The sequence below is a fragment of the Acomys russatus genome, chromosome 3 (genome assembly GCF_903995435.1).
Source record: "Acomys russatus chromosome 3, mAcoRus1.1, whole genome shotgun sequence".
NCBI classification, from domain to species: Eukaryota; Metazoa; Chordata; class Mammalia; order Rodentia; family Muridae; genus Acomys; species Acomys russatus.
The window spans coordinates 9,704,006-9,776,094 of NC_067139.1; the positions used below are offsets into that span (position 1 = coordinate 9,704,006).

Sequence of the window (72,089 nt, forward strand, 5' to 3'; positions counted from 1 at the left end):
TATTTTTTTTAACCATTTAATACACAGCAATGGTACATACTTCTACACATGTATGTAACATGGTCAAATTGGGATAGTTGTTTTATCCATCGATATTTATTATTACTCTGTAGAACATGCATTCACACCTTCTAACTACTTTGAAGTATACATGTTGTTGTTAATGCAGTCACTGTACTGTGCTGCAGAGCACTAGGACACATGTCTCCCATATGACTATAACGTTGTGCCCATCACCCAATCTCTCTGTTATCCCCTTTCCTTCACACTCTCATCCTCTGCCGGCCATTCTTCTTTTTTGTAGTTAGCTCTATACACAGAAGAGACCATGTAGCATCTGTACTTCTGTGATAGCTCTTTTCACTTAGCACAATGCTCTCCGGGTTCCTTAGGCTAATGACAGAACTCCATCCTGTTTACAGAGTTAATATTCTACTGTGTGTGTATGTTCCACATTTTCACATATATATATTGGTTGTGAGCCTAGCCTTCACAGCTGAGCCATTTCTCCAGCCCATACCACATTTTCTTAATCCACTCATCCATTAATGGACATTTGGGTTGATTCCACAGCACCAATCAAAAGGTGGCATCACAAAGTCTTTAGATAGTGCCAAGATGGGAAGGGCTCGCTCCTCTGCAGGCCTCTTAAAACAGGAACCTAAGGCACTCAGTCTTGTGTGGCCATTGAATAGTGGTGACCTTTTCTCAGTTCGGAAATCCTTGAAATGAACTCCCTACCCTCTGCTTTGAGCAGTCCTATAGTTTAACCTGTTACACTTTTGTTTGTAATTAGTATTGAGTTAACTTTTATGTGTCATTTGGGGGAGGGGGATGCAGTTCATCTTTCTCTTGTGTCTATTTAGTTGTCTGGGCACCAGTGAGTGAAAGGACTGTTCATCCTTTGTTGAAAATTAAGGGAGTAATACCCTGGTTCTGTTTCTAAATGCTCGAGTCTGTCCCATCCCTGTATATCTGAACCTTCATGGCTGACTTTGTAGTTTTGTAAGTTTTGAAATTGAGGCATGATTCCTGCAGCACTGTCCTTCTTCTTCTTCTTCTTCTTCTTCTTCTTCTTCTTCTTCTTCTTCTTCTTCTTCTTCTTCTTCTTCTTCTTCATTACTGTTTAAACTATTTGAGATTGATTTACCAGTTTCCTGGATTTGGGTAAGAATTGCATTAAATCTGTAGATAAATGTGAGGAGAGTTGACTTCATTCATTCCATGACTATGGCATGTCTGTCTCTCTTCTCTTAGGTGTTTACTTTCTTTAAACAGTACTTTGTAGTGGTTTTGTGAAACGTACACCTGTTTAACTTTTTTTAGATTTATTTATTTTTATTTATATGTCTGTGTGTATATGGCACACGTGTGTAAGTCCCCATAGAGGCCAGAAGAGAGTGTTGGATCCACTGGAGCCGGAGTAGCAGATATGCAGTAAGCTGCTTGCTCAACAAGTGCGCTAGCACCAACTCCTGGGTTGTTTTGTTTTTGTTTTATTTTTGCTTTTGCATTTTTTTTGCAAGAACAATTGCTTTTAACTGCTAAGCCATCTTTCCCACCCTTTATTCTTTTTACTGTGACATTCTGAATGGTATTGTCTGTTGGCTTTAGCAGGTTCTTTTGTTTCTGTTGTTGTTTGTGACACTCTTAGAATTTTCTGCAGATAAGGCCATGTTGTCTGCAAGAGTTTTACAGTTCCTTTCAGACCTGGATACTTTAGTTTCTTTAGCACAAGTTTTCTGCCTAGAGCTTCCACTGAAGTAGGAAACGGATGTGGGAAGAGAAGAAGTCATCAATTTTTCGCCAGCGTTGGAGGATACAGCATTCCCTCTTCGGATATTAATGTCACAAACAAGGAGTTCATAGACTACTATAGTCACGTTGTAAGAGTTTCTTCCTGATATAAGTTTGTAACCATTTTTTAAGGATGGGAGGGGTTTTTTTCCCAGTCTTTCTACAGATTTTGTGCTGTCACATGATTATCTTATTATATTGTTACATGAATTTATTTTTAAGAAATTGTTGCATTTGGTTTTTGTCAGTGCATGAGTGTGGGCACATGTATACACCATGACAAACAGGTAGATGTCAGAGGACAACTGTGGGGGTTGAGACTCTCCTGCCAGGGGCCTCAGAGATCAAACTCACATCTTCAGGTTTGGTGGCAAACACCTTTACCCACTGATCAATTTTATTGCTCCCCTAAATTGATTGTCAGATGTTAAATAAAATTTGTTTTGAGGGGAGCTATGAATCCCATTTGGTACGCAAAAGTATGTAAAAGATTGCTATTAATAATTCTATAAATGTTTGCTAGAATTAATCAGTAAAGCCAGTTGGGCTTGGGTTTGACTTTTGGGAGGAAGTTTATTTTATTTGTTTCTGGACCTTTCATGTTGTAGACACACACTTTACAGTGTGCTATATCACAGCTATAGAACTATACTTACGTTTTGCTTTTATGCATTTGGCTTTTTATTAACATGTCAACAAAAGAATGTGGCTACTACTTGCTACTACATACTTGCTTCCATATTGTGCTTTAACTGATTCATCCATAGTTTATTCTTTTCTAGTTAACTCTACCACTCACGGTGTAACAGTTTGTTCATATTACTCAACAATGAATGTTAAATTTGTCCATTGAGGAACTTCATCTGAATAAAATCACAGCATGCATTTCTTCCTTAAAAAACTTTTTATTGATTCTTTGTGAATTTCGCTTCGTGCACCCCAATCCACTCATCTCCCTGTCCCCTCGTATCTGCCCTCTTCCCTTGCAACCCCACCTCCAAAATAAAAACACAATCAATCAATCAATCAATTAATCAATCAATCAATCAAAACAAAACAAAGCATAGAAAACATCTTGCCATGGAGGTTGTAGTATGTCACATGTGTCCCACAGTACATCCCTCTGTCCACACATCTTCACTTGGAAATGCTCATTGCAATGGGTCGTTGGTCTGAATCAAGGTCTCTGGATTCTATGGCACCATCAGTATTGGCTCCTCGCTGGGACTCCTCTGGGTTCTATTGTTGTTGCCCTGCCTCATGGAGATCCTACAGTTTTGGATTGGCAGGACCAGCCCTTCTACACATTCCAACAGGTCACAGATGATGCAAATTTTGGGGTGAGCCAACTCAAAATCCTGGATTTGAGCCTGTGTGGTAGCTGAGTTGGTCGGCCCACCGACTCTCCCTTATCAGAACCACCCAGGTGAGCTCTCCAGCATTCATAGCATGCATTTCTATATGTGGTATCCTCTCCCCAGTGTGCAGATATTGTTACAAGTCTCTGCAAGTCGTTTAAATTATTTCTTTTCCTACAGAATTCTGTCACATGATACCCTGATATGATTATTTATCTATAAAACCTATACAGCTATTATTTATTATTTCATTATTGAACATTTGAGCTATTGAACATTCTAATTCAGGGCTAATGTAAACAATGTGGCTGTACATCCTTGTACACATGCCTTGAAGGACACATGCACACCTTTAGCTAGTTTTGAGACTAGAACAGTATTTTTACATACCTCTCATTGCTATTGTTTTTATTTGGTGTATGTGTGTGTCATAGTTTGTTTCATGTAATTTAGCAGATCTGCAAGCAGGGATTTTCTTTTTTTTTTTCAATATAATATTTAAAATTTTATTGATTCTTTGGGAAATTCACATCATGTACCCCATCACACTCACTTCCCAGTCTTTCTGTCTGCTCCCCAACCCTTGTGACCTTCCCCCCAACACACACACACACACACACACACACACACACACACACACACGCAGTTTGTATTATCTATATACTAACCAGAACATGGCCAACTCCCAGTAGCCTGGTCCTTAAATAGAACCAAGTCCTTCCCTTCCTTCGGCCCCACCAGAAGCCATCATTGTGGAGAGTTACACTTCAGCATCCTTATCGCACTTTTTCAGAGTTCTCTTCAGTGGCTTCCTGTTTAGGCTGTTACTTTGTAGGGTAGGGGTTGACACAGAAGCCTTCCATGTTCTTTTCTCTCAACTGTGTTTCTGCAGTCATTGATACAACCACAAAAGTAGCTTCCTTGCTCTGTGCAGCCAGTGAGAGCACAGATCATAGTGACAGCACTGACCAGAAACACAGCCTCTGGCTGCCATGGGACCATAGTGGCAGTGCAGGTCACTCACACCAATATGGCCTCTGGTGGCTGCACCGCCTGAGGACATCAACATGGCTTCATGCTGCAGCACGGACCACGGACATCAGCATGGCCTTCAGTGCTAACACAGCCACAGACGTCACCACAGACCCTGGCTGCAGAAGGACCACAGACCCAGACATGGCCCTGGTCATCACCATGGCAAACACGGAATTTCACAGCATCCTCTTATTGTTTCTTCAATAGCCATGGGGTCTGTGGTATTGTCTTTTTCATTTCTGATATTAGTTCAACTGGTCCTTTGCTTAAGATGTTTATGATTTTTTTCACCTTTCAGTGGCTCAGAAGTAGCATACATTCTGTAGAAACTCTAATTTGAATTTTGATATTTTCCTAGGCTAGCAGTATACTGTATAGTACTCTTCCACTGCTGTACAGTGGCCATGGCTCCTGAGTAACCATATAATCAATAGGGTAAGCAACTGAGACGCTAGCAGGAGTGTCTAATCTTTTGCACTGGAACATGGCCTTCTTAATACAGTGTGTTGGGCTATGTTGATAACCGTCTTCAGATACACATGGCCCCCAGGCCAGCACTTTGGTATGCCTGGATAGCGGAGCTGCGTTGCTACACTGTGATGTTCACTAGACTGGATGCATTCAATGCATTTGACTACACTTTCAGCTCATACTTGGTTTATCAGTAGTAAAACCATCATGAGTTGAAGACCACCTATATTTTATCTACTTTTTAATAGCTACCGGCTTATTATTTTGCTGTTTGGGTGCTGTGGATTAAACCCAGGGCTTCTTGCATTCCAGGCACATGCTCTCTCAGCAAGCCACATTCCTACTTGGGTGTGCCAGCGATTATATATTGATCTCCTGCCTTCAATTCCATGTGATTTCGCTCAGCTCATGACTTTGTTTCCTCTGCCCTGAATTTGCTTCTCTTTTTTTTTAGATTCCTAAGGTTAAAAACTTGTATCTTACTTGGGGTTTTATTGCTGGGATGAAATGCCATGACCAAAATCAACTTGGGAGGAACGGGTTTGCTTCAGCTTACATTTCCAGCTCCATCCCTGAGGGAGCTCAGAACAAGAACTCAAGCAGGGCTGTGGGAAAGCAAGGAAGCCTTGAGGGAGGATGTAAAGAGAAAATGAAGTCTTGAATAAAAGCACATTGTTGACACCGGCATGGCCATGAACGTTGACAGTGTATCTAGGTACTCAGTTTATGCAAATAGCTAAAGCTTAACAAAGTTAGCAAAGACAAAAAGGCTAGACATTCATGCTCAAGTCAGTTATTGTTAACGTGAGCAGATTTATAAACCTTATTTATCAAACATATTTTTTAACTGATCTAAATTTTTTTTTGAAGCCTGGCATTGAACACAATTAGCAAAGACATAAACAGACATACATCTTTAAGTCAGTTTCTGTTAACCTGACTAAAACTTTAAAACCTTAGGAATCTATAACCTTAATGAAACATACTTTATTCATCAACGTATGTTGTGTTTTCATCTAAAATTTGTTCTCTTAGGACAAAAATCATCCTACAAAAGTCCATCCTAATCCAAATGCCCCCTTAGTCTAAAAAGAAACATAATGGTAAGCAGAGGCTTAGTAGGCCTAAAAAGTCTTATGGGTGCTACCGTAACTGGTTTATAACACATGGTCATCTTAATCAAGATGGTGGCAAAGTTGCATGACATGTGCTCTCTTTAACCTTAGTAAAGATCGCTGCCAGCCACATGGTTACTTTCGTTCTAATGAAGTCATTAGTCAAGATGGAAACAAGCTGTAAGACTCATGACGGGAGAGTCTTTTCCTGGAAGCCCCAATGAGAGACAGAGCCCGAGATCGATGCAAACAAGAGGCTTTTATTGATCCATTGCAACGGGGTCTACCTGCCTTTGGGAAGGAAGAGACCCCAAACAGCAAAAGCTGTGGGTTTTTATACTCTTTACAGAAGCAGACTTCAACAACAGTGACTATTACAAACTCGATTGGCTAACAGGGTGACCTTTAAGTTGATTGGCTGTGTGACCAGGGCTAAGCGAGGGGACCAGAGCCAGACCACAGGAAGGAATTTTTCATTTGTTCTGGTCGCTGTGACCTGTAGCTCTGATTGGTTGGTCCCGGGTGCAAGCTGTGTGTTTGTGGCTCTCTCTGGAAACTCCAGCGGGTGTGTGTATGTATGTGTGTGTGTGTGTGTGTGTGTGTGTGTGTGTGTGTGTGTGTGTGTATGTGTGTGTGTGTGTGTGTGCCGGGATCAGGTGCTCAGGCCCTGAACACAAAATTGTGTTGACTTGGTCTCTATAATCTCCCCTTCTGACAGGTTCATTGAAGACCCAATCATGGGTCTTTTTAAAACTTATTTTCTGAGTATGGTGTCCAGCTTTTTTTTTTTTTTTTTTTTTTTTTTTTTTTTTTGATATAGTCATTTGTTTCTCATATCAAGAGCTATCTTTGGCTTAGCATCTCAGCCTGTAAAGAGGGAAAATGGGCAGAGTCACTCTTTTCTGTAACTTCTTCCTGCTGACCTTAGGGGCACTGTTATCATTATCGGGCCCAAAAAAAGGTGGAAAAGCTAGTCAAAGGCTAATGGGGCACTTTTCAAAAGTATCTATTTAGTTGATCCAGGTGAAAAGACAGGGATAGTCATCTTTTCAAGACTGGTTTAAATCAGCTTCCAGCAGGTCCAGATTTTAGCAGCTCTGGATGGAGTCTGTTAGCCAGGTAAAAAATCTGTTGAGACAAATACAAATTCAGGACAGAAGTTAAATTTGTGTCTATAAGACAGCTGGAGTAGGGTTGTGTCTTTGAAATCCAGTAAAAGCATGAACATTTTATTTTATTTTATTTTATTTTGCATGAACATTTTTTAATTAACGGTAGACCTAATTGCTCTCTAGCTGTCAAACTACCATCAGTTTAGCCATCAATGTAATCAGAGACCCGAGAAGGATAAATTGTAACCTAGATGAATTTATGTATCAATTAAAATGACAGAGATGATTAGTTAAGGCATATCCCAGTAAATAGACAGTGTCTTATGTGTCTCCTGTAGCAGCATGGCACAATGGGCAGAGACAGTCTTGCATCAGGCACAGATGATGAGAGGCCGAGGCTGTTTCTGTGGAAGAAGAACATATATTCTGCAACGTGAGACAATGACTCCCTGAGTGTCCAGTTTGTCCACAGTTAGGCTGATCCATAGCAGATGTGGGGAGCAGTTTTGCTTTGTGGCCAGAAACCACAATCCAAGGTTGTGTCCACGTCTTCTAAGACCCTGGGAAGTACCATTATGATCTGGGAATCTCTGTTTTTATAATAAATTTACACATATTAAATGCCATATTCAGCAGATCTCTGTTAAGCTTGAGAGCCAGTGTATCTGAGCTGAATCCTTGTTTGTTTTTAGCTGTCTGTTATAAATAATATGTTATATACAGATTTGAACAACCAAAAACCATTTACCCCACTTAAGGAGTGAAGCATCATTCTCTTGGAATTGTTTTATTAACTATCAGGCAACTGATTCACTGATACAGCTGACCATAAATTGTATCAATTATTAGTACAACTTTAAATATATTTCTGAACTAATATCAAAACAAAACTTTTAATCATGGATATAGTTAATTGATGGGCTGGCAATCTTGTTGGTTCTGTTACATTTTATCATTAAGACTGAACAGCAAAGGCTATCTTAAAGGACAGAGGTTGTTCTTGGTGCTGAGAAGGGCAACTGAACGCAGTTGGCAGCCCTAAATAGAGAGGCTTGAGTCTCCCATAATCCAACTGGCTCCCAGCCTTGTGACTGCCCTTAGCCAAGATGGCGGAGAGGCTACAGCAAGGTGGCTCCCAGCCATTTTATCACTGAATTAACATGGTGGCCAGCCACGTGGTATCAGAGGCTGTGGCAGGACATTAAAAACATAGCCACATTCAGAAAATAAGGCCAAATATATTTCTAAGGCAGCGATTTTTATCTTTTTGAAAGTGGAGGTAGAACATAATAACCATAAATGATTGGGTAGCTCTAAATTTAATACTTTTTAATTTAAAAGTACCTTTTAGAATTACCCATTTCTAAAGTCTACAATACAGCAGCCTGTTAACCTGAATTAACCTTTATAACAAGCAGAGAGCTCATTAGGACCAAGTAGCTCTAAAATTGTTGCCATATCCATGTGGCTATCTCAAGATGGTGGAGCTACATGGCCGGCAGCAGACTATGTGTTCTACATGGCTGTTGTTTAAAAACATCTGTGTTACAAACGTATATATATACACAAACCTGCTCTAAACAAGTGTTTGAACTTAAATTTTAAACATCACATCTAGTAAGCAAATTATAAATCTTTAGATAAGAAGAGTTCATAGTATAATCTTAATTGTGTTGATTTGGTCTCTCAATGCCACATGTTTGCCATTTAAAAATATCTATTTTAGGAAACAGGAGTCGACTCCCAAGTTACACATATATGTTCCAACAGATCTGTTTTCCTAAACAACAGTTGAACCACACAATGTACTAATGCTGTCGCAAATTAAGATTACCTATGTAGACAAGCAGTGGTGGCACACACCTTTTATCCCAACATTCGGAAGGCAGATGCAAGGGGATCTTTGTGAGTCTGAGGTCCAGAGAGTGAACCCCAGGACAATCAGGGATATACCGAGAAACTTTGTCTTGTAAAAAACCAATTTTTTTTTTTTCAACAACGGAAAGAAGAAGAAAAAACTTAAGAGATAAGAGAAATTTGAGAGTTTAGAGCAGAGGAAGTTTAGACGTAAAATATTTTGGGATCCTTGGTGCAGTGACTGAAGTTGTTACAGTCTACAAGAAATTGAAAGTAAGACTGCGTCATGTTCTGGCCATGGAACTGTACTGATGCCAAGCCATTTGCATAAAGACAACAAAGCTTTGGTGAAATCTCTGAGCCCAGGAGGAAAACCACTCAGATACGGATGGAAACGATCTCGAGATGGGAATTCCACCCAAGGGAGGATTTCAATGTCGTAGAGCCTTAAAGTCATAAGGGAGCTGTGGCACTTAACCAGAAGGCTCTTGTGACCCAGCAGGAGGGACAAAGACAGAGCAGGCAGCAGGTGCAGGCGGGGAAGCTTCAGGAGGACGAAAAGAGTTGGGAGAAAAAGAAGGGTAAGTGTCTTAGTGGCAAGAATTTCCATATGGGGCACCCCCAGGTGAGTTGAGAGACTTGTCAGAGAAAAAAAGTGCCCCAAATAATAAAGGAGAGAGGCATCTCTTTCCATATGTTGCTCTTCCAGAAGGGAAGAGGCACGTCTCAACACACCAGTGTGGCTTTTATAGTAATGGCAGGCTCCAGGAGCCTCAGAGACTGATGGACGCCCAGAATCACAGTGAAGAAACATACTAGGTGGAGGAAAGAAATAGCTGAAGAGGAAGGCTCTAGAATTTGGAGTAAAATCTGGGTGGCAGAAGCCAGGAGAAATGAACGATTCATGCATTCTGCAAGAGTCAAATCAGCAGCACAGTTTGATTACAAGCAGCCAGGCCCCTTGGAAAGGGATCTATTCACATCCCCATGTGTCGAGAGGTTCAAGCACTAGCTACATAAACTGAGGACATGACTATTTCAAGGTATGGTTGAGAGGAAGGTTTTGGGGGTTGTTTCTTGTTTTGTTTTGTTTTGTGTTTTTGGTTTTTCAAGACAGAGTTTCTCTGTATAGCCTTGCCTGTCCTGGACTTGATTTGTAGACCAGGCTGGCCTCAAACTCACAACAATCCACCTGCCTCTGCCTCCCAATTGCTGGGATTAAAGGCATGAGCCCGGCTTTTGTCTTGTTTTTAATTGTACATATGAGGAAAAATACAGCAGAGGCATCTGGAAGAGTCCCGAGCAGAGAAAGAAAGTAGTAGACCAAACATGGCCAGCAGACTGGACCAGTCCATGAGAAGAGGGCTGGCAGAGAGCGAGAGAGGAAGACAAAGGGGGTGTGGGCAAAGGAGACCAGGTGGTAGGAGCCAGAGAGCGGGACCAAGAGAAAGCACAGCTAAAACTCTAAGGTTCTAAGGAATGAGAAGCTGGGGAGGAGCTCCCGTGAGGTAGAGCCAGTTAGGGTAGGGGGATGGGTAAGAAGAGCTGAGAATATGACTTGGACGCCATTCCCTGCTGGGATCCCTCCCAGCTGGCGAGCTGCCTCTCCAGGCCACTGGAGGAAAGGACATGCTCAGTCCTGATGAGCTGGGGTGGGTGGGTGGAGGGCTCCCCTTTTCTGAGGAATGGGGGGGCTACGGATGTAAAGTGAATAAACAAATAAATTATTAGTTAATAATAATAATAATAATAATAAGTGAGAAGAGCTGCAGTGAGATACTGAAGGGAGCCTGGAGGCCAGCGTGCACTTTGGCATGCGAATAGGTACCACAGATCGCCATTTGTCTCTTCTGACAGTGATAAGGAAATAGCTCCTTTGGTAGAGGGAAATGGGTTCCAGAATTTTGGGGATTTTCCTTTGGACCTGACAACAGGCAGTTAGTGCTTTCTGGGGGTGGGGAATCAGAGTCCTCAGTGACATAGTCTCTGCTCAAGTAAATAAGGCTCTACCTGAGCCCACAAAAAGGAAAAAAAGACACAAATATAGATGAAGGACTTGGGGAAAAAAGAAGGGGTTTGGTGAGCAGGATAGTGGGTAAGAGAGGAAAATAGAGGTGGGGATTGTGATTATGGAGCATGGCAAAACCATGAAAGAAGAAGAAGAAGAAGAAGAAAAAGAAGAGAAGAAGAAGAAGAAGAAGAAGAAGAAGAAAGAAAAGAAGAAGAAGAAGAAAAGAAGAAAAGAAGAAGAAGAAGAAGAAGAAGAAGAAGAAGAAGAAGAAGAAGAAGAAGAAGAAGAAGAAGAAGAAGAAGGAGCCTATAATTCTTTCCCTTCCGCCCCCTTTTCTGAGTATAGCCCTGGAGGATTGCTTGGTTTTATGAGGTGCCTTTCTTAGGGACAGCCCAATGTGATGATGCACACCTTTAATCCCAGCACTTAGGAGGTAGAGGCAGGCAGATCTCTGTGAGTTTGAGGCCAGCCACAGACAGCTACATAGAGACTCTGTCTAAACACACATACACACACACACACTCACACATACACAAAAGCAGGCAATTAGTATGGGACAAGTGAAATGCCTCCCATCAAAAACTCTATAACAGACAAAATAACATGAACTCAAGATGTAACAGGTCACCAAGATGGATATATTTCTCTGTGTAACAGTCTTTATGTATATCTGTTATTCTGTTATGGTTGTTTTAATTAACTACCTTTTTTGTTTGTTTGTTGTTTTGACATGGACTTCTGTAGCCCTGGCAGGCTCTTGAGGATACTCTTGAACTTCTGATGCTTTTGTCTTCTGTTGTGTGCCCACATCTTCAGTTTATTGGATGCCAGAGAGTCAAACCCAGGGCTTTTTTCATGCTAGGCAAACACTAGACCAATTGAGCGACATCCTTATCCCTCTCTCTCTCTCCCCTCTCTCTCTCTCTCTTTCTCTCTCTCTCTCTCTCCTCCTCTCTCTCTCTCTCTCTCTCTCCTCTCTCATATGTGTATGGGTGCTTTGCCTGCATATATGTCTGGCTACTAACATGTGTGCCTAAGCATTGGACCCTGAGCACCAGGGCCTAGGACTAGAGTTCCAATTATAAGCTATCATGTGGGTAACGGGAATTGAACCTCTCTGAGGGCAACGAGAGCTCCTAATTGCTGAGCCGTCTCTTCAGCCCCTGAAGGCCATTTTTAAAGAATATTAAACTATTTGAAAACATTAAAGCATCAAAGGCCTATTTTAAAAACTATAATTTACAGCTAGGCATAGTGGCATATACCTGTAATCCCAGCACTCTAGGAGGCAGAAGCAGAGGCAGGCAGATCTCTGTGAGTTTGAGCCCAGCCTGGTCTACAAAGCAAGTCCAGGATAGCCAGAGCTAAAGAGAGAAACACTGTCCTCAAAACAACAAACTGACAAAACACCCCCAAAACAAGCAAACAACATTTTAAAAACCCTATAATTTACAGTAATTCCTCTTTCCTGATTTTAGCAATAAATGAGTATCTTTTAAAATGCGTAGGGTGTAACTAACGGCTGAAAAACATACATGAGAGCTTGTAGCTGTGGGTGTTGCTGCACATGGTAGAAATACCAGTGAGCACAGCAGGTGGGAGGCCGCAGACACAGAAGTCCAAGGCTGCCATAGCCTACATAATGGGTCTGAGACCAGAAGGGGTTCCATGAGACCCATCTCAAAAACACCAGAACACCAAATACCTTCCCCGCCTCCCCTTTTGCATTCACCTCCAATGTTCTTGCATGCGACACTAGAAAGAGCTGCAGCCGATTGCATCTGCCTACTTCACTGGGTGACACAGCTGGCACTCTAACACAGAATGTGGGTCTGCGATCCACTCAATCAAGTAAAGCTCAGCATCTGCGCACCTTTGACCTCTGAGGGCATTGGTGCCTGTGCTTGCTTTTAAATGGGCATTAGCTCTTTATCCTACACGTGTTAGAGTACATAAAGGTACACCGCGCGACAGATCTTGTATGAAAGGAGATCAGTTGTGAAAAAGGAGGAAGAAGGGGAAAGAGGGAGGGCTCCCATGACAGAGAGAAACAGAGACAGAGACAGAGAAACTGGGAGAGCCGGTGAGAGAGAGAGCTCAGAATTTCGGGTGGGCTCTTTTATTCAGCACATCCAGTGATGGCAGCAGGTGGTAGCATCACAGGCTGTTAGGTCCCTGAGTGATAGGCTGTGAACTAACAAGTCAGTAAAAGGATTCACAAGGTTTAGAACGGATTCCTTCCTACCATATTCACTTAAAACATACCTCTAGAATAATGCCATGCCCGCTGTGAAATGGGCTGCGAAGAGTAGAGTTATTTTTACCTTCCATGTTAAGATATTTACGAATGGAAAATAAAACCATCCCATGTGCACCCATTTTTAAGTTTGGAGCAAAAGATACAAATAAGCCACATACGCACAGACTTTTGCATCACTGATATGCAAAAAGATGCATTTTGAAAAGTCTCCCCAGAGAGCTTTGATGTTGTTATGACTCAGAGTTCCTAGTAGAGAGCCTGTTCAGAAACTGCACTGAAGTCAGAGTCGGTTGGTGTTCCAATGCCTCACTGGCTGCTGAAGTTTTCTGTAAATCACTCAAACTTGGTTCCTGATAGAGTTATGTTGCTAAATAGCTAACCGATGAAGACAGCATGGGAAAGGCAGTCAGCTAAAAAAAAAAAAAAAAAAGAAAAAGAAAAAGAAAAAGAAAAAGAAAAAAGAAAAAGGGGGAAAAAAACCCCACAAAAAACAAAAAGCTCCCAAAACTAAAGAAGGCAGGTCTTTGAAAGTGAACATATGTAGGCGAGCAGGCAGCCTACCAGGTGCTGTTCTGGGTATTCTGAAGGGTGGGGTTATACAGAGGATGGAGCCAGGAGGCCTGGCCCAGCAGGGGCAAGTTCTAGCTGAACCTACAGGCTGATGGGGATCCTGAAGGACTTGAACTCCCTGTGCAGCTGAGGAACGTCCAGGTGTAAAGAGACCAGGGAAACCTGAACTGAAGACCCGGACTTTAAAAAAAAAGGGGTGGGGTTGGAGAGAGGAAACCGTATCAACGGAAAGAGTGAAATTGGGTAAACATTCTCTCTGCAGGCAGTCTAACACTCCTCGCCTTCCTGGTATGAGCAGAAGAGCCACAGAAGTAGACGGAACATCCGCAGTTGCTTAAAAACACCCAGGAGTTGACAGATGATGGACAGGTAAGCAACAGGGTTCAGCTCTGTAGGAAAGCAGAGTGCAGAGTGGAGAAAGGCGGCTCCTGTTGTGGGGCCACTGAGCCAAGCTTGTGAGAGATGCTTTAGACAAAAAGGAAAGTTTTGGGCTGTCAGTTCAACCCCCCTCTGCCCCCACCTCTAACCCGCCCCCCCCCCAGCTCCTCTTGTAACGCTTGTCTTTTCCAAGCAGGAAACAGACAGCCGAGACCCTGATGTCCCTGTCACCTGCTGAAGTTGCCAACCTCAAAGAAGGAATCAATTTTTTCCGAAATAAGACTACTGGCAAAGAGTACATCTTGTACAAGGAGAATGGCCACGTAAAGGCATGCAAGAACCTCTGCAAGCACCAAGGAGGCCTGTTCATGAAAGATATCGAAGATTTACGTGGAAGGTACCAAGGGTCCTTTGCTCTCTTGCCAGCAACCCTGTCTGTAGTTAGATCTGACAGGAAACGTCCCCCGCCCCCAGACATTTTAAATGACCCAATCAGCAAATTGCTTCTTGTAAGTTTTCCTCGGGATGGTTTTCTGACTTCGAAATTATGTTTTGCTTAGATTCCCTTTCTCTTCTCTCTTTCTAGGAACTGTGATTTATCTTGACAATCCTAGCTCTTGTAACCTGGCTTCTAAATGTCCAGGTTGCAGAGTTAGGAACACACATAGGCGGCATTGCATTCATGAAAGATTCAAGTCTTCTAGAAGTTTTCTTCTCCCAGGACATACTCACATATTAATTCTCTCTCTCTCTCTCTCTCTCTCTCTCTCTCTCTCTCTCTCTCTCTCTCTCTCTCTCTCTCTCCCTGTCTCTCTCTCTCTCCCTCTCTCTCTCTCTCCCTCCTTCCCTCTCTCTCTCCTTCCTTCCCCCTCACCCCCCCCCCCCACACACACACAAACGCACACAAGTGAGAGACAGACAAGCAGACAGACAGAGAGTGCTTTCCAACCCTCACTCGAAAACAGATGTCATTTTTCAGTCAGACTAGCCATGTTTCCCAAACAGGCCGAACCTCATCTGTCCCCACCCTAAACAGTGGGGGTTCTAGTTATTTTTTCCTAAGAACCTATGCTGTTGCCAGCCATCGCATCCCCATACGGCTGCAATGTTTGGACAGGGTTGTTTGGCTTTGGGGAACTATCTGGCACACCTAACGAGAATTCCTGGGCATCTGCTTCGTCAGCACCAGTTGTTTTCTGAATGCTGAGCTCTATTCTTCAGAGTCCTCTTCAGCCTGTCCTGGTCTGCATGTCCTGGTCTCCTTGGGCGCTGGGCCTTTTCTTTCCTATGTGTTATCCATCTTACTCCTCTGGCCATGTGTGGATAGAGGAAGGAAAGTAGTTGTCCAAGAATGCCAGTGCCCCACTATCACTGTGCAGAGGACGATTCCCAGATTCCCATGTCCACACCTCTGCCAAGAGACTTGCTTGATTACACACGCAATTTCACAATCCAGCCCTCCATGCAGTAGGCTTTCCAGTGCTACCCTGTTGCCCCTGTAGCTGGAAATGCCAGGTAATATTCCATTTGGGCTGTTTGTTGGCATCTTCTGAGGGAACAGGGCAGGCAGGGGTGGGGGTGGGGGTCTCACCTTCTTCCATCATTGGTACATCTGTGCAGTACGCAGGGTGGACAGAGGGTTTTTGTCCTGCTGCTCGTCTTTGGGACATGCTGAATTCCTTGCCTTCTGTATGAAGCTAACCGCTTAGGGACTTGGTAAAGCTCAGTGGGTGGCTGCGCTGTGATCTCCCCTCCCTGCCGGGCCTGGGTTAGTGGCTTGTCTCCCGACTCAGCAGCTCAGTAACAATCTCGAACAAGTTCACAACCTTTCACCGCCTCAGTCCGCTCCGCTTGTAAAATGAAAACGTCACCTACTTTGTCAGGTGTCTTGAGAGGGTGGAATGTCTGCCGTGGAAGACCAAGAACTTGTGTTCAGAGCCATAACATTTGTGTAAAACGCCAGGCACTGTGGTATGTGCCTGCAACACCAGCCTCTCAGGAGGCAGAGGCAGGAGGATCCCTGGGGCTTCCTGGCTAGCCAGTCTAGTTGAATCAATGAGCTTTATGTTCGGTGAGAGGGCCTGTCTCTCAGAGTAAGTGGAAATAATAAAGTGAAATAAAGGCAGAAATAATGAGTGACTACAGGTGACGAATGTGTTATGAAAAAAAGATATGGGGCTAACTGTTCTTGTCGTTCTAATCCTGCCACAGATGTTTGGATTTAGGTAGTGGATGAATACATAAAACACATTCCAGTCTGAAAGTGTAAAATTTAGCACGAAGCTTTGTGTTCCATTCCGAATGTCAATTCTAGCTATACATAAGTTAACTAAGTTAATGCTCACCGTTGTTACTATGCCTGTGGGGTCATGAACTTCCTGTGTGGTCTGTTCACACAGATTATGGGGTGATCTGATTGGTTTTGTGTTCAGTTTGCTCACCTAAATATAATAAGTTCCTCACCACAGCCCAGCCATTCCATTCTTGCCTTACTCAAAGCCTTTTGGTGGTTTATCTTAGTTTTATTTTGCCAGCAGCTTAGCCCTTGTGTGTGTGTGTGTGTGTGCATATGTATAGGCCAGAGGCTGACAGAAGATATCTTCCTTAATCACACCGCACCTCAGGTTTTGAGAGTCTCTCACTGCACCTGACCTCACTAATTAGGCTAGATCAGCTGGGAAGTCCTAGGGACCCTCCTGTCCCCACATCCCAGGCAGGTTATAGGTGCACACATACACTCCCAGCTTTTTACAGGAGTTCAGGCCCGGGTTCTTGTGCGCGCGTGACAAGCCCTTCCCCCACTCAGCCCTTTCCCTGCCCGTGGGTCTGTTCTCATTGCTACCCTCCACTGGGAAACTGGGCATTCTCAGCTGTGATCTCTGTGAAGCTCACTGTGCAGTAATGAAGCTGCATGCCTGTGATGGCTCTCGTTGGCCTCCCTGCCATCCGTTCTCCGCTGGAGTTCTCTGTACTGTGCCAATCCTAGGAAAGCATCTTTTCCAGGCTCCAGTCAAGCATACTCCATTTTTTCCTGCCATTCAGTCAGTTCAACAGATCTTAAAAGCTGTATATCTCATGTTCTTAAGTCTAACATGCTCACATAACTTCTGTGTGTGGAGCTGATGTCCTTCTTGTGCCTACCCCTGTCCCCTTCTATCTCTCTCTTGTCCCCTCCTATTCCTTCCCCACCTCCTCCTGTCCCCTGCATCTTCTCTTGTCCCATTCCTGACCCTCCCGATGCTGTCCCATTGAGCTGCCACCCTGCCACACTTGGCTCTGTGAGTTTACCCTCTTGGGTCTGGTGTACTCCACGGGCCCATTTGGAATGCCTCACCCCAATTTTTTGGAGGTTGTTGTCCACTCACTTCTGTGAAAGAAGGGACTACGAAGTAACCCTTCATAAATCAAACTGTGGACCTGTGCTTTCTGACTGATCTATAATGGGCATTTAAAAACCTGCATATAATGAGTCTTGGAAATGTTAGCATGGTGTGCTTACAAGTTAAAATGCATGCTTTTAGTTTTGCTTTTTAAATGATATTTCTAGTAGAAGTCATTTCTTGGTTTAAAAATTCTTTGCCTCTTGAAACAAAACCAATGTTAACAGAAATTTATAAAGATAAGGAAAGAAATGGTTTGTACCCTCATTCTGACTGAATCCCCTCAGTGTACCCTATTTCCAAGTAAGTGCCCAGGTCTGGAAAACTTTATTTTCTATGGAGATGAAAGAGAGCTGGGCATGGTAGCTCATGCCTGTGGGCCTAGTACTTGGGAGACTGAGACAGTTTGTTTTGGGCTAGTTTGGGCTACAGAATAAAATCTGACTGAGGGCAAAATAAAATGAGCCAGGCATAGTGAGCCATGCATGGCGATGCACACCAGTAAATGAAGAATTTAGGAGCTGGCAGGGAGGTTAGGAGGTCATGGTCATGCTCAACTACGTAGTGAGTTCAAGGCTACCCTGTTGGTAACATGAAATCCTGTCTCAAAAAAGTTAGGGAGGGAGGGAAGGAAGCAAAATCACACAGTACCTCCTTGAAGTTTCCCTTGGTTATAGTCTGAGTCTTATTCTAAAATGGAGTTAAATTAATAATTACTTACACATTAACAAAGAATTTGAGGACAGGTTGTAACTATTGTAGGAGATGTGCATTTTTGCCAGGCATGATGGTACATGCCTTTGATCCCAGCACTCAGGAGGCAGAGGTGAGTGAGTATCTGAGTTCAAGGCCCACCTGATCTGCAAAGAGACTTCAAGAACAGCCAGGCCTACACAGAGAAATCCTGTCTTAAAAATAGAGAGAAAGAGCAAGTGAGAGAAAAAAAAATATACTCACTTTGTCTGAAACTCATATTTATCTGAGTATATATATCTGATCCAGTAATCGTACTCTTAAACTTTAAACTACAGGGAAATAAATCTGTTTGGGATATGAAGCTAGCTGAACGCCAGAGGTGGGGGTTAACGAGGGACAAGTCATACACACATACAACCACGTTCTCTCTGAACCTCACTTTGCAGTGATGAAAACATCGCTCTTGTGCAGTTTGTGGACAAGAGCTGTGTTCGGGAGCACAGGTTCCCATCAGCAGCTTGCTTATCTGTGTACAAGCATTGCCTACTACTGGCCACCAGCCTTCCCCTCCCCCACACCCCCAAACCCTCCCCTCCCCACCCAAATCCTGTGCGTGGTCATTTCAGGCTGACCCCATGTCCCCTGGCTAGGAGGAATTACTTACCATTCTGAGGACCATTCTGTCATCGTCTCTAACACACATCGTTGTGTGTTACAGATGTGATATTATTCACCTTTAAAGGCACTGCCAGGTGATCACCCAACATTTCCTTGGCTACCCTGGTATCATGTGTTTGTAGGTTTTCCTCCATGCATTTTGCTTTGATTTCCATGTCACGAGTTGCCATCACACTTTGTCAGCACTAACTTTCTTTTCATTGTGTCATATAGCTGACTATCATTTCCCTTCTCCCCCCCTCCCCCTCCCCCTCCCCCTCTTCCCCCCACCCCACCCCCACCCCCAGGTCCGTTAAATGCACCAAGCACAACTGGAAGTTAGACGTGAGCACCATGAAATACCTCAACCCTCCAGGAAGCTTCTGTCAGGATGAGCTGGGTAAACACTCATTCATGGGTTCTGTCCCAGGGAGGAGGGGAGGGGGCTTTGGAAGCGTTGTCCTGAGGGCTTCCACTTTCACTTCAAATTTTGGATCTGTTCTGATTTTAAACTGTTAGACCTACGTGATTGATTGATTGATTGACTGATTGTTAGAGACAAGGTTTTGCTTTCTCATGCTTATTGATCATTCGCATCTCAGCCTTAGAGAATTGCCCGCCCTTTTCACTAGCTCATTCATAGACTTGGTGCTTGCTTTCTCACTGTTGAGCCTTTTCAGTTCTTTGTACAGTCTAGATATTACTCCTCTGCCAGATGTATTGTGAGCAGCTATATGCACCTAGTCTCTGGCCTAGACGTTACCAAATTGCTTCATTTGCTGAGCAGCAGCTTGCTAATGTCACGGACTTATCAGTTGTTGGTGACATTTGCTGACATACTTCTTGCCCATGCCTATGTGTGTTTTGAACTGTTTCCCCTAGCATTCTCACTGTGTCGGATCCTGGAGTAAGGTGTTTGATCCTTCTGGGTTAACTTTCATTAGGGTGAGTGATGGTGATCTGTTCTCACGCCTTTACATGTCTTCATCCAGTTTTACCAGCACCACTTGTTGGAGAGGTTTTCTCTTCTCTGATGTATGGTTTTCATATCTTTGTTAAAAAATGAAATGCCATGAACATGGTTGAGCAAATTTTCTTGTTGTGTGCTGGAGCATCTTCTGGGTATATTCCAAGGAGTGGAATAGCTGGGTCTTGAGGAAGCCCTATTCCCATTTTTCTGAGATAGCACCAGATAGATTTCCAAAGTGGCTGTACTAGTTTGCATTCCCACCAGCAATGAAGGAGTGTTCCTCTCTCCCCACATCCTCGCCAGCATGTGGTGTCGCTTGAAATGATTATAATGAGTGAGTTAACCCAGAAGCAGAAAGACTCAAATGGTATATACTCACTTATATCTGCATACTAGCCCAAGGGGCATGTCCCACGAAAGCCTTCACTTACCAGGAAACTGGGACAGAGGGGAAGGCATCCTATTGGGACTCTAAATGAGAGACGCATGGGAGAACAGCAAAATAAAAGGATCCAGAGGGTCCTAGAAATCTACAAGTAGAACAATATGATAGGCAGATTTGGGCCCAGGGGTCCCGCTCAAACTAAGGCACCAGCCAAGGACAATACAGGAGGTAAACTTTAAACCCCTTCCCAGATCTAGCCAATGGTCAGAATATTCTCCACAGTTGAGTGGAGAGTGTGATACGACTTTCTCACGTACTCTGGTGCCTCACATTTGACCATGTCCCCTGGAGGGGGAGACCTGGTGGCACTCAGAGGAAGGACAGCAAGTAGCCAAGAAGAGACTTGATACCCTATGAGAATATATAGGGGGACATAATCCCCCTCAGGAACAGTCATAAGGGAGGGGAATAATGGGAAAATGGGAGGATACAAGGGATGGGATAAACATTGAGATGTAACAAGAATAAATTAATAAAAAAAATGCAAAAAAAAAAAAAAAAAAAAAAAAAAGAAATGCCGCTGGTTGAGTTCTTCACTCTGACCCAATGGTCTATGTGCTTGCTTTTTCTTACCATGGCTTTGTTGAAAAAATTTTTGCTACTTCTGTTAAATTCATTCATAGTTATTTTATCCTTTTTGATCATCTTATAAATGTAATTTTAAGATCACTTGTTGCTGCATATAGACGAAATACTGACTTTCATATGATCATGTGCCTACCGCCTTCCTGAACTCACTTATTAGTTCTAAAATTCCTTGTTAGATGGTTTATATTTAGGATCATGTTCTCTGTGGATACAGATAGCTTAACTTCTTTCTAAGTTGTATGTCCTTTATTTAACTTTCTTGCATAATTGTTTTATCTAAAGCGTCCAGGCAGAAGCGGCACGAGAAGAGCGTCTTTCTTCTGTTTTTACTCCCACGGTGGAAGCAGCTCTGTGTTCTCCGATGTCCTTTTTCAGGCAGAGGACCCGCTTTGCTATTCTTTGTCCTCTAACTCATTAAAAGATGCTGTATTTTGTCAAATGTCTTTTCTGTATCCATTGGGATGCTCATATATTTCCCCCCATTTCTTCTGTTAACATGATGTAATCCGTTGGCTTTTTTGAATATTGAATTATAGTTGCATTTTTCAAATATTGAACCAGGCTGGTGCAAAGCGCACTTGGTCATGTGTGATACTGTTTCAGACCCACTAGGCCATTTTTCACCTTGATGCCAAAGCCAGACAAACATACTACTAGAAAAGACAACTAAAGACCAATATTTTTTTTATAAACGCAGTCATTTACAAAAGAGTATCAAATACAACGTATGAATAAGAGTGACTAGGGAATTAAATAAGAACGAGAAAAGGTTTTCACGGTCAAAATATGATGAACTGAAAAACATGATGGGCACAACAAGTCTTTCACTTGTGAGACTGTCATCTGTTCAATCATCCTCAGTGTGAGTGGCATTGTCGTCTGTTCACTGGAATGTGCCTTTCCTTCCACAAGCAGTATGTGGACATTCTTTTAATCCCCACACTGCACAGACATGATTAGGCTCTTATACTCTTCTCATTGGGTACCAATTGCATCTCACTGGTTCTGTTTACATCTTTCAATCAAATGATGCCACTGTGTTGATAATTAGTATTTGGCACAATGTGTTTGATAACCCGTTTTTTTTTATGTTAGAATTTTTTTTCAGTTTATTTTTGTTCTGTTTCAATTTTCTGTGGGAATTGCTTCTATAACTCTTTGATTCAAGGCTCTTTTTAAAAAAGCTATTTTATCATCTGTTGTCATAATTTAGTGGCTTTCTATTTTTTATCATCAATCAGCCAGAAAAAACTGGGTAAGCCAATTGCCATGGCACCACTTGTTAGCCCACAAATTTACAACACTTTCTCTGTGCCATCTATAGCCATTGTGCCATTGCAATCTACCTGCCTGTCCTAGTACCAATCATCTTCATAACTGTAATTTTTCTCACGTGTTTGTTCCTTTTCTTCACTATTCTTTTTTTAATAAAGATTTTAGGGAGCGTTGGATCAGTGGTACATGCCTATAATCCCAACCCTTGGGAGGCTGAGACAGGACTGCCATGGATATCTGCCCAGCCAGGACTACACAGCAAGATCCTGTTTCAAAATGGATGTGGGAGAGGCTTCAGGAAATATCATTTTCCCCCCTGAGTTCAGAATAGAGATAACAGTTCTCAGTACTCTATTTATAGAGACAGTTGACAAATGACACATTCACGTCATTTGTCACTTACACGTTATGTAAGGAGCATAAAGGCCTTTGTGGAAATGCCTTCTGAACTTTTGCTAGAACTTACAGCCTCCACTTCCCTTAGCATCTCTTAAGAAAAAAAAAAAATAGGAAGAAGGCAAGTTCTTCAGTGGGTGTTGGAGTTTTCTCTGCATCTCCCTTGACATGCAACCTTGTTTTCCTATAGCTTTCTTGTGCTATAATGACATCCTTCTTAAGTTTATTCATTCCTGTAAGGATACATCATCACCACAGTAAAGCTAATATTTATTCGGTGCCTGGACTGTGCCAGGTATGATGCAGAACACTTCAGGCATCATCATCTCATTTAGTCCCTTTATGGAGGAAGTGCCACGCTTCATCCACTGGTTCCTGGGAGCACAGGCAGGTTCTGTGGCCATCCAGGGATGGGGCCAGAGAACGAGCACTCATCACTGACTTCCTGATGACTGTGCCCACCTGGAAGGAAAGTAGCCTGGTGTGTGTGTGTGTGTGTGTGTGTGTGTGTGTGTGTGTGTGTGTGTGTGTAAGCCCGCCTCTGGAAGTAGAGTCGGGTAGACAATGAACACCAGGGCAGAGGATGTAAAGGAGTGGGGTTTGAAGGTGCCTGGTAGGATCATACTTCTAGCTTTTAAAGTGCTCTTTTAAATCAACACGGTTACGGGTGTTGTTTTTAAGCTTATATTGAAATAACCTTGTACATAAATTTCCTAATTTGAGGAGTTAGGTTTGGACAGGAATAATGCCTAGGTTTGGTGGAGAGGGGTCTATGTAACTTTGAGACTTTTGGGAGACAAAAAAACTAAATCAACAGATTTTTGTTTGTTTTTGAGACACTATCTCATATAGCCCAGGCTGGTATCAAAATCTATCTATCTATCTATCTATCTATCTATCTATCTATCTATCTATCTATCTATGGACGAGGATGGCATCATCAACAACAACCAACAACAACAACTTTTCTTTTTCTTCTTCTCCTCCTCCTCCTTCTCCTCCTCCTCTTCTTCTTCCCCTCCCTCTCCTCCTTCCCCTCCCCTCCCCCTCTCCTGCCCTTCCCCTTCTCCTCCTCCTTCTTCTCCTATTCCTTTCTCACATAATACATCCTGACTGCAGTTTCCCCTCCCTCCACTTCTGTCAGTTCCAGATCCACCCCTCCTCCATTTCCCCTTAGGAAAGAGCCAGGCCTCCCAGGGATATCTACTAAATGAGGCATAACAAGTTACAATAAGATCAGGTGCAAACCCTTGTATCAAGGCTGAGTGAAGCAAGCCAAAAGGAGGAGAAGTCTTCTAAGAGCAGGCAAAAGAGTCAGAGGCATGTCCCACTCTCCCTGTTAGGAGTCCCAAAAGAACACCAAGCTACACATTTATAGCATATATGCAGAGGTCCTACCACAGACCCATGCAGGCTCCCTGCCTCAGTCTCTGTGAGGCCCCACAAGCCCTGTTTAGTTGGTTCTATGGACTGTGCTCTCCTGGTGTTCTCTCTACTCTCTTGTTCCCGCAAGAGGATGACCTCAACTCCTAATCCCCAAGCTTCAAGCTCCCAAGTACTGGGGTTGCAGGCGTGTACAGCAGGCCTGGGAGACCCATGAACAAATCCTGGTGTGGACACTTACTGTTTCTGAGATTGTCAGAGCAGTCTCAGGTCTCAGAAAGCTCACAGTCAGGGAGGACCATATGTGTCCTTGAGAAGGAACGTGTAAAAAATATATTGAGTAACTAAAAGGGCTGTAGGGGAAGATGAGGAGGAATGAAAGCCTGGGAAGCTGTCAGGCCATGGTAGGTGGACCTAGAGTGTGACATAAGCTCTCTGGATGATTAGTGGGCACAAGGGTGTAGGAGATGAACAGTGCTTGATGACAACTAAATGTGTTTTTCTAAATGAGTAGAGAACATTTTGAATGTTGCAACGCAAAGAAAGAATTCACTTGGCTCAGCCAGCAAAGTGCTTGCCAGATCTTCAGAGCTCATGTGAAAGAATCTGGGCATGGTGGTACAGACCAGTGATTCTAACACTGTAGAGGAGGAGACCAAAGAATGCTTGGAGCTCACGGGTAGATCTGCCTAACCTACTTAGTGGGTTTTAGGCCAAATGAAGGACCCTGTCTCAAAAACAAGATGGAAGGACACCCAAGGTTAACCTCTAGCCTTCACATGCACATGTATGTTCATCCGCACCTCTACACACATGTGAAGTCATACAAACATGCATACAGACACCCAAAAATGATGACACACAAGTCTTTGTTTAGCATTACTGACACAAATTCTAAGTTAGATTTTTCCTTTTAATTGTAGGGCATTATTTCCTTCAGTTCAAAGTTGTGTGGATACTAGTCATTTTGAAACGGAATAGTTTTTTGTTTGTTTGAGAAATTTGGGGAAGCGGGTGGCATTGGACAGAACCCCGTCTCAACAAACTGCCTTCATAGCACCTGTTTTCATTTAACAGTTAATACAATCGCCTCAGGTTCTTTGAATTAATTGTATTTTGAGAATTGTTTCATTACTTTTGTTACTGTTGGGAACAAATTCCTGACAAGGAGCAACTTAACAGAGGAATGGTTTCATTTTGGCTCATGGCTGCATTAGACATGTAACAAATCCTTGTGAATTCTAAGCTTCTGTATACTGGCATGACGTCACCCGTCACATTGCCTGCCTGCGTCACATTGCCTGCATCATCCTCTATGTCTGGCTTGAATGGCTTGGAATGGCTCCATAGTTCGGCTTCTCTGAGCTTTTGACACCAGATCAGGAGTTCCTTCCTGCACACGCTCTCAGCACCTTGACCTTGACCATCTTCTTCACTGGATTCATCACAACGCAGTTGTGTGCATGCGTCTGCATCAAACGTGCCTGCCACCTGGATCTGCGTAAGTGTGGCATGAGCAAGGGAGTGGCATAAGCAGCAGCTGTGGTCCCAGCAGGCACTGGGCGATCGGCAGGTGTTCTCTTCTGCCGTGAGTGCGATTTCGACCCTCTGCATTTTGATTGTTTCTATTTCAGGGTATTTTCAAAAATGTCATTTTCTCATTTGCTCATATTTACTTCCTGTTTGATTCTAGTTGTCGAGATGGATGGAAACAATGGGCTTTTCCTTGTAGAACTGAACCCTCCTAACCCCTGGGACTCTGACCCCAGGACTCCTGAAGAGTTAGCTTTTGGGGAAGTTCAGGTGAGGAGACATTAAAATTACAATATTCCTAATAATGAAAGTAAACTAAAATGTCATTCATAGATATATTACAACTATATTTATATATACCTAGAAATCACATATATATGCATATATATATGCATCCATACATATATAGAAAGAGATAGCAAGATAGAACTAGGAAAAAATGGTAAATTTCAGAGACGGTTCCAATGTGGAGCCATGTAAAACTATTGGAAGAAGTTCAGAAAGTACCCTTCCTGTCTTACCATTTTTGGATAAGATGGTTTATCAGTCAGTGCTTTGATGATCAAACACTTGAAATTGAGACCTCTATGAAGAAAAGAGACTAGTTTAGCTCATTGTTCAAGAGCTCAAGAGCATAATATTTGCTTGTGCCCATCTCTGGTGAGTGCTTCCTGGTGGATGGACTCATAATGAAAGGAGCGTGCGTGAAAGTGACACGTCACACGTACAGAACAGTGACTGGAGGTGTCAGTCCCCTCACCAGAAACCAATTTTGAGGAAACTGGCCAATCCTGAGATCCTATGACCCTGGAAGCACTACATTGATGTCTTCTAAAAACCTCTGCCCTTAATAGATTAATTACCTTACATCAGGATCCACCTCTTAAAGACCCCAGCACTCTCAGAATCCTTACACTGGGTACCAAGTTTTGAGGATATGAACCATTTGGGAAAAAACCTGCATTCCCACTGTGGCAGATAGCAAGGTGTACATTTTGCCCCTCATCCTGTCATCTTCTGCAAGTCTTTTTTTTTTTTTTTTTAAACACACTTCCTAGCTTCAGAGCACTTTCCTCTATAGGAAACACCTCAGAAGTTTGGAGAAGACAAAATTATACATACATATATTTCTGCCTGTTTAGGAAGCAAAATGAGCCTCTTAAACCGAGCAGGCATGATGAAGACTAACTTGTTTCCTGCCTCTTCCTCGTCTCATAGCTGGATGTTCTCACTAGATTCCTGTTGCCTTTTGTCTGTTCTTCCACGGTGTTCTCTATCTGTGGATGTGCCAGGTAGCAGGAAGTGAGTGGTGAAGAATAGGTCTGGAGTTCCCCTACCTGCACCTGGAAGTCATTGTTGCTCTCTGGTCTCAGACGCACTTAACACCCTGCAGGGTTTAGTAAGAAGGGACTATAAAGCAGATGGTCCTACAGCTCAGTTAGCACGATGTCACTGCCATCTGTCCAGTTGCGCCAAACCACCAAACTAGTGAGGAGTCATAAAATCAATATTCCTCGAAGCCACACAGCATGCTTGTGCTAACATCTCTAACTGCTTTACTTTGGAGACTGTGCTAGGATTGGTCAGACCACAGCTAAACTTGTAGGAGCAAGTTTAAAGAGAGTAAAACTGGGCATCCGTTGATTTGACATCAAACACCGAGCACCAGAATCTCTGCTCTGACAGTCTGTGGAGGGTGCTATGCTCTGTCAGTGTGTGCCTGCCCTTGTAGCCGAGCAAGAGTTTCCCTGACCTTGTCAGAGAAGCAGCCTGAGCCTTGCACTCCATCACTGCCAACCTGTAACTATGCTGTAACAGGACTCCCACTCTCTCCTAACAGATAACCTATCTCACGCATGCCTGCATGGACCTCAAGTTGGGAGACAAGCGGATGGTGTTTGACCCATGGCTAGTTGGCCCTGCTTTTGCCCGAGGATGGTGGCTGCTACATGAGCCTCCACCTGACTGGCTGGAGAGGCTGTGCAAGGCAGACCTCATTTACATCAGTCACATGCACTCAGACCACCTGAGGTAATGAAGTCACTGTATCCAACTCCTAAAATAACAACAGGTATCAGTGGGAATCTCTTTGAGTTGTTGCTTTGTTTCGTAGACAGAACCTTATGAGGTTCAGGCTGGCCTTGAACTCACTATGTAGCTGAGGGTGACCTTGAACTCACGATGTAGCTGAGAGTGACCTTGAACTCACTATGTAGCTGAGGGTGACCTTGAACCTTGAACCAGGTGAGGGTGCCTGATCCTTATACTTCTGCAGTCACTGTCCATTTTGACTTGCCCCATTAGGTCTATGAAAAAGAAGAAAAATAAGGGAAAAAAATTTTTGCATATGTACCACAATTCTAATTTTAAAAGTGCTCCCACAGTTTATATCAACAGGACCAAGGAAAAAAGCCACTATGAAAAGCAGGGTGGTTGATAACCCCCCACAGATTTCCACTTTTATCCTACTTGGTACATGACAGCATAAAGCTCATCAGAGTAACCTTCTTTTCAAAATTTATAGCCACACATATGCATGTATGTATGTATGTATGTATGTATGTATGTGTGTGTATGTATGTATGTGTGTATGTATGTATGTATGTATGTGTGTATGTATGTGTGTATGTATGTATGTGTGTGTATGTATGTATGTATGTATGTGTGTGTGTATGTATGTATGTATGTATGTATGTATGTGTGTGTGTGTATGTATGTGTGTGTGTATGTATGTATGCATGTATGTATGTATGTATGTATGTATGCATGCATGTATGTATGTATGTATGTATGAAAGAGCCAGTGTTCTTAGCCTTTGAGAAGCTGAGGCAGGAGGATCAAGAACTTGATGCTGGTGTGAGCTACATAGCAACACTGTCTCAAAAATGACAAAAAGGTACTTTTAAAAAAATGGACCAACTGAATACTTTGGGGGGTTTTGAACACATGTTAGATCCCTACGGGGCCTCACAGCGAGGAGGAACTAGCCTGCCCATCAAACGTCAGTGATGGGTATAATTTCCACATGTCGTAAAGTATTATTACCTTTATCTTATCTTGTAAACTGTATATATATATATATATATATATATATATATAGAAGGAGGGAGCAGGCCAAGTCTGGCTCGTGCACTGTTTGCAAAGCCCTGGTTTCTGTCATTTATTGAGACCTTTGCTATGTACCCAGACTTCCTGGGTCTTCATGTCTTGGTCACCTGTGTACTAGGATCACCACGCCTCACAACCACATCCTCCTCCTCTTCCTTCTACCTCTTAAATTTATTTTTCTTTCATACAAAGCATTCTGGGTACAGCTGGCTCTCCCTCCGCCCCTCCCAGTTCTTCCTGTACATCCTCTCTCCCCTCGACCCATTGCTTTTCTAATTCTCTCTAGAAAAGATCAGGCCTCTGAGGACTATCAGCTGAGCATGGCATACAAGTGACGATAGGACTAGACACAAGGCCTCATTATCAGGGCTGCGTGAGGCAGCCCAGTAGGAGGAAAGGGGTCCAAGATCAGGCAAAAGGGTCAGTATCCCCACTCCTACGGTCAGGAGTCCTAGAGGGGCATCGAGCTACACAACCGTGACACGTATGCAGAGGACCTAGCACCGACCCATGCAGGCTCCGTCATTGCTGCTTCAATCTCTGTGAGCCCCTGTGAGCCCTGCTTAGTCGATTCTGTGGGCCACGTTCTCCTGGATCTTCCTCCACCTAGCTGGGCCCCTCTCCTTCTTCCGCTGGGTTCCCCAAGCATCACCTTATAGTTGGTCTGTACATCTGCTCCCATCAGCTGCTGGAGGAAGCCTCTCTGATGACGGATAGGGTAGGTCCTGATTTATGAGTATAGCAGAATGTCATTAAAAATGATTGCATTAACTTTTTTTTTTTTTTTTTTTTTTTTGTCCAGTTGAGCTTGGTTCTACCCCTAAGTCTCTGGGCCATCCTGCTTGTAGTTCTTGGCTATTCAGGTGGTGTCGGGCACAGGCTCCCTCTCGTGGCATGGGCCTCACATTAGACCAGTCACTGATTGGCCACTCACACAAAATCTGAACCAGAAAATCTTGCAGGCAGGACAGGTTGTGTAGGTCTGTTTTATGGCTGGGTTGGTGGCCCAGTCCCACCGCCGGAAGCCTCGCCTGCTTACAGAAGATGATGGGTTCAGGCTCCATGTCCTTCATTACTAAGAGGGCTCGCTAGGGTCATCCTTATGGGTTATGGGAAGTTTCTGTTGCACTGGGTTTCCACACCGCATCCCAAATACTCCCCAATTCCAGCGGTCTCTCCCTATACTCTCTCCCTCCATCCGCCCTGCAACCTGATCCTTCCTGTTCCCATCCTCATATGCCTCCAGCCCACCTGAAAACTCTGTTCTATTTTCCCTTGCCAGGGAGATCCATGCATTCCCCCCCCCCTCACCCCCCTCCCCGAGAACTCTTCTTGTTCTTAGGCTCCCTGAGCCCATGGATTCCAGCGCGATTACCCTTTCCTTAACAGCTGACATTCACTTGTAAGTGAATACATACCATGTTCGTCATTCTGCGTCTGGGCTACTTCACTCAGGATGACTTTTTTTCTAGTTCTATCCATTTGCCTGCAAATTTCATAATGTCATTCTCATTTATAACATCTTTATAGTGTTCTCAAATTCCTATCCCAAATTACCCCAAGCCAGCACTCCTGTGAATCTGGTGTGGTGCTGGAAACCCAAAGGATGTGTCCCTAATCCAGAGACCCAAAGAGGAAGACGAAAGCTGAACTTTCACTTCGGAACATACTTTAAAACCCACTGTTTAAAATGAATGAATGATTGAAATAAGGCCATTTCTCCACCCTCTGTGTTCACCCTGGGTCTGTTTCCACCCTCTGTGTTCACCCTGGGTCTGTTTCCACCCTCTGTGTTCACCCTGGGTCTGTTTCCACCCTCTGTGTTCACCCTGGGTCTGTTTCCACCCTCTGTGTTCACCCTGGGTCTGTTTCCACCCTCTGTGTTCACCCTGGGTCTCTTTCCACCCTCTGTGTTCACCCTGGGTCTCTTTCCACCCTCTGTGTTCACCCTGGGTCTCTTTCCACCCTCTGTGTTCACCCTGGGTCTGTTTCCACCCTCTGTGTTCACTCTGGGTCTGTTTCCACCCTCAGTGTTCACCCTGGGTCTGTTTCCACCCTCTGTGTTCACCCTGGGTCTGTTTCCACCCTCTGTGTTCACCCTGGGTCTGTTTCCACCCTCAGTGTTCACACTGGGTCTGTTTCCACCCTCAGTGTTCACACTGGGTCTGTTTCCACCCTCTGTGTTCACCCTGGGTCTGTTTCTAAGCTCTTTGGAAGTTTTTAATCCCTTTTCCTCAGTCACTAATATTAAACACAGCAGTGCCCACAGTGTTTTCAAGCAGTTTCACTTTCCTCTGTCTATGAAGCTGCAATAAGACAGGCTGGAGAGATGGCTCAGCTGTTAAGAGCACTGACTGCTCTTCCAGGGGTCCTGAGTTCAATTCCCAGCAACCACGTGGTGGCTCACAACCATCTATAAAGTGATCCAATGCACAACGTATACATTAAAAAAAAAAAATAGACAGTGTTTGACAGGTGTACTTTTAGAGACTGTCCCTGTGAAAGGTAAAATGCTTGTGTGAGTTGGCCGATCCCGATCCCTTGACTTTCTGCTCTAAAGGATCGAGAACTAGAAGGAATGACTATGCCTTGATATATTATTTAAAGGGAAGTGGTTTACATTTTGGATGAACTGAGTCAGCAATTAACAAATTGCTTATAACTCACTTCCCAACTGTCTCTGTCCCCTTGGGAGACCACAGCGCTGTACATATAGCTTTGTTTGTTTATTGCAATGCTTTCGTCTTTATCCAGTTCCTGGAAGTAAGCCTGTCTAATCTGAGGCTTGAGGAAATCCTGGATGCCGGTTGCTTATTAACCACGCTGTGTGTGATGCTTGTATAGCCTGTTATAGTAAATAAGAACGGCAGTGGAATGTAAATGACGTGATTGCATTACAGTGTTATAAAACACGATTGCCCATGACCTACAAAGAGAAGCATTCTGCCGGACAGCACTGAATTTTGGGTGAGGTAGGGATAAGAGCTTTAAATCTCATTTAGTCAGGTTACTCTTTAGCCACTGGCTTGAAGGCTGGCAGGTGTCAGCATCTCCCTGAGGCAAAGGTGTGACCCACTAAAGTCAGAGTCATAGTACTCCCATCACGAACCACTTTGGTGAGTGTTTGCCACTGAAAAGCTGCTGACACTTGTGGGTTTTGACCCCTTCACTTCATCTTTTTTGGCAAAACTCTTCTCATTAAGATTCTTATTAAGATTCTGACATGAGGGCTGGAGAGATGGCTCAGAGGTTAAGAGCACTGGCTGCTCTTCCAAAGGTGCTGAGTTCAATTCCCAGCCACCACATGGTGGCTCGCAACCATCTATAATGAGATCTGGTGCCCTCTTGTGGCCTGCATATGTCATGCAGGCAGAACACTGTATACATAATAAATAAATATATATATTTTTAAAAACGATTCTGACATGTACTCCGGTGCCCCATATTTGACCACTTCCTCTTGGTTGGGAGGCCTGGTGGCACTCAGAAAAAGGATAAACAGGCTACCAGGATGAGAGATGATAAGGCTGTGACCATATGGTGGGGGGAAAATGTCCCCTTCTGTCACAGACCTAGAGGATGGGAAAAGGGTGAAAGAGGGAGGGAGGGAGAGAGGAGTGGGAGGATAAAGTGAGGGGATAGCAATTGAGATGTAATCTGAATAGATTAATAAAATAATTTTTAAAAAGAATCTTTCCTAGCCAATTAATGACTACTCAGGTCATTTACCCCAATCCTGCTGTGCGACCTTTACTTCTTTAAGAAAAACTTCTCTGGATTATAAAAACAAGGGAGAAACAGTGTGAGATAGTGAATAGAGTTCAGAGAAATGTGATTTCATAGCATCGGTATTGCATTGTTACGTGGCATTAGCAGACAATAAGCATTACCAGTTAGCTGGTAGGATTGGTTCATTTTAGTTAGTACTAGTTAGTATTAGTAACGTTTTTGTGCTTGTGACCAAGGCAACTTATAGAAGAAAGGATGCGTTTGAGCCTACGGGGTTCCAGAACATTAGAGTTCATCATGGGGTGGTGTGGAGCAGGGGATGACTAAGGAGGGGTTTTCTTTGAGACTTCCAGTGGATGAAGTAATGGCACAAAGACTTATTATATTTATTATAAGCTTAGACACTGTAGCTGGGAAGATCCTTAGCTATTCCAACTGGACAAAAATGGCCTGGCCTACGACCCACCAAGTGGCCCCATTATCTCTCAGTCTTAGTCCCTGCACTTGTTTCTTTCCTCCACGTCCTACTGGTGAATCTTTCAGTCTCTAATCTTTTCCCAGAGTCCCTATCTCTGCTGGAAGTCCTGCCTAGTCTCTCCGGCCTTTGCTACAGGCTGGCCAGCTCTTTTCTTTAACTGATGAGAAGGGGATGGAGAAGACTGTTTACAAAATACTGAGGCAGGAGATGCTTCATAAGAGGAACAGTACCAAAGTCTGACCTGTACTCAGCTCTCTGTGAACCGAAACCAGCATCTGAATAACACAAGGACAGTCTTTACACAATGCCCCAAAAGATCACCCTAACTGAGGACTGCTGAGGTGGCTGGAGCCACAAGCTGAGGGCTCGCAGATTGAACTGGAGCATGAAGCGGAGAGAATGCCCCAGTGATTCACTTCCTCCAAGGCCTCCTAAGCCTCCCCAGGCTACTGCCTATGGGAACCAAGTATTCAATTGTATGCATTTTATCCCAGTATTCTGGAGGCAGAGGCAGACAATCCCTGTGAGTTCAAGGTCAACCTGATCTACAGAGTGAGTTCCAGGACATCCAGGGCTGTTGCACAGAGAAACCCTGTCTCAAGCAACCAAACAAAACCAACAACAGCAGCAACAACAAAATCAAATGCCCAAGACTATGGGGAATGTTTTCATTCATACCACCACAGGCATAAAAACAGTAAATATCCCTTTGTGAGTAATTTTTTCCTTGTTCTCTTTGTGATGGGAGATGTGTTTTCTGAATTCAAAGATTAAAGGCAGGTCAAAAAGAATCCTGGAAGGTTTAATCTATTGCTTACAGGAGAAAACCTGCTTCCTCCGTATTTCCCCCAGCCCACCCCCAAAGACTCTGCTTATTTGTGCAGCCCTGCACAACGCGACAATGATATATTAGCGCATCTGAAACATACTGACTTGCAGATTCTGTTTGTGCTAATGGCAGCATGTTTCATTTCATATGATAGTCTGGTGCTTGTCTGTCTGGATGAGATCACAAGTGTGCAGAGCCATGCCTGCAAACTAGTCTGATTCTAAAACTAGAAACTAAGAGTGAAAAAAAATTAGAAATTATCTTCTAGTGGAAGCAGTGCTGGCTTGGTCAGAAAAACCAAAGTTTGAAGACCAATTGATTACTTGTAGATTTATGAATATGTTCTCTCATCTATGAAAACAAGATCCTCAGAGACCGATCGCCAGGCATGGTGGCCCATGCCTATGATCTTAGTCTTTAGGAGGTTGAGTTAGGAGGGATTTTAGGAGCTCCAGGTCAGCTTGGGCTACACAAGGAAACCCTATCTCAAAAACAAAGCAAAACAGACAGCAGCAACAATAAAACCCACAACAGAAAAAAAAAAAAAAATCAATGTATGTTGAAACATGTGGCAGTGTACTGCCCTGCAGTACCACATTAAAATCCCTTTATCTCATGAGTACTCAATAGAGATGATAGCTTCCATCATGTAGATAAGCACCTGGAGATTCTGGGGTGACTGGTCACACGCAGTTGAGATTGCTAGGGTGTTGACTGTCTCCATTAAATGTTATTGTACGGCCCTTCTGGTAACTGAGTCATCTAGAGGATACATTTCCACCTTCGGACACACGGTGGTGACCCACAGGCTCCTCTTGTCCCAGGCTGTGTCCTCTACTTCCGGGATGCAGCCGTGAGTGTGAACAGGAAAGCCTCTCTGGACTCCCAGGAAAGCCTAGTCCCCAGCTCCTCCCGTTTCAGCCATCATGTTGTTCTCTTGCTAGTGAGTCTCAGTTTTTCTTTTTAACCTCTCACCTCCCCACCTCTGTGATCTAGTTACCCAACACTGAAGCAGCTTTCCCAGAGGCGACCAGACATTCCTGTTTATGTTGGTGACACAGAGAGGCCTGTGTTCTGGAATCTGGATCAGAGTGGCGTCCGGTTAACTAACATCAACGTGGTTCCATTTGGGATGTGGCAGCAGGTCAGAGAGCTGTTTGTTCTCTCATAATGCTTTCTAAGGTGACATTTAAATACATAGAAAGTGGCCTGTGTTTCTGTACATGGGCCATAGTAAGTATAACCTGTATTTTAGCTTCAATTTTGAACATAACTGTCTTTGCTAGAAGACTTCCTTTCCATTTAGCAAATATATGACTTTATGAAACAGGCTAATGAATCCAATTCCAGATAGTTTTTTCCTTTAAATTCTGGTCTGATTTGTCAATCCTGCTCAAAGTGACAATCTTCTCAAATATTAAATTAAGGCCAAACTGACCCGTATAATTGTCGGTTTGCAGGTAGACAAAAATCTCCGGTTCATGATCTTGATGGACGGCATTCACCCCGAGATGGACACATGCATCATTGTGGAGTACAAAGGTACTTCCTATGCCAAAAAGCAATGAAAAGCGAACCATGCCATGGGTGTGGAAAAGGATGTCTGAAACCTCATCCTATGCTCACTTTCTGCTGTCTCCATTTTCAAGAAACAGTACGCTATGCTTTTGTCTTTGGGAAATGACCCTTCTACATTTTTCTTCTTTCAGATGAAAACTTTCCAATAATTAGGAGTCTATTATGACAGGTACATTGCTTTTAGCACAAGAGAACCAATATTTATACTGTTTCAAGACTGTCGTACTTTATTGTTGAATAACTGTCACGAGTGCCTGTCATCATATTTCTGGGTGTGGTGGCACACATCTGGGATCCCAGCAGTCATGAAGGAGAAGCCGAAAGCACAGGGGCTCAGTGTCATGCTTCAAGAAACAGCTCAGGCCAGCCTGGGTTCTACAAGACCCTATCTCAAAGAGCAGAGCTCAGCAAAAAACAAAGGGAAGGGGGAAAAAAAAGATATCATCCCTAGAAAATGTCACCATGAGTAAGGCATGGCCTTATTTATTTAGCGATCATTTGGAACATATGTAGATTTTTCTTTTTGGCCGGGGATAGATGCATCTGTGTTCACTTGAGTCTTTGGCTTCAGCATCTTGAGACAGGGAGTATGCTGTGAGCCACAGGGAAATGAGGCCGATGGTCATCATAAGGCACCCAGAAGCCAGCCAGCCACAGGGATGGACTGCTTCCTTTGGAAATATTCTAAGACTTTAGATTCTGACAGCTTCCTCTTTTTTTTTTTTTGTCTGTCTGGTTGGTTGGTTGGTTGGTTGGTTGGCTGGTTTTTGTTTGTTTGATGGAGAAGGGGATATACCAATTATTCTATAATTGACTAAGCTGTTGGCTTGGTCATTCAAACTGGAGTATTCGAGATTTCATGTTGTTTCCCCACAGGTCATAAAATACTCAACACAGTGGACTGCACTAGACCCAACGGGGGAAGGCTGCCTGAGAAAGTGGCTCTGATGATGAGTGATTTTGCTGGAGGAGCATCAGGCTTTCCAATGACTTTCAGTGGTGGAAAATTTACTGGTAATAATTTATATCCTACTGCTACCGAGCACCAGGCAGGCACAGTGCTGGGGTGGATGCTGTGAGAATAAGTACACAGATAACTGGCATATGGTTCCTGCTCAAAGGAACATGAGCTCTGTTAGAAAACCAGACGTGTGAACCGCAGGCCTCAGGATGCGATGGTAGAGGGCACAGGGAGCACTGAGATGGAGTGTGGTCCTGCTTCTCCCTGGAATGCCTGGACACCACTGGGCACTGAGCCAAGAAGGATGAAGCAGAGTCTGAAACTGGAAGTGGGGTGGGTAGGGGGGCTACAGGAGTGTGGGGATGGGGTGGGAAGCAAACATTCCCTGAGGATAAATCAGTGACTTGATATTTAGTGAAACAGCTATATGCATGCACCTTTATTGGTGAACTAGCTCAAGTTCCCGTGTGTGTGTGTGTGTGTGTGTGTGTGTGTGTGTGTGTGTGTGTGTGTGTGAGAGAGAGAGAGAGAGAGAGAGAGAGAGAGAGAGAGAGAGAGAGAGATTACATTCATCTGCCCCCTCAGTGTTATATGAACCTTGCACAGTGGGGAGCTTTTTTTTAATTTATTTTTTTATTTAGTTAATTTATTCAGATTATAACTCAGTTGTTATCCCATCACTTGTATCCTCCTGTTCCTCCCTCCCTCCCACTTTCACCCTATTCCCCTCCCCTAGGTCTAAGACCAAGGGGGACCTCCTCCCCCACTATATGGTCATAGGCTATCAAGTCTCATCTTGGTAGCCTGCTTATTCTTTCTCTGAGTGCCACCAGGCCTCCCCACCAAGGGGAGGTGGTCAAATATGGAGCACCATAGTTCATGTCAAAGTCAGTCCCCTCTCTCCTCATAACTGTGGACAATATTCTGTCCATTGGTAAGATCAGAGTAGGGTTCAATATTTACTATTTGTATTGCCCTTGGTTAGTGCAATAGTTTGAGCAGAACCTCCTGTGCACCGAGTGGGGAGGAGTTTTGGAGGTGAATGCATTGAATGGGCTTTGGCTAAGATGGTGGTGATGCTATATTTGCCAGCTATGCTATGTGACTACCTGACCACCTCGGAGGTCTCCATGCCCCATGCTGAGAGGCAGGCACGGAAACAGGGAGGGAGCTTGTTCCACTTCTGCCATCACAGGATGAGATCTTTAAATCTCAAGTCTGAGATTACAGGGGTTTAAACATGCTCCACCTTACCAGTCCCATGCCAGTTCCCCTGGTGGCACGGTCCACTCATCTCACAAGGGAGCATCTGGAGGGTGTGGGGGTAAGTGTGTAGGGGCCATCCAGGAGGAGCTAAGAAAGACAGCCACTGAAGATTCCAATGTGGAGCACAGGATGGGGCAAGGGGAGGATGGAATGGGCAGCTCTAGTCTCAGTGCTCTCAGGATGAGGTCAAGGATGTAGTGAGTGGGACTTGGTGTGGATGCCTCCTAATGGCCCTATGGCTTGCTCATGGCTGGTACCACCAGAGGAGGGCATTCTACAGTGTAGGTCCATGTGACGTGCAGTGATGTCACAAGGCACAACACAGGCTACCAGTACCACTCATTATGTGTTTTATTTTGAACTAAGTTTGGTTTGTTGGATTCTCAGAAATGATATTGTTGTTGATTTTCTTGTGACCTCCATGTTGAGTTACACATCCTTCTGTGGGGTCACAACCCAGTTTCAGAAGCTTGGAGCCAGGGCATTCACTTTCAGTGATACCTGCATGGAGGACACTTACCCCAAGCCTGTTGTTTCAGAGGAATGGAAAGCCCAGTTCATTAAAGCGGAAAGAAGAAAGCTGCTGAACTACAAAGCTCAGCTGGTGAAGGACCTGCAGCCCCGAATCTACTGTCCGTTTGCTGGGTACTTCGTGGAGTCTCACCCATCTGACAAGTGAGGCTCGGCATTCCATTCAATATTTATACATGAGCTAGTGTCCATCAGAATGAATGGCTTTGCTATAAGCTCATTGCGCAATGAGAAGATTGTGAGAACTCAATCCCCCAACTCATGGGGTGTGTGTGTGTGTGTGTGTGTGTGTGTGTGTGTGTGTGTGTATGTGTGTGTGTGAGTGGTATGTGAGTGTGTGTGCGTGTATGTGGTATGCGTGTACCTGTGGTGTGAGTATGTGTGCATGTGTGGCTGGCTGGCCGTCAGCAATCTGCCTGTCTCTGGCCCCAGCTTTGGGGTTACAAGTGTGTGCCAATGAGTCTGCCTTTTTTTCACATAAGTTCCAAGATGAAGCATGGGTCCTCACTTACAAGGCAATTACTTTACTGCCCTATTTTTCCAGTCCAAGAGTCCACAACTTTTAAACCGGTTGCCAACAGATGAATTGTAGCCCCCAGAGTTGGAGCAGATAGACCCTGTCTGAGAGATCCCTCAGGAAGGCAGGAGGCAACCAGTCATTATTAAGCATATGCTAGAGGGTGAAGTGGGGCCTTTTAACTAATTCATCTAAATAATTCCCCCCAGTGCCACCATGCGGAAGGTTTTGTGCATTTCCGAGAGAGCTGGGCTATGAAACCAAGAGAGATAAAGAGACTTGCCCAGAGCCACCCTATAGGATGAGGGACTGAGAAGCAAACACTGGGGTGCCTGGCTCCAAACTCTTTGTGCATTGCATCTCAGTGTAGAGAAAGGGAGTGAAAGAAAGTGAGTGTGCTCCTTGCTGACGCTCCTCAGGTAGGTCATGGGAAACTAGACTAGGTTGTTCACTCCAAGTTTTCCAAGATAAGATGCAGCAATGTGCTTTATACTTTTACCCTCGACAACAAGGCAAGTGTGAGAAAGCTCAGCATGAAGCTCTGGTAGACAGAACCTGTATTATATATTACTCTCCTGGGGCTACAAAGAAAACAAAATAGTACCAACAGTTCCCGAAACTAGCTGGCGTTCAGAACAATAGAAATCAGTTTCTTTCAGATCCAGAAGCCAAGAAGGTTCCGTTCCAGGTCTTTCTTCCTTCTTCTACATGCCTGAGTGATGCTCACTGTGGAAGATGACCTCTTCATGAGTCAACCAACCCCACACCCCTGCCTCTCCCTGCTTACCTGTGACCATACTTTTCTGTTTAATGACATGCAGATGAGGGTTCATCTTTATGGCCTCATTTAGCCTGATTACCTCTGTAAAGACATTCTTTCCAAACAAAGGCCACACCCTGAGTAACTCCATTTTAGCACTCTCATATATCTTTTATGAGAGGGACACAAATCAACCTGTACCAAGTATTTCTGTTAACATCAAAACTTTTCATAACTGGTCAATAACTATTATTGTACATATTTTCTAAAATAGTTGATGTGCAAAATATTTTATTTGACCATTACTTAAAATTTTTACAGTGCTGTGTGTGTGTGTGTGTGTGTGTGTGTGTGTGTGTGTGTGTGTGTGTGAGGCCACATTCATGTGCATGTCAGGGGACAACTTTAAGGCATCAGTTCTCTGTTTTTATTACATGAGTCCTGGGAATTGAGTTTAGCTCTTCAGTGTCAGAAGTAATCACCTTTATACTCAGAGCCATCCTACTGGCCCAAGGTTGGGTTCAAATCAGCAGCGTCACAATTCACTGAAGTGTTCCAAGTCGAGGCTGAAGTGCACTGGGCTAGTGTTGGTATTTAGAGCCACTTAGCTGCACATGTGGCACTCTTCCACATCGATGTTCAATGAGGCAAAAGACAGAATGAGCCAACTTCTTGGCAAACAACTTTAGACACCGATTTGCTTTTGTTTTAAAGTCAAATGAATTCTGCAGAACTGAACCAATTTTGTCAATGTGTATTTGAACATTGCACAAAGATAACGCAGGTCTGTTTTTTCTTTTTGTACTTGATTTTGGTATCAGAAAACCTTTAAATATGGCTTGATCAAAAAGCATATAAATCTAGTTTTGAACCATAGTTTTATGAAATATAGATATAGAATTGATATAACCTAAATATACAAATTATGTGAGGATGCAAACCAGGACATATAAATCAAGTAATATATTTTTTTTTAATTTAGAAAATTGACTGAGTGGCTGGGGGGCAGGCACAGCTGGTAAAGCACTTGCAGGCCAGGTGTGGCAGTGCATGCCTGTAATCCCAGCTTTAGTGAGGCACAGGCAGGCGTGTCCTGGGGCTAATGGTTATAAGCAGCCTCAAGCACAGGGTAGATGTACCATGAGAAAAGCTTTGAGCATCTTTCCAGGGGAGGTATGCTAAACTTTTAGTTTATGGATTATGGAGTAAATTCATGATTGTAAACTTAATAGATTATATCGCTAGGAATTGCAACAAGGCCTTTGTGTTTTAGTGTCTTTAACTGTATTTTATGTAACCAAGACCCAGGCCTGCTATGTATCCCTGGCTAGCCTAGGACTCTCCATAGACATCAGGCTAACTCCAGTCTTGTCCCAGTCATACCCTTCCCTCTAGCTCCTCAATGCCAGGTTTACAGAACTGAGCCACTATGTCTGGCTTAGCTGTCATATTTTCTAATTAAAAAAAAAATTTATATACCCTCCCTCTAGGTAAACTCCTCCTTTGACTTGAGTCCTGATATCCATTGGAATTGATGGATAAAGACACACTGGGTTCAGGGACCGTATTCATGTAGAAATCTATGTGGTTTAAAAAAGCCCACCAGAAGTAATTTTCCCATAAGAAGCATCCATACTGATAACTAAAGAGCCATGGGCCACACAGAATGTACTGGACCATTAGCCTCTGCTCGCCCACATTTAACCTTGAGAGATGAAAGGTGGGCAGGAAGGGTGGAGATGAGAGAGGAAGCTAGTCAGAACAAACTGTGAGAATCAGGAAGGGCTGGGCCTGCTGACAACAGCACAGGACGAGAGACATGGGCTTCCCCAACAGTGTTCTAAGTTCATGACTATGAGAAACTTCTCCAGGTTTCTCTGCATCCCCCAGACAATGTAGGAGTCAGGTTTGCATTCTGTAACCTCAGCACTCTGCAGGCTGAGACAGGAGAACTGCCAGGTCCAAATCAGGCAGGGTTATGAGATAAGAGCCTGTCTCAAAACAAACCCACAGAACAACAACCAACCAGAGAGAAAAGGAAGGGGGAGAAGAGCTGGTCAACAGCTGTGCACTCAGCGGGTGGGGAGCTACAGGGCAGTCAGCTGGCACAGTGAGCTCTCTTCAGAAGTTGCATCTCTAATGCCATAGTCTCCTCAGAGCAGAGGTGGGATCTGAACCACGTTCCCCTCGGACCAGCCTGAGCACTGGTCATACTGGACGTTAGAAGACACCTAGCAGAGTGCAGAATGCTTTTGATACTTTAACATCTGGTACAGCTAACCTGAGAAATATTAATTTTTTTCCCCTAATGGTAAAGGGGGTGTAAAAAAAAGAACCTAAAAGCATTCACAGCTGTGATATCAGAGAACATGGGGATGCCTGAGAAGGGGGCAGAGGGTTTTTAGTCTTTATCTTCAGTAAGACAGAAAACCACCTATTGTCTTGTGTACAGCACAGTGCAGGCTCAGCTCAGGGGCAGGCAGGGTAGCAGAGCAGGGATGGGGCAGTTCAGATATTAGACTGCTTAAAGCTTGAACTATGCTATGCTCTGCTGCTAACAGGGAACCAGGGCTGACACCAGCCTGAGCTCTAAATGTCTGTGAGCAAGACACAGTATGAGTGATAGCCATGCCTTACTGTTGCTGTTATTTTCTTAAGATAAGATCTTCCTACGGTGGTTTGAACTGGCTTCAGCTCAGGATCCATCTGCCTCAGACTCCCCAGCATTGGGGTTATAAACCTGTACTTTCATATGTACATGTGAAGTCTAGGTGATTAATAGGCATAAAATGCCCCCACATAATGTCAGGAATATGCAAAGTTCCCAGGAGATACTTTTTTCCCCCCTCTTCCTTTCTTCTCTCGATTCTCTACCATAGTTTAGGGGAAAGTACTGAAAGATAATTTTCTGGAAAAATAATTCTAAGATCAGGGAAATGACTGTCTCCCAGCTCAGCAGTGGGACAGCCTAAGGTTGGTGTTGAACACTGCTTGAAAACAGGCTGCAAGGCTAGGGGTTGGGGTGAGGCTAGGGGTCAAGAGGTTGGGGTGGGGCTAGGGGTCAAGGGGTTGGGAGTGGCTAGGGGTCAAGGGGAGGGATGAGGAAACGTAGGAGAACCTTCTGAGCTTTGGCAAGTTTGGTTTTGTTTAGTTCTTTCCTTTCCACCCGTCAATTTCCCCACGTGGCTCCGCAGCACTCAGCAACGGGGAAGTTCTGGGGCGGCCTGAAAGCCCCAGGGAAATAAGCCTTCCTCTGGTCAAACGCTATCGGTTTTAAGAGGGTAGAGAGACCGCTGTTGCTCTTCCTGTTCTCACCCGGACTCGCTCTGCTTCTCTCCTCTATTTCTTTCCTTGTTTTGAGACAGGGTGAGGCGCAGTATCGTTGCGTGTCCTTGAACTTGCAGGAAGACTTGCCCACCTTCCCAAGGACTCAGATGACAGGAAGGAGCCACTGGGCCTTGCTCTGTTGCTGTTTTTCCTCTCTCCAACACTTAGTTCCAGAAGTGGATGAGATTCTCAGAAAGTACTCATCTAGTTAGGGAAACCAAAGCACCGGCTTCTCCGTAGATCATCTTTCACTGACATATCATTTCACATTGCAAAGAGCAGGGCGCTTGGGAGGGAGGCAGGAGGTATTGGAGATGTTGCAAGAGAGATACTTCTGAAAATGAGCCAGAAGGCTGAGTAAACTCTGGAGCTCAGCCCCTGGCTGTACTTTATGAGTGTGAGCAGGAGGCCAAGCCTCAGCATCTGAAGCACAGGACAGAGAACTGTTCAGGCACCGCGTTGGTGGCTTGGTGGCACATGTGTGGAACAGAGCTGAAAGGTGCACCGAAAACATGGAAAGAGGAACTACAATTGAAACCACAGCATGAAGAAGGTGCTTTTGAACTTGTAGCATAAACATGACATGGCTAAGCTACTTACTAAAACAACAATCTCAACTCCTACAGACACAAACAATACCCAGATTTTTATAGAATAATTTTTAAAGGGAAATGATATCATCAGGCACTACTTGATATAAGAAAAACAGGAAAAACCTTCCTATGTCATGAGGGGAAACACAATAGATAACAGATCCAAAATGACACAGTTGCTGGAATTATCAAGGCAGAAATTAAAAATCAAACATCTATAAAAGCCAAATGGCAAAGTCTCTTGACCATAAAGACAGAAGAAAGCTAGAGGGAGGGAGGGAGGGAGGAAGGGAGGGAGGGAGAGAGAGAGAGGGAGGGAGGGAGAGAGACAGAGAGACAGAGACAGAGAGACAGAGACAGAGAGACAGAGACAGAGAGAGACAGAGAGACAGAGAATAGAAGAACCAAATGGAAAATGTACAAGCAAGCTATATAGTCTACAACAGTGAACACATGGGAGGTGTTCAAGTGCCTGATGGGAGAAAAGAGGAAGTGAACTTGAAGTCAGAGCCATAGGAGCCATCCAACCTATGAACAAGAAACAGACTATGACAAAACAACAACCCAGGAGACCGGTGGAAGAACGGAAATGTCAGATATCCATGGAGAAGAAGTAAAGACCATGGCACACAAACAAGATTCAGAGTGAGCGGCTGGAAGCAAATCTGATGAGTGGCACACACTTAGATCCCAGATGCCCAGCAAAGCTCCAGACAGTGAGCTTGAGTCAAAGGAGGCTTGGACACTTCAAAGCAAGGGAACCCAAACATAAAGACACAGCAATATCAAATTACTTTGATTATTTTTCCCCTCACAGGAAACAATTCAAATAGCTGGATGTCTAGTCAGAAACTGTGTGATGACTAGAAGGTAGTAGAACTTTACAGATGTGTTTATAAAACAAAAGAAACAAATGAAAGATTCCATCTAGACCAGGAAAGAGGTTCTCAGGCCAGAGGGTGAAATAGACATTCTCAAACGAGAAGAGAGCTTCTGTAGATCACTCCACAGACTTACCTTAGAAAAACTTAAAGTAGGTGGGTGGGGTGGTGCATGCCTGTAATCCCAGCACTCTGGGAGGCAGAGGCAGACGGATCTCTGTGAGTTCGAGGCCAACCTGGTCTACAAAGTGAGTTCCAGGACAACCAGGGCTACAGAGAGAAACCCTGTCTCAAAAAAACAAAAAAAGAGAGGAAAAAAAAAAAAAAAAACCAAAAACAAAAACAAAACCCTTAAGGGAAGTTGTTTGGATTAAAGAGAAGTGATTCTGAGGGGAGAACAGAAATGAAAACATTTTGACATGTTTAATAGACTGCTTTTCTTTCATTAATTTCATTCTTGAATTTAAAAGTCAAAATATAACACTAATGTAATTTTCAGAATATAGAGGTGCTATATATTAAAGTGTGTCTCTTCAAAATTCTCATGTTAAATCACTGAGCCCTGATAGTTCAGAAGAGCACCTGCTTGAAGTTAAGGTGTGCACAAAAATAATCCAGTTAGAATGAATTCACAAGTATCCTTATAACAAGGTACAGTTGTGGCACAGCGACACACAGGGGAGGTAATACGAAGAGGCAATGCGGAGATGGCTAAGGAGAGGCCATGGGACAGAGTCTGCCCTCAGCCTGCAGAAAGAATGGGTCCTGCTACATTGTGGCTTTTAAACTTCCAGCCTCCCGATTAATTAAAAAGAGGTTTTCTGTTTACTCCTGTTCTTCCGCCACCTTCAGTGTGGTAGTTCTAGCATCACGTGATTCAACAGGTGAGATGCATTCTAAGTAGATTGTGAGCAGCTGGTGTAGAGTGTTACAGCATTATAATCCCTGGAGCAGCAAGTCTATAAGAGACACAGCTAGCCAAAAAAAAAAAGAACAGGCAGCCTAAATAAAATACCCAAAAGACATGCAGACAACCTAAAAGAAGCCAAAAAGGGAGGGAGGAATCAGATAAATGCAAATAAAATAGCAGATGTGAATCAAGACATATGGATAATTATATTAAATATGAATGATCTACAGATTTGTAAAGGAAACCACTTGGGATCTGTTAGAGTAGCCTTGCTGCAGAGTGAGTAGCCCAACAAAGTTCCTTTCTAGCACCCCAATCAAACATCTATGATTACGTGGCCCACAAAAAGTAGAGATAGAATAAAAAGGTGGTTTATTTTTAAAATAACAAAATCGAGCTATAATGACAGACATTATACTGGATAAAAGAAAACAAGCCCAAACTCTGTTTACACACACACATGCACACACACACACACACACACACACACACACACACACAACCAACCTATTTTAAACATAATAGCACAGAAAGAAAGAAAAGACTACAACAAGTTAGTGCAGAAGAAGAAAGCCAAATGAATGTAGGCTTCTAAACAGGACCTATATGGTAGCTTACAATAAACATAGTAAAGTCAGCTCACCAATGTCAGCTCTCTCAGGAGACAGAACAGTCTTCTCTCTCTCTCTCTCTCTCTCTCTCTCTCTCTCTCTCTCTCTCTCTCTCTCTCTCTCTCTCTCTCTCTGTGTGTGTGTGTATCTGACATCAGATCCTTAAACACACTGCTAGAACCCACAGGGGAGACGGAAACCCACATGTGCAGTTGGAGGCTTTAACATTCTTCTTCCAGTGTTCCAAAAAACCAAGAATTCAAAGAACCAGGGAGGACATAGAAATATTTACCACCACCACAACCTCTGTGAGTATGTTTGACATGTATAAAGATCTCAGCCCAGCGTAGCAGAATATATGGTTTTTCAAAGTGATACCAAGCATCTACTAGAGAAAACTGTAGGCTTTGTTTGTTTGTTTTTTTTTAACCTACTTTATTTGGAGTTTCTTAGTGCCTCTGCCTCCCTTCTACCCCGCCAAGTCTAGGCAGGAGAGAAAGAAGGTTAGTGGGGAGAAGGGGCATAGTTCTTTTTGACTACTTCCTGCTGTTTAGGGTCCTCAGGTTCTCTGGAGCAATAGCAACCTCTATCATCAGGATATTCATCCAGCAAAAGCAAACATAGCATCAGCCTTCTCTTCTGCCGCCAACCATCTCCTCTAAGCACTCTTCTCCTGGCCCTCCTTCCTCTCTTTCTCTCTCTCTGAGCTTTTGTATTTATTCTAACTGGCAAAGACAACCCCCCGCCCCACGAGGCAGTTCCCAGCTGACAAAGATCATACCAGGCAGTTATCAGCTGTGGACAAACTGGAGCAGCCCCCATACCCCACACCTAGGGCAGTGACAGCGTTTTCAAGGGAGAAACACAGATGTTAGCTCATGTCCTCCTTAACTATTAGACTAAATATCAGGTCGAGAGAACCAACCTGCAGGTTAAGGAAGCCAGATTCTCTTTAGTTGTAATGCATGTGTAAATAACTCTTGGGTGACTCACAGCAACACGTCCTTTTCCTCTGGCTCTACAAATGTCAGTATGGTGTGGAAGTTGACAAGTTGTTTGAGACAGGTGGTGGTTAGGAGTGTGATTTGGGGAATGCCCAACTTTGATTGATAGCATAATTAAATTCTAGATCTTGTGCTAACAATGTAGTACAGTGGTAGAACCCTTACCTTTCGTGCGTGAGGCGATAAAAGAAGAGGAGCCAGGCCTCAGGAAGAATTCTAATTGAGGATATGTGCTCTTCTGCAGTGAGTGAATCTCAAAACTTCAGAACATTTCTTGTTTTTCCTTTTCCACTCCCTTTCTCTCTACGTGAATGTGCAGGTATGCACACACACACACACACACACACACACACACATGCAACATGTGCATACACACATACACACAAGGGCATAGCATGTGCATGCACACACACACACACACACACACACACACACACACACACACACACACACAAGAATACAGCATTTGTATGTTCATGTCTGTGGGTACCAGAGGTTGACCTTGAGTGCCGTTCTTTAGGTGCTGTCCACCTGTGCTTTTGAGACAGTCTGTCATTGCTGGGCTGGCCAGCAAGCCCTAAGAATACCAGGTACAGTTTTAACGGTTTTGCACACAGACACTTCTCAGATTTTACTGTGAAAGCTGGAGAAAGGCCCCAGGACCTTGTCGTTGGTTTTAGGCCAGTGCAGGCTGTGTGGTATGCAGCCTTTGTTTCCTTCTCTAGGGAATGAACACGGTGTTAGGAGCAATCTCATGAGGCACTCACTGCAAGTAAGCCAACTAGTTCTACCAAGAAATAGTTTTCTTTTCAGTTGATATTCAACATGCATATGCAGTTACAGCCTATTTAAAATAGTTACTCATGGTTTCTCTAACTTAATTCCAGTCACCACTTAAGTGGCCTTAAAAAACAAAAGATATATACTTCCTTGACTGATTAGGGACATTAGCCCAAATATGGTTTAATTTTTCCTAGGTCTGTATGGAGGGGAATTAGAAAGTGGGAATAAGGAGTAAAACAAAATGTTCACTGTCACTGCCACACACACTGGAGAATAAATGTTCACTGTCACTGCCACACACATTGGAGAATAAACTTTCTCATCTGGGAACACTCCTATTTCTTAGGTATATTAAGGAGACGAACATCAAAAATGACCCAAATCAGCTCAACAATCTCATCAAGAAAAACTCTGACGTGGTGACATGGACGCCACGACCTGGAGCTACCCTTGACCTGGGCAGGATGCTGAAGGACCCAACGGACAGGTTTGGCTTAAATATTTACGCGAGATGAAAACACCTTACATAGTTTTTGTAATATGATGGTAAAGAGCTCGCCTCCTGACTTTCCACGTGTCCTTCATCTGCAGTAACATTGTTTGTCCAGTAACGTGCTAAGCTCCTAACCTGATAAGATCCCCATCTTACTTTTAAAAATAGAAATCTCAGAACCAGGTTAGGCTACCACACACCTCCTGTAGTCCCAGCACTTAGGAGGCTGAGGCAGGTGGATCAGGCCAGACTATACTATTTGAGACCCTGGCTTAAGAAAAATAAATATGTCTTATTGTTCAAATAAAATAGACTAGTAATTATCATTTAAACCAGGCAGCTTTCCCAAGCATTTCATCCTGTATAATGGCTCACGTGCTTCCAACCTCAGAACCTTATTAAAGAGTAAAATGTAGGAGCTGGAGAGATGGCTCTGCAGTTAAAAGTACTTGCTGCTACCAAAAAGGACCAGAGTTCGGTTGCCAACACCCATATTGGGTGGCTCAGAAAGGCAGTTCTTGCATCAGTGCATGTATGACCTATAAAAGTAGCAGCGGCACTTTTCAAAATATCAGACAGGGAAATACAATTCCAAAAGAGTTAACATTGACTCGAGAGGCCTATGGTTTCATAAGTACACATCCTGAGCCACAGAGTCATAAATTTCCCACCCATGTGTAGAAAGGGAACCACTGGACAGCTGGTGTTAACCCTGGGCTGACTTCCTAGATATGACTACAGCCGGTCAGCTTCACAGGCTCTCTCAGTCCATCACCCAGCTCAGCCTTCCCCACCGCGCTCTCATCATCTCCACAGCTCACTCACGGTTTGTCCCCATAGTTCCCTGGATTGTTGCTGTGCCCCTCCAGTCCCAAGCCTTCCTCCATGCAGGTGATTTTCAATTTGCAGGTCACAGTCCTCTGACCGGCCATCAAACTAAGGCCATTGGTCATAACTGATATTTTCACACAAAAAAGTGAAAGTCGACAGTAGTAATAAACACTAAGTATACTGCATCGTCCAGTAAGAGTTTTTATTGTGGAATAACTTTGCAGACTGATAGAAATAGTTCTTAGCGAGGAGTGATGGTTCATACCTGTAATCCCAGCACTTGAGGAGACAGGAAGACCACCAAGAGTTCAAAGCCAGCCAGGTTTGTTTCAGGATTGCATACTGAGGCCTTGCTTCCCTACCCCACTCCCACATGAAATAATTCTAACATGAATTATAGGCAAAATACTAGAAATCCCTCTCTTTGTTGCTGACAAGCCAATCTTTCTAAATTGTGAAAGCTATAATTGTGGGCCAGGCGTGATGGTGCAAGCCTTTAATCCCAGCACTCAGGAGGCAGAGGCAGGTGGATTGCTGTGAGTTCAAGGCCAGCCTGGTCTACAAAGTGAGTACAGGACAGCCAAGGCTACACAGAAAAACCCTGTCTTGGAAAAAAAAAAAGTTATAATTGCTTAAAATTCTTTGCGAGCTCCCAAGTGTTCCAGTAATGGAAGAGGTTGGCTGTTCAGCTAAAGAGTAAACCTGTTGCTTGATTATTTCTGTTATTACTCACCCTTCAAGAGCCTTTCTTCCTCTTTGGCATCTTCCAAAACCTCCAGAATCTTCATAGTGCAGGCCTGTCAATGTGTCCTACAGCATGTGGTTGTAGGATCACACAGCCATCAAAGTCACCAGTACCCTTGATAAATACAGGACTCCCCTCAGGAATTCTCAGGGCACAACAGATCTGAGATAGAGTCACCGCAAAGCATTCTGGGAAACAAGAGACAGTCCAGTTGCACCGTAGTGCTAACATACAGTAAGGACACCATGGCTAAACTGCCTTGTGAAAGAAGAGGGGATAGTGAATCTAGCCAGGTCTTAGGGATGAGAAGATGGTTACAAGTGCAAGTGAGACAGAAAAAGAAAGAGGAAGGAAGTGATAGACGAGATAGAGGAAATGGCAAGAGGGAAAGAGAGGCTTGGATTTTCTAGTCACAGGCAATGGCCTAGTTGGAGAAGGGCAGGGCATAGACCAAAGGTACAGTGAGTATATGAATGCATTGATTGACAAATGTTCACTGAGACCTGTGATACCAGGTGCCAAGAGTATGGAGGACACAGCCAGGAGGAAGCCTTGGTCCTCAGGGAGCCCTCCAGCCCCGAGTTCAGAGCAGATGAGTGAAGGCAGAAGGAAAGAGGAGGCAGGAACAGCACAGGGAGGCTAGGGTCAGCATGGCCTCCTGGACCTGTGGATGAGGAGAGCTACAGAAAATGCCAAAGCTAAGAAGGACCGTTCCTGAGCTGTGCTTCCAAAACCACTTCAGCTCTGCAGAGGAGAGTGCACGAGAGCTGAAGGATGGCTAGGCCTATGTAGTCAGGGGTTGGGGAGGAGCTGTGGCTTCCCACAGGAAGAAATCTTGAGACTTCAAACTGACATCCGGTAAGGAGCTACAAGAGACTGGAGGTGTATCTCAGAAGTGATAGATGTTTGGTGCCTCTGTAGCCTTGGGGATATGATGGACTCAAAGTGAAGTTTTGAGAACACAGGGATCTACTGTTGCCTCCAAACCAGCGTGTTTGCCTTGTTTCCTTGTTCAGTTCACATCCTATCACTCTCTCAAGATCCAAAAGTCCATTTCCCACGTAGGTACCTGTCTCTCCAGGATGAACGGGCTTTAGGATTGTCTGGACTACTAACCAAAGTTAAAGATAAAACTACACGTCTGTCTGCATGCCGGGGTTTGATTGACAGATAGAGCACAAGATATCTACGGCACAAATTCCTATAGACTAAAGTCATTTATATGCTCAAATCTTTACTGGGTACCATTGTGGCCTGACTTTTCCTGGAGATATGAACAAGCATTTGTTCAACCCAGAAGGGTATCGTTAACAAGCCAAAGAGCCAGTTCCACCCAAGTGTGGCTTGGTGGACCAGTGAATTTATTGGGCTCACTTATAGAAGCATGGCTGGCTCAAAGGCGGCTCACCCAGGGGCCACCTAAGAAGACCAACCTGTGAGCAGCTCTCCACAGGGCGCCTACTCCCCAGCTGTTGTTGATGGCTTATGTAGGGGGGAGTTTTGCTTAGCTTTTGAGTTTTTCTTTGCTTGGGAGCCTCCACTCCCAGCACGAATGTTTCCATTCCTTTGGCTGCTTTTGCCAAATGCCTGTCCTAATTGGGATGCAGAGGCCTCTGGGTGTCACCATCCACAAAGTCAGGGACCCTATTCAACATTTCCATCACTCATTTGCTTGGAGCCAAAGGGTCCCAATCAGGCATCTACACACACACACACACACACACACACACACACAAGATTAGTCAATGAAATCTGACTTGGGAGACTTGCTCATTAAGTAGTGTTTGGGAAACAGTGTGGCTTAGGCCAGGCAACCCCTGGCCCCCTAACACGCCGCTCCCCCCCAATCATCTCCTGGTCTCAAAGCTACTCCTCAGGCAGTGTTTTCCTCAAAGTGTTGATTTTGCCTTCGTAATTTCCCCGACCTGCTGCTCTGATCCTCCTCATCTTTGTGTCTTTAAGCAAGGGCATCGTGGAGCCTCCAGAAGGGACGAAAATTTACAAGGATTCCTGGGACTTTGGCCCATACCTGCAGATCTTGAATTCTGCTGTCGGAGATGAAATCTTCCTTCACTCATCCTGGATAAAAGAGTACTTCACTTGGGCTGGATTTAAGAATTACAACCTGGTGGTCAGGGTATGCTGAGAAATAGTCTCTGCTTCTGTTCTTGTTGACTTCGAGATCTCTGCAGCACCCCTAATTTCCAGTTTGTTTTCTAACAAGCACTGGGGGAGCCCTACACACCGTCAAGCAGAGGATAGGTGAACCAACCATGTGATAATTCTCCTTTGAAATGGAAGAGCCCATTAAGCACAGCTTAGTTTGGCTTTTGCAGTTTTTTTCCCCCTCTCCTATCATCATGAACTAAAAAAAAAAAAAAAAGTTTAAATCACCATATAAAAATAATAGATTTCTTCATAGCATTTTCATCTATCCTTTGCTTTGGTTGGGTACTTTCCATGTCCTGGAACTCTGTCCTCTGTACCCCTGTGCCCTGGCGTTCCCCTTTTAAGTGTGCTTTACTGTACTCTCTTCACCCAGCTCCCCTGTGGTTGTGATAGTTGACATTGTTTGGCATATCAGGAATGCTTAACTGTGAGGTGAGGTCCATGCAGAGTGGCATCTACCTGGAATAGTGTGAGATAGAAGCTGCTAATTCCTATTGACAACTGTGCTGAGGACCAAATGGCACAAAGCAGGAGGCAGGCAGCAGTGCTGAACAGGAGCTAGTCCCAGCGTGCATGCGCAGAGAAACAAACCAAAAGCTTAGGATAGATGCCGCTGACCCTCCCCCTCGAGGTGTGCCAGAGCTTCAACTCCTAGGACCCGAACAGTCAAACCTAGCAGACAGGGAGGCAAGATAAAGAAGAGGCCTGGGGTGGTCAGGGCAATAGATCACCTGCCACACCTGGCGTCTGTTAGGTCCCTGAGGTTGTACAAGCAGCCGTCTCGGATAACACTAGGATGTGGGCAGCACCCACAATCACCAACAGGCTGCTCTCAGGAGAGGACAACTCCCTAGTTTACTGTGCAGACCCTGGGCATTAATACCAGGTCACACTTGCTATACTCCAAAGCCATGGTTTTCCAGAAGCACGCTTTTCTGTGCTAGCCTGTGGCCCTATTTTCCCTCCTCAATGGTGAATGAAACACCCTGTGAGCGTGTGTGTTGGTGAAAGATGCATGCTTCCCCTCCCTTCTTGGGATGAATTATTTCAAGATTAAGTCATTTCTATATTTGAGGCTTTCAAACATTCTTCTTTTACTGATGCAAAAGAAGAAGAGGTATATTATAAAATGTTGGTCCTTACATTAGCTCTCAACTGTTTTTATGAAAACCATCTTTGAAACCCAAAGCCCTGGGAAACTGAATGATATTTTCACTTGGGTAATCAACTTGGAAATGAAACCTTTAGAATTTTAAATGATTATATGTCTTTAAAGTTTTAAATTAGATTTATTTACTTATCTATTTGTGTGTGTGTGCATGTGTGTGTGTGTGCACATGAGTACATGTGTGTGCTTGTGCTTCGGTGAGTGTGTGGAGGTCAGGGGGCAACTTGCGGTAATTACTTCAGTCCTTCCACTATGTGAGCTCCAGGCAGTGGAGTCATGTGGCCAGCCTTGGTGGCAAGCACCCTCACCTGCTGAGCTGTCTCCCTGGCTCAATGAATGTGTTTCTGTTTAGCTGCTATATGATGTGAGACATTCCCGTCTGAAAGCTTCTGTTGCCCCTTGATGTCGCGTCGCTAGTAATGCTCTGTGCCACCGAAGTTGGTGACAGGAAGTAGCTTTGCTGATGTAACAGATGAAGTGTAACGCTGTCAGTTCAAGAGAGGAGCTGAAACAGACCAAAGGGAAAAGTAAAGCAGTGGGGGAGGGCAGGGGAGGGGTGGTGGGGGGAGGGCAGGGGGGAGGGAGCATTTCAATTCAATGCTATTTTAGGGTGTTTATTCTTAGACTTTCTTGAAGACCTCCACCACCTGGTGGCTCCTCTTCCATCTGGCATCTTGTCCTTTGCACAGATGATTGAAACAGACGAAGACTTCAGCCCCTTTCCTGGAGGGTATGACTACCTGGTGGACTTCCTAGATTTGTCTTTTCCAAAAGAAAGGCCTAGCCGGGAGCATCCCTATGAAGAGGTGAGCACTCCTCAGGTGGGATCTGTCCTTTTCCTCTTCCTCTTCCTCTTCCTTTTCCCCTTCCCCTCTCCTTCTACTCCCTTCTCTTCCTGTCTCTATCACTTGAGTCTTCCCTTCTCCCTTCCTCCCATCACCACGTCCTCCTGTTGACTCAGAGTCACAGCTCAAACCCAGCAAGGCATGACTTATCCCTGAGCCAAATGTGAGCGACCATAGCCTGGGAACACAAGTACAGACTGTTCCATATTCCACATGCTATGGTGTGGAGATGATTCATGAGGTCTTTAACTTCACGATAAAATAAAATCTGGTGTCAAAGGGTTTCCCAAAGGGAGCATCAGGCAGGCAGGTCACAGCAAAGCAGGGAGTGCTGAGCTATCAACACCACAGGCTCTCTGATGACATCCTTAGCTTTTGGGTTGGTGGAACCTTGTGGTCCGCTAAGTTAATGCATTCCAAAGGTTTTTGTCTGCTAGGCAAGAGAACGCTGGCGCAAACATAGAAGTGGGCAGTGGGTGGCCACAAGAGAACGCTGGTGCAGACACAGAAGTGGGCAGTGGGTGGCCACAAGAGAACGCTGGTGCAGACACAGAAGTGGGCAGTGGGTGGCCACAAGAGAACGCTGGCGCAGACACAGAAGTGGGCAGTGGGTGGCCACAAGAGAACGCTGGCGCAGACACAGAGGTGGGCAGGGGGCGTCCACCAAAGGAGCTGAAGGGGGCCTGGGGTACTGTTGACTGTGCTTTACATCATTCCATAATCATGGAATTTTAATCAGTTAATTAACCTTTTAGAGTCTTCACACTGGGGTGACTTTTTCTCCTGGGTACTTCATGGTCTCCTCACAGAACCTCAGCTAGATAATCTGTGAAGAGACCTTTGCTTTAGCCATGACATTTTCAGTGTCCCCCCGAAGCCAGTTATCAAAAATAAAGACTAATATATAAAATGATCCATTAAAAGTTCTATTAATCCAGGGTTATATTATTATATTAAACATATTATATAAATATATGTAATATACTTGTGTATATAACTAATATAAATATAATAGCGTTATCATAGAGATCCCCACAAAGAGTGCTTAAGTTCTGGTGAAAGCAAATTCCTCTCTGGGAATCTTGATCTCCATCCCTCAGCACAGGCTACTTAACCTTAGGCAGCAGACATAACACCACGTAGCATCACGTGGCGCAGCAATGAACTCAGAATGAGTCTAAATGTTTTATAGACCTCAAATATGGAGTAAGCCAAAATCTGAAGGTGAATGTCAGAGCAGGTTACACAGAGAGGCAAACCGAGTGAGTGCTGTCAAACACTTGTAGCCTTCCTGGCCCATAACCACACAACCAATGCAAGTGACTCAGCAGAGCTTTCAAAACAACAGTGCTTTGAAATGTACCCTTCTTACAAAGAAGCCATAAGGGCACAAAACACAGGAAGGACCAAACCCTGGGAGTGCCCTGGAACTCCACACACCAGGAAGCCAAAACCAGGCTAGGGTACAAGACCCCTCTCTCCTTTATCCTGTCATTAACAATGTTTATAGGCAACTGAAACCCAGGCCTGGGGTCAGAGAAGGAAAGCTTTCTGCTGGGAATCCACCACACTGTAGCCACGGGTTTCTGGGCCCCAGGTTTGCTTCCTGGCTGCTTTTCCAAAGCTATTGTCCTTTGTCTTAGATTCATTTAACTCTCAGCACCTTCAAAGGAGTTAGAAAACAAACTCACAGAAAGCGAGGTTTGTCCCTAAGCTGGTGTTAGAATCCTGCTTCAGTCTGCCTACCTATGATACCATTGCCTGTCTGCCATTGGGGTGTGGCCCTGCCCAGTATCTAAAAGGACAGACCCATCCTCTTACCCCCTGGTGTGAGGGGATTCCTTAGTGGCATTCACCTCCTGACTTAGGGTAACCCTGCTCTTTGACAGGCTGGACAGACAAACACACACACACACACACACACACACACACACACACACACACACACACGCATGTGTACATCAGCCTCTGAGTCTCAGGAGGAGGCACATGGGCTGCTTGAGCGATAGCAATAGCATCATTTATTGAACACAGTGTACAAAACCTCCTTTTACATGTTCTCTGTTCATAGACTCACTTGTTTCTCAACACAATCCTATGGGGAACGTCACATTTATCTTTACTTTATAAACGAGGAAACTGAGGCAATAGTTACTAAGCCACAAAGCTGAGTCCTGTACTAGAGCTGTTGATCTGCCCAGAGGGCCCGGCTTCTCATCTGTGCCCCGCTTTCCTCCGCATCCCTGTGCATCGGGCTCCTTCCTTTTGTGCCCAGCCTGTAACCTGCGCCCAGGAGACTTCTGTCCTCCTCAGTCCTGCCAGCATGGCAGCTGCTTCTCCTAAGGACTGGAGGGAATGAACTCCCACCTTCCCGGGGGGGGGGGGCACCTTGAGAGCCTCTGTTTCCGTTTCAGATCCGCAGCCGCGTGGATGTCATCAGGCATGTGGTGAAGAATGGCCTGCTGTGGGATGACCTGTACATCGGATTCCAGACCAGACTACAGCGGGATCCGGACACATACCATCATCTGTAAGCCTGCCCGCGCTCGATGCCTAGGAGCATGGTGGGAGGGGAAGGGCGGTGGGAGGGGAAGGGCTGCGGAAGGGGAGCAGAGGAAAATGGAGTCAGTGGCTGCCTGTGTTAGCACAGATAGGAGAGGCTCCATCTTTTTTTTTTTTCTTCTGTTTTCAAGATAGCATGTGATTCTGTAGCCCAGGCTGAACTCCAGCCTCTACTTCACACTTTCCCACAGGCTGGGGTTACAGGAAGGTACATACCGGGACGTCTGGCTCTGCTTCTTAACAAAAGACTTGAGCTCGGTGTTTTGTGGACTGGATACTTTACAGGAATGGCCTACTGCATTTGTGCTTCCTTATATTTGTAAGCTGCATATTACTGTTAAGATCATATTTAGAGTCTCAGAAAGAACAATTTTCTGTCTTCACACGCACAAGATCAGTAAGGAGGAAGTTGTCGTATTGGCAACACTGACTCCCTTAGAAAGGTGTAGACATTTGAGTTTTAAAATTCCTGTTATTTTAAATGTCTGGGCTGCAGAGAGAGGGCAGTGGTAAAGGGTTCTGTTGTTAAACTTGCTGATGTAAGTTCAATCTCAAGGGCACAGAGATGATGACTAAAGCTTGTTCTCTGACTTCCACATGCACACAGGCATGCACTCACACACCCATACACACACACACACACACACACACACACACACACACACACACACACACGAGTTAACTAATTAGAATAAAACTTTAAAAAATTAGAATTTCTAAGTAAGATCCTCTGGCTGGTGGACTGCAATTATAGTCATTAATTTTTTTAAAAACTTATCTCCTTTATGATTTTGGTTTTCTTGGCTTGGCTGGTTAGTTGAGACAGGCCCTCACTCTATAGGCCAGATCAGCCTGGAGCTCATTGCATAGCCTAAGCTGTTCTCAGACTTAGTAGCATGATCCTCCTGGCACAGCTTCCAAAATGCTGAGATTACAGACGCGAGCTGCCACATTCAACACCTCCCCCCTCCCCTTGAATGTCTTAAAACTGTACGTGAAAAGGTAAAAGGTGTGGGAGGATGCATCTGTTAGAGCCACTGTAGTTTTGACAGCCCCTCCTATGAAACCATTTCCTGCCCTCCCCCCACCCTCTCCCCGCATGACTCTTGATAAAAAGGGCTCTGTGCCTGTGCGTAACCACGTGCCTATAGATATATGTCTTCAACAGTGTGTCCCATGTTGTTGGGGGAGGACATTAGCACAGCGTTTTAGGACCACACCAGTATAGACATTCTGCAGCTTCTCCGCAAACAGTCCACCTGTCACCCAGAGGTGGTTTTCCCGCCCATCTTCTTTCTCTTGCAGTTGGGTCATTCAGGGTTTGTTCACTGTCAACAGAGCACATGTGGTCATTGCTGTTGAGCAAAAACACAGGACACCCCACATTTCTTCTTGCCTCCCACCCCAAAGCTTCTGTCTCAATATGCTAATTAACAGCAAAAGAGTCAGCATGGTTTCTCCATGGTGTGCACATGCAAGTCATAGAACACTGATGTTGGCTGCATAAAGAAAAACAGATAAAAGAGACCAGTGGCTCAAATCTGTCTTGAGGGTATAGTTAGGAGTTTCAGCTTTAATTAGGGGAAGAATTGGGGTAGGGCAGAAGAGTGCACAGTCAGGTAGTTCAGGCCAAGCTGTGGTCTGACTGGGCCATTAACTCGGTCTGGTTCTGTAAGGTGAAGTTGTTGGAAAAAGACCTTTTACTGCCGTCACTTGCGGGAATGAGCCCATTCCTTCAAGTGTTAGACTCCGATCACCTGAATCTATTCCTGGAAGCCCAATTGAGAGCCGGAGTCCAGAGTCGATGCAAAAGCAAAGGAATTTTATTGAGCCAACATGTCAGGGTCCACCAATATCCGGGGAGATGGAAAGACCTCGTTGTGTAATGGTAGAGGGTTTAAATACCCTTACAGACACACAACTTAGTACAGACATGATTGGTTATTTGACCTTTAAAATGATTGGTTACTAGTTATTTTATACCTGAGGGGCAAGAGCTCAGCTTGGGACATCATGTGCTGTCAGGCACTGGGGACAGGTATGAGGGTGTGGTTTTTCTCAGAAAGAATAGAACAGCTCTGAGGCCATCTTGGAAAGTACTGAGTGGCCAGGGTTGAAAAACAACTTTTCTATCTCTTCATTGAGGGTCGTTTCTGAGCCTGGTACAGCTTCACCCACTAAATGGATAGTTGTCCCTGTGGTGAAGTACAGAGGTGTGTTCTGGGAGGGGGGGGGCTTTTCTCTTTGTGGCATCCATGGTGACCACAGTCTAGGATAGTGAGTCAGTCGTCTTTGTGTCTTCAGCCTTGAAGCAGGATAAGCTAGGTTAGATAGACAGATACCTTTTAGTTGTTAACATGCCAGTGCAGAGCCCAGCAGAAGACAGACACAGAGTGAAGGTAGAGGTGGAATCCTCACACCCTGCTTTAGTCGATTTGTGGGCCCAAGTGAGTGACCAGTGCTTTTTTTATTTTTATTTTTTTGTGACCAGTGCTCTTGAGCAAAAACAGGTGCCGAGCACCAGCTGTGCCTACACCCAACTACTTATTCTAAGATGAAAAAAGGAGAATGTGGCAATTTTGGGGGAGATATCATTTCTGTATACAAACAGTTCACCTTGGAATTATCTCAGATACGGATGCTGGAGCTATCTTGTGGTTTGGTTTTGGAAGGACTGAAACAGGAACTCACACAGCCCAAGCTGGCTTCAAATTCAATGTGTAGCTGAGAGTGACCCTGAATTGAAGACCCTCCTGCCTCTACCTTTCAAGTGCTGGGATTACAGGATTGACCCTTTGCCACATCTGGCTTATGTTGTATTTTGAGAACAAACGTCACAAGTGTAAGAGAATCTTGAGAAGTAGTCACAGCCCTATTTAACAGGATCCATTATTGTTGTTGATTTTGAGACAGGGTTTCTCTGTGTAGCCCTGGCTGTTCTAGAACTTACTTTATAGACCAGGCTAGCTTCAAATTCAGAGATCTGCCTGCCTTTGCCTTAAAAAAAATATTTTAAAATACAAAAAGTTAAGACCAGAAATAATCCTCACTCCAACAGAACAATTCCATTTGGTATCTATTCAACCTGTCTTTTCCTATTTCCAAGTTCACTGCTCATTCTTTGCATTCTGGACAATGCTGTCCTCATGCTTAGACCTGCACGGCCACCAGTTGTCTCCTACAGCACTATATCTTTTCTCTCCTGGTCATCTTAGGGCCTGACTACCTGATACCATATGCCAGTATTCAGACTTCATTTTACAGACTTTGGTCATTGAGCCTTTTCTAACTTTTCACCATCTGAAACAATGGTTGGATGAATCGTGTGTGTATCTTTTGGCATGTTCTTTGTGTTTTCCTGCGGTAATTTCTTGGGTGTGTCACTGCTGAGTCCAGTTAGCACTGAGCCAGGCCATCCTTTGGGAAGCAGGTTCACCTTCCTGCATCTAAGGGGATATGGCCACCTTCACTAATACTCCAACCACATGCTTTGATGTGTCTTGTGTGAATGTAATTTTCATTATTGGGAATGTCCATTTGTGCTCACCACAAAATGACAGATGGCCATCATGCTTCAGGGGGCCTTGAAAACTCTCAGATGCACCAGCAATTGAAACAGCAGGCCAACACTGTCTTCTGGGGAGAGCCGAGACCAGGCACCAAAAAAGTCCTGGCCAGGCAAGGAGGCATCAGTGTTCAAAGCTCAAGTCTCTCTGCTTTGCTTCCTGCAGGTTTTGGAATCATTTTCAGATAAAACTCCCTCTAACACCACCCAACTGGAGGTTATTCCTGATGCACTGTGGTTAAACTGAGCCTGGCATGCCCCACGTAAGTGCCATGTGGAGCTGGTAGACTCTAGCCATGTATCTTATGCATTCACTCTGTCACCTAAATTACAGGAAACCCGACTTCCAGGGGGATCATGAAAGGGAATTACATGAGGACATTGAGCTGTTAACATAATTCTATAAGACAGCTAGTGAGAGCACCCACTCAGGGTCCACAGACTCTTTGGAAGGCTAGAGGTGAGCACAGACTGCTAAGGAAACCGGACACTGCTTAGGAGAAACAGCCTAAGCATGAGAGGAGGGTGAGGGTAGGGTGGGGTTGGGTTGGGGGAGAGCAATACAACTGGGAAAGAGAGTTGTGAAAAGCAGTGGCTGAGATGGGGCCTGAGATCGGCTTTTGAGGCACAAGTCAGATGTACCCTTTCCACAGCCAGGCCTAGGGTCTCATCAGTGGTGTTACAAGGCTTGTTTCCACCTGCACGTGAACAAAAGGAACACATGCTATAGGGATGTTAGTTTTCCTGACCCATGCATTTGTATTTATTATGTGTTGATGGTTCCCTCTCCAAGTACATATTCCATGTCTTAAAAGTGCACGGTGTCAGGGCTGGGGCGATGGCTCAGTTGGCAGAGTGTTGGTCACACCGGTATGAGAGCCCAAGTTAGACCCCAGCATCCATATAAAGAGGCAGGCTTGGTGGAGCATGCTTCTAATTCCAGTGCAGTGGAGATGCAGGCAGCCAGATCTCTGGGTCAGCCTAGCCTAGCCAGTGGGTTCCAGCCAATCAGATCCATTCTCAAAATAAGGTGGACATCTCTTGAGGAAGGCACTTGAAATTGCTCTCAGCCACATGCTGGCTCAAGTTCATGCGCATGCATATAAAAGTAGACAGCATTGTATACTAGCCCTAGTATGTAGTGCCACACCCACATCACATAATTTTATAGGTGACACACACGCGAGGGGGATTCTTTTTGTCTCACACAGTCAGTGTAACTGGCCTCTTAAAGTTAGTGTCTTCACCAGCTTCACATCAGTGTCTTCTCCAGCCAGAGTAAGAATCAACTCAGAACAACTTTACATCCCACGCAGGGACCGAGTTTTGTGTTTCGTGTTGTAGTTCCACAACAGGGCACTGGGCTGGGTCTTCCCAGTTGTGCACAGGCACAGAGGAGGTGCACAAAAAATCCAAACAGTGCACTGTGAGTGTTGGGAATGCCGGGCAGAGAAAGATTGTTTTTGAGATGAGCAGGATGAGCACAGGGCCAAGGGTGGGGAGACTAAGAGAGCGGATTCAAGAGGCCTGGTAAAAAGTAAGACTTCGTCAAAGACCCAGGGCTTGACGTGGCTCAATGGTGGAGTGCTTGCTTAGCACACTTGAGACTCGGGGTTTGGTCTCCAGCACTGTGGGGAGTAAAGTATTAAGCAAAGCTTTTGAATAGATTCTAAAAGAGGAGCAGGATGGCAGGAAGAATATTCTAGTCAGAAAGGATGGGGGAAGCAATGGTATGACCTCCCAGTGTGGTGAAAGGGACAATGGGGAGAGTTAAGAGGGCTCAGGGAAGGCAATAAGCAGGCTCCTCAGTTGTAAATGTAGGAGGTTTGAAAGGCCAGTAGACAGCATGAGGGTCTTAGAGACAGAGCAATTCTGAATGAACTCCAAGTTCAAGGTGTGTCCATGTAAGTGGGAGGTGAGATAGAACAGAGGCACAGGTGGTGGGGACCAAGCCTTTGAGTGCACTGAAAGTTGGCTTATCGGAATCCTAGTTTGCTTTTCACTGCTGTGACCAATAGCAACTTGGGAGGAAAGGGTTTGCGTCACTTTACAGCTTATAGTCCTTCATGAAGGGAAGTCGGGGCAGGAATCTAGAGGCAGGAACTGAAGCAGAGGCCATGGAGGATGCTGCCTGCTGGGTTACGCTCTATGGCTTGCTTAGCCTGCTTTCTTATATACCCCAGGACCACTACCTAGAAATGGCACCTCCCAAAATGGTCTGAGACCTTTCACATCAATAATTAATCAAGAAAACACCCCCGCAGACATGTCCACAGGACAATTTGATGAAGGCCATTGCTCAATTGAGATTCCTTCTTCCCAGATATGTCTCGGCTTGTGTCAAGTGACAAAACCCAACCAGTACATCAGGGAAGCAATAAAATAACGTAGTCAGTACCTCATACTTACATACAATAGGGCTTAACTCTGAAGTGTCCTATATGATTGTAGGCAAATTTCTGGTGCTTCTTGTGCCCCAGGAAAGTGAACACAACAATAGCATGCACCACATCGGAGTGCCACAGTATGAGGTATATCTGGAAGAGTGACAGGCACATGCAGGTGTACAATCACTATTAAGCAGCCTAACCTCATGCACTGCTCAGAAGAGCCTACTGACTCCCGGGAAGATACTGAGAAAATCATAAGAGATTGGAAACAGCTGTATTGCAGTCCATATTCCAGGCTTAGACTCTCCCTTATGAAGACTAAGAATATACCACAATGCAAGGAGGAAGTGGAAACAATTAAAACGGGACACACACTGAATAGTACTGTTTTATCTGGCATATAAGACAACTGGGGCATATAAGATGACCCCCAACTTTTCCAGTTAAAATATAGAACATTTGGCATATACTCGCTGTATAAGACTACCCCTCTTCCAATGTGCACCCTGTGCAACAGACTCAGGCATGTGCCACAACTTTGGCACCCCCAACATTTTGGGGGGATTAAAAAGTTGTCTTATACACCACAAAAATGCGGTAGTTCCTTCTATCATAGCTGTGAAAAGGTAACCAACAAAAACAACTGAAGGAAGGAAGGAAGGTGTTGTCTTAGTTCACAGTTTGAAGGGAAACTGACAATCATGTTGGGGAAGGCATGAAGTAGGAGCAATTAGGAAGCAGAAAGAGGTGAATGTTTGTGTTTTAATCTCATTCTCCTTTTATTCAGTCTAGGACCCCAGCCTATAGGACGGTACTAGCCCATTCAAGATGGATCTCCCTGCTTGGTTAAATCTTTCTGGAAACACTCTCACTACTGTTATTCATTGGTAGCGTCTTTATTCAAAGATGGCAAACAATGCCCCAAATTCAAGAATGTGCTCTTACATCATGAATTCAGCAGTTTATACCAAAGAAAACATGTCTATATTAGCAACAGACAGACACTACATTCGAGAGATGCTCACATATGTGCCTTTTGTGTGTCACTGCATAGACTGACTCAAAACTGTTTTACTGAGGCTGGTGATGTGGCTTGGTAGTACAGCATGTGCTTAGAGTACATGAAACCCTGGGTTCCATCCCCAGTACACCCCAGATTCATCCCATTCACACTCCCGTGCAAGAAGAACCAAGGAGAACCAAGAAGCTCTGAGGGGAGAATAAAGCCAAACAAGAGGAGAGTGAGTCCAAGCATAGGAGGAAAGGGAAGAGGAAAAACTACAAGACTCCAACAGCAAAAGGGAAGGAAGCAAGAGAAAAGATGGTGGGATAAGAGGAAAAGGGAGGAAAGAGTGGGAGGCTAGGAGAAAATGGAAAGGTGGAAAGGCTGCTAGAATTTAAAAAGAAGAATATAAAACAGCTCCTGTGTTCTTTGATAGATTTGTCCCCAGACAGTAATATGAAGATTGTTTTCAGGTTTTCAGAGAGAGTTCTTGGCATCAGGGAGCTGCCCTGAAAGGTCCCATCTCACTAGAACTGCAATGACTTTGATTCTGCTATGAAATCTGTCAATTAATGAAGCCTAGGAGTTATTATAGTTAGATAGACCTTTGATTGTGGGATGAGAGGAACACCAGTTAATAATCTTATACAGAAAATATGTTAAAAACCATTAGAAAATTAAAAATCTGTGTCTTCAAAGTAACAACAAGAGAAACTCCTGGAAAGTAACTCCTTTTGGAACTTTACAAATATTGTTTCAATGTTTAAAATAGGCAGCTAAATTGCCTATGGGTTTTTGTGTGTGTGTCTATTTTTGATTTAAAATTTTTTATTATTTCAGATCTACTAATTTGTTTGTAAGAAACTCTAATTGGTACCCAAGGTTCTGCTTTGCATGATGTTTTTCCAGTACTCCTTCTCCCACTGACAGGACAATCAAGTCACTTTCTGACTCTGTCACCTACCTCTGGAATGTGATCTAACTCTAATCAATAGTTGTCTCCTCATTAAATTCTACAAATGAATGATAGATTACTCTTGTTTACATTACACTAGGAAAAACAGAAATGCTTTTGAGTCAAAAATTAGACATTGTGATTTATACTGTCTAGTAAATTATATACTTATACTATTAAAATAATATATTTATGAAATAGATGTTCAAATGCATATGATTGGCAAATAAAAGATTATTTTAAAATAGAATTTTGTTTTCTCACTCTGTATCCCAGGCTGATCTCAAACTCATTGAAATCCTCCTGCTTCAGTTTTCCAAGTGCAGAGGTTGCAGGAGTCACCACGATAGACCAAGATCTGTAACTTAAAATACAAAGACTCTCCTTTCTACTGAACTCGTAGGAATGGCGCTTTAAAGGTCACTTTGGTGACCTTTCCTCTTCTCTCCCTGACACCCTGGCTCAAAAGTCCCGAATCTAGGGGAGGGCCCAGTGTTGTCTAGGGTCATTCCAGGGTTGTCTGAGGGAACGGTGCTTTGCTTGGAGGACAGTGCCTTCCAGTTCAAGGACCCAACATCTTTTCCTCCTCTGTCCTCACTAGCTAGTTACTCTTCCTCCTTGCTCTCTCCTTGCCTGGTATTGCATAGCTCATTTCCACTACTTACAGGGATGCCCTGAAATTGCCTCTGTCCGGTGTTCTGGCACCCACTCTATTGGCACATCCAATCATCTGCACCTTTAAAACGTGTCTGGATTCGAGGACTCACCTGATGGCCAGAGTCAGGATTCAGAGAGGAAGGAAATCCAACACAGTGGAGCCCAGGAAGCTCAATGCTGAGAAACTCCTGGAAAGCCACTCCACTGGGACAGCCATCTGGGAGGTGCCTCATGGGCTACACAGCTCAGTGTGAAGTCATCCTAGGGTATCAAGGAAGTGCAGCTGCTGTGTGCTCAGCCCATCTGGCTGTGTGAGACCCTGAAGAAACCACGGCTTAGGGATGAATGGAGAGATTCCTCCGTGTCTATTGCCTCAGTGGCCTCCTCTGCTCCTGCTTGCTCAGCCTTTGTACCAGCGAAGAAGACTGATTCCAGTTGGCACAACAGCAAGTATACAACATGGGCTGTGGCTGAGAAGCAGTTGGTTGATAGTGGACACAGACTTGAGAAGTTACTTCTGTGTCACTGTCAACAAAATACCAAAGAACAGCCTAAAGAGAGGAATTGTTGATTTTGGCTTATGGTTTCAGACAGTATGTTCCGTGGCCATATGGCCCCCTGGACAGAGCATCATGGTGGTGGTGTTGGACCCTAAAGTCCAATTCGGGAAGGGGTGGGGGTTGCCGCGAGAGACCACTCAAGTCACACCAGCTGAGAAGTATAGGTAAAATTTATCACTGACACACCAGAAGTGTCAATTGTTGACGTGTCAGGGTCCCTCAGCACTCGGGAGGTGAAGGACCCCGAGTAGCTGTTACAGGCTAGTTTTAAAGGCTACAACCGCAAAGCAGGTGGGGTTGCTTATCAAGTTAGACCATATGGACATTAGGACATCTGGCACTGGGAAGCTCCTTGTGGGGGCTTGGGTGTGGGTCTCCAGAGCGCTTACTGAAAGCCGTTGGGGACATCTGATATATGGAAACTTACATGTAACTATTCTGGGAACTAGGGTGGAACTTTTGAAGTTAGCATTAACGAGAACTGGGAGAGGCGAGCAAGGCTGGACAAGCGAGCAAGCATCTTGTATTTTACAATTTTACAGTTTCTCAGTGGGAGCACGTCCTGGCGAAGCATCCTACATCATGTAGCCAGAAACCTGAAGAGGGGTGTGGCAGGGAGCTCAGGCAGGACACAACAACTCCCAAGGACCAAGCCATGTCCACCTACTTCAACCAAGCAGGGAGCTCCACCACCTCCCAAAAGCCTATTCAAACTTCCAATCCAAGTTGAATGTAGAAGGCTGAGGCAGGATTGTCACGAGTTTGAGGCCAGCCTCGGTTACATAATGAGGTCCATGACAGCAGGAGCTCCATTGATGCCACCAAGGAGTTAAACCACCCACCAGGTCAGAAGCATCATGGTGTAATTATGCAGAAGGTGCGCTTACTGATCTAGGCATTCATAATCAAGGTTGGCAATCAGGATTAGCCCTCACATTTCAGAGACATGCATGCTGTATCCTTTGGCCAGGTGGCAACTAAAAGACTAGTAACAGAGCCACAAAGATAGCAGAGGACCCACACCAGGAGTTGAAAACAGCATGAAAGAAGCCAACAAAAGGAAAAATTACCTGTGAGGAAAAGAGTATTTTGGAAAACAAAAATTTCGGGTTTGCTCTTGAGGTTCGAATGTCCCTCACCAAAAGTCACGTTTCAATGTAATCCTTCCTGGGAAGTGGTGAGAGGTGGGCCATTAAGAGACAATCATATGTGGGTAAATGGGCTAAGGGGTGAGTCGGTTGTCACAGCAGTGGCTTTGTTGCAAAGCAGCTCTCACTGTCACCTTACTCTTTGTCCCTGGTGATGCTCTGCCATGCCATGGCCCACCAGGAGGCCTTTACCAGGTACCAAACAGACACTGGCACCATGATCTCTTCGAGGACCAGGAGTTCTGGTAACCTTTTTTCTTTACAAGGTACTCAGAATGCAAGGTTTGTCCCACAGTAAGGTTAATTAATGCATTCTGCCCTATGAACTGAATAAATAAGTTATAGGCTATCTCAGTAGAAGTGAAGCGGTATTTGGTATTTTTCATATCCATTAATGAAATTCAAGGAAAACTCCCCTTATTAGTAATGAGATAAAGAAAGGATTGTTCAAAAGAAAGAAAGAAGAGGAGGAGACACACACACACACACACACACACAGAGAGAGAGAGAGAGAGAGAGAGAGAGAGAGAGAGAGAGAGAGAGAGAGAGAGAGAGAACAAAGTAATTCCTATCCCTCTTGCCTCTTCCCAGTGCTGGATTATAGACATGTGCCACTCACCTATAGGAAGGTACAGAGCCATGGAGAAAGTCCAGTCTTTGAATAAATAGCACTGGTGACTTGGTTGATAAAGGTGGTGGGACTCACTCCTAACATGGATAGAGAGGGGTATTTTCTTTAACATGAATGGAACCTGCCATTTTCAGGAAAACAAAATGATAGCATTTCTGGGGCATAGTAATTTTTATAAAAGTAAAGCTGTGAGCTTTGAAAGGCTTGTACCCACCTCTGGTAGCTGTGTGGTATGCAATACCACAGTATGTCCTGGCTGCCTTGTAGAAACACTGTGGACTGTAGAACTCACCACAGAGCCTCTGGAGGTGGCTCAGTCTGTTCCATTGACACAGCTGTCAGTTCCCACACAAAAGTCCACTGTGTGCGTGGGCTCATAGCATGTTCTACAGTAAGAAGTGTGGCCTCTCCTGCTGCTCTCCTTTATCCAAGCTCACAGGGAAACCATTCACTTATCATTCATTCATCTGTTTATGTAGCCCAAGCTGGCCTTGAACTCCAGATCCTCCTGCCTCATCCTTTCAAGTGCAGGGAATTCATGTATGGACCAACACACCCCGTTTCAAAGCTATTACACATGTCTCTAGAAATTTAAGGTCAGTTTATTCTACTCTGGCTTATTTTTGAAAATCGTGGGCCAGCGGGACGGCTTGCTGAATACAGGCTTGCTACCAATCTGAATCTGCTCCTTGGAACCAACATGGCAGAAAGGAACGAAGGAAAGAAGTTATTCCTAAAAAAGTGTTTTCTCTCCTACACAGCATGTGCATCTTGGCACAAGCAAGCACACCCATGCATTTGGGTGAACACACATGCACATGTGTGCGCACACACATACACACATACCACATGAAAAATTTAAAAAGAACATTGTAACAGAAAAATTATTATCAGCAACTGTTTCATGTTCATGTGCCTAAATTAAGTATGTGAGAGTGTGGTGAGGAAAGTGCTGGGGCAGGACTTCTGGAGAGAAGGCACTGGCGAGGGCACCCACAGACAGTGTGAGGTGTTTTAGTTAAGGTTCTCTAGAGAAACACACACACACACACACACACACACACACACACACACACACACTGTGTTCACTGACCAAAACAAATGCCCTGAGACACTAAGAACCTGGGACTCAGTCCTTGAGGTTAGGCCTCAACTGTCGGGGTAGTCCCAGAACAGAATCTCTCGCTGAGGGGATGGCTGGTAACTCAGTCAATGTGCAGGGCCCCTCAGCGCTTACAGTCTGGTGCTGGGAACCAGAGGGCTCTTGTAGACCACTGCTAGCCTAGGGTCATAGGCACTTCCTTCCAGAAAGCCAGTTTCCTGAACTTGGAAAAAGGAAAGTGCCTCCCTCCTCATGGTAAGGGACTACAAAGACCATTTGGCGAAAAGGAATCATCACCTTGGCTCTCTTCAGAAAAAACACTTCTAAACTGCCTCTGAATTAACAAGAAGCCCCATTCTGGAGACAGGTGCCCGTGAGATATCATGGGTCTTCCCCTTGCATTTTACAACTCGGGCTTTAAAACCCAGGGCTCCCTGAGTAGGGAGCGCTTTTTGTCCTTTTCCTCTGTCCACCCTTGGCTCCAAGCCTTTTATCCTTTTCTCTGTTTTTCTGGCTTTTCTCTTTTTGTTAGCTTAGCTCGGACCCCTGCCTCTAGTCTGAGTGTATGAGACTTGGTATGTGAATTAAAGCCTAGTTCCTTATTTCTTGGCTGTCTTATTCTGGCAAACCAAGCTCAGCTACCCTGCACTCTCTCAAGCCCTGGGCTCTTTTCCCTGTAGCAGTGGAGGATCTTCCCACAGAGAGTGTGAGAACTTGCCCCCCCCCAAGAACACACAGGCACCCACATCCACCCCTTTGGATGCTCAGCTCTCTGTGCAATTGGATCTCAGAACAAGCCTTTGCCCAGCCAGCTTCCTCAAAGCTTGGTGGAGCAGATGCAGGCATACCTGGCTAGCTTCCCAGGGACGTCAGAAGGCCAAGGGAAAACGCTATTAGAAGGTATAATTCAACAGGCTCTGGGAGAGCTGCTGGTCCCAGTCTACAAGGAAAGCTTGGGAACACTGGTTCTACTGTCAGGGAAGGTGGTGGTGGTGTCAGTGGCAACAGAGCACATACTGCTCTGCTGCAACAGGGAAGGACATGTAAGCAAAACGTGATGTAAGAGACCAGGTGGCCTGAGCTCAGCCACCTTAACAATAGCATTGTAAGCTGATAGCAGGAGCAAACAGAACAAGTTAACATTGCTAGCCAAGCAAGAGCCCTCCACCTGCTGGCTCGGAATTTACTGCCTCTACCTCACCCTGATCAGAATTTACAGGCCTCTGAGAAAAGGCCACGGGCCATATATCTTACCGGAATCATCTGCCGGAATCAATTGCCCTCAACCCCCAAAAGGTCACCAGGAACTGGGTCTAGGAAGGTCTGCTTCTCCTGTTCCCATTAACCTCTTTTCTCTCCTATTTAGGATAGGTGGGTTGGGAGGTATAAACATTAAAGAACCCCAAATAAAGTAGGTTGAAAAAGTTCAAAGCCTACAAGGTTCTTTCCTAATCTGTTGCAAGTTGACACTAAAACCGGCCATAATATGGGGCATTCCCATAAACACTTTGTCTTCCCAGTTCATATGCTTGTTTGACCAGTTAAAAAAAACATAGCTCAGCCAATAAAGTACACGCTCGAGCAAACATGAAGAACTGAGGTGTGTTGAGGTCTGTCCTGAATCCCAACACTAGGGGGAGGGGATGCAGAGACAGGTTGGGGTTGGGGGATGGGAGTGGGGGGTAGGGATAACGGATATGGGTGGGGTAGGGAGGAAAGGGGTGAGGGTGGGGTTAAACCTGGATTTCATTGTCAAACCAAGCTAGCTGAATTGATGACTCCAGGTTTGTGGGCCCTTGTCTGTAGGCACAGGAGATGCTCCAACCCGGTAAGCTCCATGCTCAGACTTAGGTGAACAGACCCCCCTGCTGAGAACAACCCACTAGACACAAATGTGTTAAAAAGGTAGTTCCTTACAGACCCTACCCCACACAAAAGGTGTCAAAAGCTGCCCTTCCCCCTCTGGAAGAGATGCAGCTCCCTCCCTGACCAGAAGGCCTTCTTAGTGACCAGTTCTTAGGACAGAGCCATCTTCAGCTAGCCTCTAGAAGGCTGAAGAAAACTCTGTGACCAGATCTCAGCCCAGCCTCCTGGAGAAAAAAGCCCACATAGGTTCAGTGAAGTACCCTGTTTTAAAAAATAAGGCGGAGAGTGGTTGAGAAGGGCACCCGACATTGACCTCTGACTTCTCAGCACCCAGTCATATGTACACCACGTGTATACACACACACACACACACACACACACACACACACACACACACACACACACACACACACAAAACCTCTAAGTAACCAAAAGCATTACCCTAGTGACCTGATTTTTCCAGAACTCACACCTTCCCTGGCCTCTGCCTCTATCAGTGGGTTCACAGCCACCTTGTAGAACAGTGGTTCTCAACCCGTGGGTCATGACCCCTTTAGAAGTTGAAAAGCTCTTTCACAGGGGTGTCTTTTTCTTTCTTTCCTTCTTTCTTTCTTTCTTTCTTTTTTATTTTTATTTTTTTAGGTTCAGTGAACTTTATTGATGGTATTCAAGAGAGTAGGGCTCCCTGGGCCCCTCCCATTATTCTGGGGTCTAGGATGGAAACTGTGAGAGGAGATGCTCAGTGTCAGAGCACGAGTTGGAACAGGGACTCCTCAGCAGCCAAGGGCCTCTCTCTCTCTTGCTCTCATGTCCTTGCTGGGGTGGGTGGTCCAGGGCTTCTTATTCCTTGGAGCTCACATAGGCCATGAGGTCTACCACCCTGTTGCAGTAGCCAAATTCATTGTCATACCAGGAAATAAGTTTTACAAAGCTGTCATTGAGATCGATGCCAGCCCCAGCATCAAAGATGGAAGAGTGGGAGTTGCTGTTAAAGTCACAGGAGAAACCTGGTCCTCGGTGTAGCTGAGGGTCCAAGGATGCCTGCTTTACCATCCTTTTGATGTCATCATACTTGGCAGGTTTCTCCAGTCAGCATGTCAGATCCACAATGGACACGGTGGGTGTGGGAACACAGAAAGCCATCCCAGTGAGCTTCCCGTTCAGCTCTGGGATGACCTTGCCCACAGCCTTGGCAGCACCAGTGGGTGCAAGGATGATGTTCTGGGCAGCCCCACAGCCGTCACGCCACAGCTTTCCAGAGGGTCCATCCACAGTCTTCTGGGTGGAAGTAATGGCATGAACTGTGGTCACGAGTCCTTCCACAATGCCAAAGTTGTCATGGATGACCTTGGCCAGGGAGGCTAAGCAGTCGGTGGTGTAGGAAGCATTGCTGACAATTTTGAGTAAGTTGTCATGCTTGTCATGGCTACAGCCATCACAAACATGTTGGCATTGGCAGAAGGGGAAGAGATGATAATCCTGTGGGTCTCATCCTTCAAGTGGGCCTTGGCTTTCTCCGTGGTGGTGAAGTCACCGGTAGACTTCACAACATACTCAGCACCAGCATCACCCTAGTTGATTTTACTGGTATCTCACTCCTGTTGATAACAAACTTCCCATTCTTAGCCTTGAGTGTGTCGTTGAATTTGCCGTGGGTAGAGTCATACAGGAACATGTAGACCATGTAGTGGAGGTCAATGAAGGGGTCATTGATGGCAACACTTTCCACTTTGCCAGATAAGAAGAAAGCCCTGGTAATCAGGTGCCCAATATGGCCAAATCTGTTTACTCCAACTTTCACCATCATGTCAAGGGATGAGGCTGGCACTGTACGAGAAGAGGCGACTGTCTCTGGAGCAGGGAGGGGCAAAGAGCCTTACAGGAGTCTCTTAAGATCACTAGAAAACACAGAGATTTATGTTATAATTCACAAGAGCAGAAAATTTACAGTTATGAAGTAGCAATGAAAATAATTTGATGGTTTGGAGTCACCAACAACATGAGGAACTGTGTTAAAGGGTCGCAGCACTAGGAAGGCTGAGAACCACAGCTATTGAAGAAAATGAAGTGTGTCTCAAGAAGACACAGCCCCCCTCTCTCCCTCCCTCCCTTCTTCTTCTTTTTCTTCTTCTTTCTTCTTCTAACTGCTGTTTTGACATATTAGAGAAAATTAAATATGAGATAAAATTAAAATGAAACAAATCTTTTAATTTCCCTTGCAGACAAATTAGTAGGCTAGTTCTTAT

The 72,089-nt window shown here is 44.6% G+C and overlaps 1 protein-coding gene and 1 pseudogene across 1 annotated transcript; one reads left to right on the top strand and one right to left on the bottom strand.

The window, feature by feature from the left end:
- The first annotated feature begins 13,859 nt into the window (after window positions 1-13,859).
- Window positions 13,860-59,839, top strand: LOC127209626 (cytidine monophosphate-N-acetylneuraminic acid hydroxylase). Its single transcript, XM_051169315.1, has 14 exons — window positions 13,860-13,955; window positions 14,161-14,361; window positions 19,006-19,097; window positions 25,448-25,557; window positions 27,128-27,318; window positions 34,428-34,575; window positions 34,892-34,973; window positions 35,886-36,023; window positions 37,776-37,911; window positions 47,500-47,640; window positions 51,185-51,359; window positions 53,249-53,365; window positions 55,819-55,934; window positions 59,698-59,839. The coding sequence occupies exons 1-14, from the start codon at window positions 13,945-13,947 to the stop codon at window positions 59,771-59,773; spliced, it is 1,734 nt and encodes a 577-aa protein (XP_051025272.1). The 5' UTR covers window positions 13,860-13,944; the 3' UTR covers window positions 59,774-59,839.
- A 10,844-nt stretch (window positions 59,840-70,683) lies between these two features.
- LOC127186940 (glyceraldehyde-3-phosphate dehydrogenase-like) lies at window positions 70,684-71,647 on the bottom strand (annotated as a pseudogene).
- Between the last annotated feature and the right edge of the window lie 442 nt (window positions 71,648-72,089).

What these genes read in the sequence shown, in the direction of transcription:
- LOC127209626 (XM_051169315.1), top strand. An exon ending in CATCATTGTGGAGTACAAAG is followed by an intron (nt 34,974 to 35,885) that starts GTACTTCCTATG and finishes GTTTCCCCACAG; the next exon opens with GTCATAAAATACTCAACACA. An exon ending in GAGTCTCACCCATCTGACAA is followed by an intron (nt 37,912 to 47,499) that starts GTGAGGCTCGGC and finishes CCTATTTCTTAG; the next exon opens with GTATATTAAGGAGACGAACA.